Source organism: Chlorocebus sabaeus, chromosome 9 (genome assembly GCF_047675955.1).
Source record: "Chlorocebus sabaeus isolate Y175 chromosome 9, mChlSab1.0.hap1, whole genome shotgun sequence".
NCBI classification, from domain to species: Eukaryota; Metazoa; Chordata; class Mammalia; order Primates; family Cercopithecidae; genus Chlorocebus; species Chlorocebus sabaeus.
In genome coordinates, this window is record NC_132912.1 from 125,457,371 (window position 1) to 125,529,459 (window position 72,089).

Genomic DNA, 72,089 nt, shown 5'->3' on the forward strand with positions numbered 1-72,089 from the left:
AGGACTTTCACCCCAGCCCAGCAGTAATGAGGTGATCCCACCTGCTTCGGGAAAGCAGAGGCAGCCTGGATTCCACCCCGCCCCGCCCCTCTAGTTTGCCTGTGCCTGGTATTCCATTGCCCATCCCTTCATTTTTAGCTTCACCGAAACACTATGTTAAGCGAGTCTTTTGAATACAATATAGAGTTACTTTGTAAAACATTCTGAAAATCCATCCCTTTTAGGAGGTGAGTAGAATGACTGCTCTAGGGTGACACCCAGATGTCCCATCAGAGAAAGTCACTCATTCTCCAGGCTGCTGGGAGTGTTGGCGGCTGGCGGCTCTTCGTGCCACCACTGGCCAGGAATTTCCCTTAGCTCAAGGCTGTTGTCTAATCCAAGTTCACAGCCCCTCCACCCTCAGGCAGCCCTCAGTCAATGACTGATCCACAGAAGCATAGAAAGGGCTGAGCACCATGCCTCAGTGGGGCGTCTCGGAAGGACAGAGCAGCCCCAGGACACCCTGGGGGAGTGGCTGGGCCCCCCGCTGCTGCAGCTGCTGCTTTGTGCACCAACTCCCCTGCCTGCTTCTGCTTCCCTTCTGCGACACAGGCGCTGATCCCCAGCACACCCCTGAGGAAGTCTCCTGTATACCAGCCTCTGTGTCAGAGTCTGTTTCCCAGAACCCAACCTATACCAGGTGTGGCCCAGGCATATTCGAAGCAGATTCTGGAACAGGATTTTGGAGCTGGCAGTGAGAACTTCTCGCTGGTGGTAAGTGGAACATGGATGGCTGCTAACTGCAAACACATTCTCTTTTTTAATCCTCTCCACAAGTGAGAATTAAAAGGTGACCTAGCTCATGTAACACACCAGGTAAGTGGGAAGAACTAGAACCCAGGCCACCCACCCCAGACCTAGGAACTTTTATCACTTCACTTCTCTGGAGTCTTTTCTAAAGAAAGAAAACTTAAATAGTAGCACACATATTGATAATGCATATGCACCGGTATTGGAGATATACCTCAATAGCTCCACTACAAATGATCTTATGATTCTTGGTAATATGATTTTACACCATCTAGTGAGTCGCAATATTTGATCATTTTCTCAGCATTACACTTTTGTGCGTGCTATGCATCTGAATCCCTACCATGTTGGCCAGCAGAGAATGTCCAGTCATTTTCTGATAGAGAGTTGACTGAAGGGTTGTGACCAGACCAGACTGTTTTATAAGCATTTAACCTGATTTGCCCATTCTAATGAAATGTTTAGGGGTTTTCACGTTAGGTTGAAAAATAACTTTGCAGTCGTTCAACTTAGGCTACCTGGATGAACATAGAAAAGAGTCACTGTGTGGCTGCCTGAGATATTAATATTTAGGAGATTGACATGGAGATATTGAAAAGAAAATGGAGAAGGTCTGTTGTGATTTGGAGCTAGAAAATCAATCAGTGTCCCAAGGGCATGTTCTGTGAGGGCAGAGATTCTGTCACATCCACCATGTATTCTCTTCAGCATCCTGTAGATGCAATGCATGTTTAGAAGGAAGGAGAATGCCTTTGGGCATTTGGGAATGTGGTTACCTGTTTGGATGCATATTAGAACCTGAAACTATGTGTGTTGTTAGATGATGAGAGAGAGTTGTGTTGATCATCTAGGGTGATTAGATTCTATGTTTTCATGTGTAAAATCAGTGCACACTGGGGTCTTTAATTGTATTTGTTCAGCCACAGTAAATGAGAAACTGTAAACCCAAACTGGCTACTAGTCGAGGACAATGAACCTTTGGCTTTGGTGCTTGATGATGAAGGGGAAGAAAAATGTTTTCATCTCATTAACCCAGAAACGGTATGAAGTTTCTCATTTTATGCTCACATTTGTCTATCCAGAGCCCTTTCCTGAAATGCTTACAGTGAGAAATGGTGAGGCTCTGCGTGAAAGCAGGAAGGCATGTGAATCAAGGAGACTGCGGTTCTCCTCATGCTTTAGTTTCAGAAATTGTAACTTTCGATGTTTCAAAGAGTAGCATATTTGCATCTAAAAAATAAACACATCTATCTTTGAAGGCTACTTTTCTTAAGTAAAAATAACCCTTTTCACCTAATATTTGGTTAAAATGCTTTGTATTTATAAAAGGAGGTGTTAACTCGTGTAATTTTTTTTTTTTTTGAGACAGAGTTTCGCTCTTGTTGCCCAGCCTGGAGTGCAATGGCGTGATCTTGGCTCACTGCAACCTCTGCCTCCCAGGTTCAAGTGACTCTCCTGCCTCGGCCTCCCGAGTGGCTGGGATGACAGGCACGTGCCACTGCACCCGGGGCTAATTTTTGTATTTTTAGTAGAGATGGGGTTTCACCATGTTCGTCAGGCTGGTCTCGAACTCCGGACCTCAGGTGATCTACCCACCTTGGCCTCCCAAAGTGCTGAGATTATAGGCATGAGCCATATGCCCAGCCTCATGTAATATTTTTGTATCTTTAGTTCCTAAAATGAGAGCCAACTGGCGTGGTATTTATTTCCATTGTCCTGTAAAGAAACACGCTGACACAGTGACATGCAGGCCTGTGTGTCACTTTCAGGCCCTTCCTAATTTATTCATAATATATGTAGCCACGAGGTAGCATTTCCTTTGGCATCCTGGAGGAACGTGTCTCACTTAGGGTTGGACCTGTTGGTTAATAGTTCTGCAGCTTCTGGTATTTGTAGTATGCCCGTTGATTTACAAAATGCCTCACTGTGATTGTGGCTACAATCACTACATTCAGAACTAGAACCATGAATGAAAACAGATGCAGACTGTTGAAAGGCTGGTTTGGAGTTTCTTCCGCATGTGTTTCATGCTGAAATCCTAAAATGGGAAACAAGATGAAAATCACTTTTTAAGAAGTGTTAACATTATAAAATGTTGGTAGCTTTTATAATACCTGTACATATCCTATGACTCATATATGAGTTAATGTATAACACATAATGCCAACACAATATAGAGGAACCATTATCAAATATTTGAATTCATTTATATTTATATTTAATTTTAAACTCGTTTCAAACAGTTGACTTAGTTTGGTTTCTTGATATCACGTGAAAAATGTGTAAAACTCAAGCATAACAGTCTAATGGAAATGCAGCTTCACTTACTAATGGTCACTGTTGCTCACTGTTGCCAAAATACATTTTGTCAACAGAAAAAAAAAAAATTTGTTCATTCCCTTGAAATAGGAAAAAAATACTTTTCTCATATTGATGGTATTTCCATAATGACTTCCATTTATAAATTTTCAACTAATTTCAGACCAGTGTCTATAGATACACTACGTAAGCCACTTAGTGAACGAGTTTATAAAATTACTGAATTTAACTTCTGTTTGTTTTTCTGTTTTTGCCATAGAAATATTTTGTTACAAATACTCCTTTATCGTGCTAATAATAATGAATAAATACAGAGATCATAAGGTCGTTTAATGCCATTTTCAACTAAAATAACTTCTTACCATTTTTCTTTCATTAAGGCTTATCTTAAGCCATTTAATTATGAACCTTCCTTGAGTATTTACCATCATTCCTTTCATGTATCTGGGCAGATCTCAGGTTTCAAGCCTTTCAAAAGAAGCAGGGCTGACCTATGTTAATATAATAGATTCTTTGTTTTTTTTTTAAAAAAAAAATAACTTCTTTTCAAATAGGCTATTATGTGGAATGCTGGTTCATTTTGTTTTACTCATTTAGGAGTTAAAATACATTGCTTTCAATTCAATTATCTGCTATGGCATCTATAATAAGGAGTCAGGAAACTAAAGGAAACTTGTTTTTAGAGATGAGGACATTATACTCAAACTCAAAATCCAAATGAATGGCAAACTATCAGTGTATCATATGCTTACACTGTACATAGTATGCATATTATCAACTGATGGAAATAAATACTAATCCTATATACTTAAAATTCAACTTATTTGTTAAAGCTCCTATTATAAATCTCTACACTGTACATGCTTAAGAGTTACTGGATTTAAGCAGCATTTTATGAGCCATGATGTGCTTTTTGATCATGAAATAGCTTTTTGTCTTACCTGAATTACCACTTGCACTTCGATCCCTTTTCAGACGAATGGGTCCTATGATGGAATCTGTTTTCCATTTATATGAAGAAATGTCTCGTTTGCTTCTGGAGACACAACCTTGACTGCAGCGAGACTGGTGGTCACTGCTATCACATATCAAAACTTTACATTGCAGATACACGGAGCTCAAACTTCTCAAGAATTTAAAAGCATTAAACTGGAATCTCCCATAGTGTCCAAATAAGGGATACACCTTACAAGTCTCATCTTGACTACATCTGGAACAGAATTTATGAACATGTTTAGAAGATACAGACAAATTCAGTCTTTTCCATTCCAAAAATTTTCTCTGAATTAAGTTGTGAATCCAAAAATCTCTCGTGAAAGACGGTGTCTCTAGTTTACACTAAAGTGTGTTAAGACTATAGATCTGATTCCTGGGTAAGATAGCAAGGTTCTTTCTAGCTCTAAAATTCCTGGTCCATATAACTTAATCAGAAAACCAATACTTATGTATTGGAAGTCAGACTTCTTTCCTTACATGCTTATCATTAATGTATCAGTACAAATGACATACTTAAAATCCAACAAATTGTAAGGAAAAAAGGAAATTGTTCCTTTCAAATAAGAACTTTCTACATTTTTTCTTAAGGATGCTACATGTGTTTTACTGATGGCATTGTATTTTAAAGATAATACACATGAAATAATCTAGGTTTTGCTTCACAAAAACCAAAATGTGCAAAAAACAAAAACAAAAATAGAGCTTTTATAACAAAAATAAATTTGTTTCTACCAGCAAATATTTTGTAAATACACTTAAAATTCTAGAGGATATAAGCTGTATCTGCATAAATGTTTAAATTTAAATTATTCATAATCGGTACATAGTAATTGTATTTTATAAAATGATTAGAATAAATTTAATGAAATTTCATGTAGTACTAGGAAAAATGTATATATATACAACACAAAAAATTACTTTATTGAAATTATTATTCCACAGGAAGAAATACCATACATACATCAGTTACATTAATACATACCCACTCTTGATTAGGTCATAGGTTGGAGACGCAAGGTCAGAGGTGGGAGAGGCTCTACAGGTATCCAGAAACACCACCAAATTTGGATCTGAGGTGTGCAGACTAACTTGAACAAAAAGAGTTTGGTTCAAATCCACGTAATATGGTGACTCGAGTATAGTCTTTTCAAATGAATCAGATTCAAAAAGAGCCATGCTTGTGTTATATTTGCCCAGTGCATTTTGATTTTGTATTACATCATCTTCTGTTATGTATATCATCCCCACTGTAGAATTATGTTCCATTTCACACTTCACAATAATCTGGAGTTGTTTCTGACGGGTGATCACTTCAGAAGGTGAGGATGCAGAAAAGGTGATTACATTGGTGTAAGTAATTGACTGATCTTCTACCTGCAGAACAAGATAGAATTCAATTTTTATATTTTAAATCCAGTAATATTTTAGAGCATAGATGTGGATAACATTTGCAGGTACAGATATAATTTTCTTAAATCATGAGGTAACAGCTTTCATGTCAGAATACTATAAACCTTAAATGTATTTCATTGAAGAAATATTCTAGGAAAGAAAGAATGAGATGAGAAATACAGCTTGTATTACAGAGACCTGAAGATAGAATCAGACAGAATTTTTTTCAGTTACAGTAAAATCCATTTTGAATGCAAATTTCCAGTCTTGAGAAGACATTAAACCTTACTATATATTGCTTTCCTTAAGGAGCTTTAAGTTAGTGTGGCTAACTGGGCAGTTTCCAAAATATATGTAGACCAAGGGTCTGCAAGAGGAAGGCCCTTAGCTGCCTTCCCTGGGGGTTCACAGTGTAATAAAGCCTATGTGTTCATTTTTAGCAAGATACGATGATTTACTTCTGTCTTTATCAATTCCTCTGGATTAGCCACCATTCTTTTCAATTAGGTTATTATTTAATGTCTGAGGGAAAAGTTTATGGTATGTATCCTAAAGAGACCAAAGGTTGAAAATGTTTGAAATCTTGAATGGGACTTCTAGAAAAATGTAGAACAAATCACAAACTTCCAGTAATATCCTTCAGGTTTCAATTTTTTTTTAACATTTTATTTTCTGTCTTTAAAAGGAAAAGAAGAAGATCCTAAAAATTCAGCTAGATCTTCACTAAATACAAGGTGTAAACATTTTCTGCATAAGTGTTACTGGTAGGTTATTAAGCCAACTGCATATAGATGTTCAAACTCTCTTTAGTGAGTTTTCAGAGTTCTTTACCTTCTGGGAAAGATAACCCCACTTGTCCTGAAAATTTAGCAGCTATGTATGAATGGGTATGTGCACTAATATGTCTTCACATGCTTCTCATGTGGTTAAGCCACTAAAATTTGGGGGCTGTTTGTTACAGCAGCTAGCAAGCATTACCCTGACTGCATTGCTCAACATGCACTCAGCATTTGACAAAATCCGGCTATCAGTATTTCACTTTACCTTTCTGATTGTACCACATCCATTAAGAGGGATAGAAAATTCCACAACATTTGATAATTTTGGTCTGCAAGTTGGGTCTTTTAGTTGTAAGGTATTCCCATTAGAGTTAAAAGCCTCTAGGTAAGATTTGCTTATAATAACTCTCATCCTGTCAGAAGAGCAAGTTAAAGATGCTGTCAGGGGAAAAAAAAAAAAAAAAAAAAAGAATGGTCATGTTTATGCCAGGTAGGAATGTTGGATCTTGAAGAGCTATGTGTACAAGTAAATATATAAGAAGTCAAAAACATTTTGCCCTAAATAGTAACCATAAGTTTGAGATAGCCAAGCAGTTGATTCACCTTTTACTGTGTTCATTGTGACCTTGTTTAGAGCTAGAATCTGCAAACCTGATGTTTTTAATTGTGTCTTTGCAGAAAGAATTAAGGGAAACAGTCCATATTATCTGCATAAATTATTTTCAGGTTAATAAAATTATTAATTTCCTCTTGCATTAAGCAATGCACAGAAATGATTGTCAAGCTTAAGATTATGAATATGTTCCCAAGTATATATGACATGCTTGCAAATAGGAGTAGCCACAGGTAGGCTAACAATTAACAGTTTCTATGTATGCAATCTTCAGAGAGCTCAAAATAGCTAAGAACATAAAATATGACTTACTAGTGTTGATGTTTTCTGCATAAATTGAGGTGTAGGAAGCAGAAAAGCCCCGGTAAGAATTGGCATAATCTGTAGACAACACGACAGTCAGAGAGTTTGATGACGATTCGAAAGTGGGAGTCACACGGCCACAGACTTGTCCAATCAGGCCAGAGTTGGTGGAGGGGCCATCATAGATGGCAAGAAAATCAAATTTGCACTGTTTGTCTATTTCTAGGCTAGAGAATGAGGGCCTCTGGTGAAAAAGAGTTTCAAACCAATTCAATTCTATTTTCTAACATCCCAACAATCCTACTCTTAAGTGATTATGGATTTTTTTTTCCTTCAATGGTATCTCAGGTTTACGATGACAAACCTAGGGTTTTGATAGTCCCTGACAAGGACCTCAGAATCTTCAGAAAAATAGTCAACTTAGTTCAATGGAATAGCATCACTGTTTTCCTTTCTTCATCAGTTCTTTGAAAAGTGCCCATATATGGGAATTACATATGATAATTTCTCTTCCCCAAATCCCCCAGTTGCCAGGTGGGTTTACTGCATTTGTTCCAACAGAATTGGGCAGCAGTACTTACAAAATCTCTTTGAAGTTTAGTTTTATCTTGTAACCTTTCTCCACTTGTATGTGCCATACACAATAAGCCAGCTCAGGATGCGGATTTGGGTAATTGGGGCTGGTGAAGGATCCTTCCAAGGTATCCAGGTAACCGCCACAGTTTGGAATAGCTGAAATGGATGTGAAGGTGGTCAAGAATGAACATCAAAATAGTGACTGCTTTTAATTTCTGTGTCATGCATCGAGCTCAACACGTCTCTCCTGAGTATGATTCCATCTCCGTCTTTCCCATGGGTCACATATTGAGGTTTTCATCCTTTTTTATCATTGAAATTTCTGCCCACTGGCGCAGGGCAGAGGGGGAATCTTTATACTATTGCCAAATGAATCATATTAAAGTTGTGCTGTAAGATGTGTTGCATCTGGAGAGACTCCCATTACCTGAACTGCACCATAGAAAATAAAGTCACACCCTCCCTTGAAGGCTCTTCCTCACTCTCACCAGCTCAGCTTTCCAGTCTCATCAGCCTCTGTTCTATCCTCCCTTTCTTCCCATGACTCCTCGGCTGTCAGCTCCAGTAGAGGTGAGTGCTCTTCCCTGACTCCCCCCTCCACCTACCTCACCATGCTATTGTTCAAAGCTCAGCTCAGAAACAGCCTTCATGAAGCAGCCCTTGGTCTCTCCTTTCCCCAGTAAGTACATAAGGAAGCAGCTGGACAGATGAAATGGGGAGAAACAATGCAGAGAGCTCTTTTTGGAGATGAAAATGGTTTAGATTGGCTGAAGCATAGGGTGCATGCCAGGCAGCAGCTAGAGGCAAGGCTTGAAAAGGTGGCCTGGGTCCAGCTTGGGAAAACCTTGACTGCTGCACTCTGGAGATTGGATGGTACCAAGAAGTCAGTGGTTTCAGGAGGAGAGTGACATGGTCAGCTGTAGGTCTTGGAACGAAATCCACAGTGGAGCTCTCCTCATGAACCCACTTGCAGATGTTCTTGGCATTCTGCTTTGGATCACAGTGGAATGTAGGTGCCGTGAATGCAGAGCCCTGTAAATGTAGCCTCCAACCACCTGACGGTCTTAAATTTCAGTGGTGAGACCAGAGATTTCCAGCATGCACTCTCCAATCTTCATTGTCAGAATCATCCGAGGGACTTGTTAAACATGAAGGTTCAATAACCCCAACCAAGATCTAAGGAATCAGAGCATAGGGAGGTGCAGTCCCTAAAGAAGCATTGCAGAAGATACTAGGGTTACTATTAAACAGGCTGAATGTGGGGTCTCTGCTTTGGGGCTCTAATATGGTACCCCTCAACATGTAGCCATCTGATCAGCCCCTTGTCTCTGCCTCATCTGGGAACTGGTTAGAAAGGCAAGATCATGTGTTCCACCCAGAACAAATGAATCACAATATCTGTGATGGGGCTGGGATCTATGATTTAACAAGCTCTCCAAATGATTCTTATGCACAGATGAGTTAGAGAACTACTGCTCTCTCAAATAGAAAAGACTCTGAGAGAATATACTCAGACTGAAGATTATAAGAACCCAGACAGGAGAGTGTGTAACCTGTGCTTGCAGGAGATGTGAGTGAAGGTTGTGTAAATGATGACTTACAGGTGTTAGGAGAGAAGAAGTAGTGGAAGACAAAGACAGTTCGTTGAATTCTTGCCGAGTCAGTAACTATTTGAAACGTCAATGTACTGGCTGATGATTCAAATACAGGAACATAGTCCTTTTTACTGCAGACTTGCCCTAGCAGAGGCCCATTGCTGGAGGTTCCGTCAAAGACTTTAATGTTTTCACTTTCACAGCTTCCATCTGGATCAAGCCTGTGGGCAAAACACAACTGTGGCTGGAGAAGTGTCACAAGCAAAGGGGGTTTGCAGAGCAGAGTCAATTGCTCACCTAGGCATGTAAATTTACAAAGTGGTGGCACATCTGTTTTCATTTAAACGTCTCCAAGACCAATCACCAACCCCACCATCCTCAACATCAAATCACAAACTGTCAATTTTAATGGGCGCAGGAAGGTGAACTGCTTTGCCTATGTCTTGTATCAAGTAAATGATGAGGATGGGCCTGGAATCAGAATTCCTTTCCTTCTACCTATTTCTATCTCTCCTATTCCCCATGTCCATGTAACTCTTTGATGAACCTTCTTGTTTAGAATTGTTTCCCATTGACGCTTGATATCCAAGTCTATTGAAAGGTGAAGCAACTCTTCTTCCACAGCCACCTTTCCCAAACCTTAGCACCTCCCTAGTTGCTCCTTCCTTCCCTTATATCACCACCACTTCCTCATTCTGAAGGACAGTCCCATGCCCTGCACTGGACAGGATAGCCCAGGGTTTTAGTTTGCTGCCCATTCTGACAGGGTCTCCCCAAATATCCTCAGAGGACATATGTCCAAACTTACAGGAAGTAATACAACGGTAGAGAAATCTGGGTTCTCTTTCCACTTTAGTCACTTACCTGCTGTATAAAATTAAATCAGTGATTTAACCTTTCTTGGCTTCAGTTTTCTCATCTGTAAAATGGGGATATCACAGCCTACTTCTCATTATTGTGTGAGGTTTATAATATTCTGAATATGAAGCACCTGCCACAGGCCTGGCACACAGGTGTGCAATAGATGTTAAATGTTAATTTCTCGCCTCCCTTGCTCTACCCACACTTTCTCTTCCCCTCTCTCCTTACACAGCAAGAATAGCATATATGTTTCTCAGCAACCATTCCAGTAAATTTGAGGGCTCTTTTGCTTTTTGAAGGATAAGTTAAATTCCAGCTGCAGTGGTACAGGGCTACTATGGTTCTCAAAAGTGTGGTACTTGGACCTGCAGCATCAACATCACCTGGGCATTTGTCAGCTATGCAGATTCTCAGGTCCCACACACTCCAGCTGAATAAGATAATAGAGACTCCAGCGATGGGGCCCAGCAGTTGTGTTTTAACAAGTCTTCCACATGCTTCTGATGTATGATCAAGTATAAGAACCACTGGGACAGGCATAAGAGTGGGGGCTCTGGAGCCGGGCTGCTTGGATTCAGTTTCTATCCCATTTTTATTATTTTTTAGTCTTGGACCTGGTAAGTGACTTCTCTGGGTTTTCTCATCTATAGAATGGGGATTAGACTGCATCTGGCCAAAGGGTTGTTGAGAAGATTAACTAGAGACAGATCTCAGGAAACAATGAGTGTCTCTGCAGGGCAGAGTCATGTTCTTAGCTTGGCCTCACACTGGGGTCACCTGGACACTTATAAAAAGCACTTATAAATGTATACTTATTTCAGAATAAAAACTATAAAATAAAAAATATTGATGCCTGGAGTCTACCCCCAGAGATTATAATCTAATTATGTAGTGTACAGCCTGGGAGTCTGTGTATGTGAAAGCTCCCCCACATATTCAAATGCATAGCAAAATTTGGAATCAAAGTTTAGTGTTTTAAGGCCAAGAAACTGGAACTAGACCAGCTAGGTTCTAACTGTGGTCATGCTATTCACTATTTGTGTGACCTCAGACAAGTTCTCAACCTTGCTGTGTTCGTAGTACTATTATAGTGCTGACCTTGAAGGACCTCTGTGAGCCAGTGCCAGGCACACAGCCATTATCAGTGACTACCAGCCATCATCCCCATCACCATCATCATCATGATGGTTGTCAGTGTCACTACCAGCTCTAGCAGCAGCTGAATTCTTTCTACAGAGAGACCCCTACCCAACCCAATGTGGTCAGAGTTTGATATCCCTTATTAGGAAACTAAAGCTTCTACTTACTGGATATAGGAAAAGATAATTCTGATGCTTTTGTTTTCTGGTCTTTCTATTGTCCAGGTGCAGTTCTCACTGGGATTGAGTTGCAGGATCATGGCTTTGTGGGTCTCTGCCATATTGGCACCCCCTAGAGTGGCACTGCAGCTTGAATTGCCTGTTAGAGACCACAGATGGCACTGAGGAAAGTCAACAACAGACCCTTTCTCCTCCCTGAGAGATTAGGAATCTACCTCTCACATGTAATATACATAGAAGCAGACAGCTAATTGTGGATGGCACTTAGCTTACTCCAAAGTAAGTCAAAAGCAGTTGATTTCTCCATCTTGAACCGTTTGAGGAGAAGTATTTGTAACTTCTCTACATATAGTCCATAAAAGAGACTATATTAGGACCTGAAGAAGGATGGTTTGTATTTTTAATAGGTTTCCATATGAACATGTGTCTTTATTTCTCTAGCATAAATACCTAGGAGTGATATCACTGGGTCATATGTTAAGTGTATATTTAACTTCATAAGAAACTGCCAAACCATTTGCCAGAGTGGCTGTTCTATTTCATAATCCAACCAACGATGTATGAGAGTTCTAGTTGCACCACATGCTAATCAACACACACTACTGTCAGGTTTTTGTATTGCTTTGTTTAGCCATTCTAACAGATATGTAGCAGCATCCCATCATGGTTTTTTAACTTGCATTTCCCTAACGGCTAATGACATTGAACATCATTTCATGTTCTTATTTTCCTTCTATATATCCTTTTTAGTGAGTATCTCTAAGTCTTCTGCCCTTTTTCTAACTTAGCTTTTTGTTTTTATTATTGGGTTTTGAGTTTTTATATATGCTGAATACAAGTCCTTTGTTGCATCTGCAATTTGAAAATATTTTCTCCCAATCTGTATCTTGTCTTTTCATCCTCTTAACAGTGTCTTTCCCAAAATAAAAGTTTTAAATTTTTTATAAAGTCCAATTCAGTAATAGTTTCTTTTATGGGTTGTGCTTTTGGTGTCTTGTCTAAGAACTCTTTGCTTAACCCCAGGTTACAAAGATTTCTCCTGTTTTCTTTTTTAAAATACTACAGTTTTACATTTTACATTTAGAACTATGATCCATTTTAAGCTAATTTATGGATAAGAAATGAGGCTTAGGTTGAGTTTATTTTTTGCATATGGGTATCCAATTGTACCAAGACCATTTGACGAAAAGGCTCTCCTTTCTCCGTTAAATTGCCTTTGCACCTTTGTCAAAAATCAATGGACCATATTTGTGTGGATCTATTTCTGAACTGTCTATTCTGTTTCAGTTTTCTGTATCTATCCTTTTGGCAATCACCTTCTTGATTACTGTAGTTTATCAGAAGTCTTAAAATTAGGTAACATGAATGTTCCAACTTTACTGTTCTTTTGCAAAATTGTTTTGGCTATTCCAGTTCCTTTACTTTTTCATGTAAATTTTAGAGTCAGCATATCTTTATCTATTTAATATTCTTACTGGGATCTTTACTGGAATTGCACTGAATTCATAGATCAACCTGGGAAAAAAAAAAAGGATGGTTTTTAAAAGACACTTGATTGCTAGAATGTATAAATAATTCTTACAATTAAATAATTAAAAGGCAAATAATCCAATTTAAAAAGGACAAAGAACCAGAATAGACATTTTTCCAAAGAAGATCTATAAATGGCCAATATGCACATGAAGATATACTCAGCCTCATTAGTCATCAGGGAAATACAAATCAAAACCATGAGATATCACTTCATATGCATTAGGATGGCTAGAGTCAAACACAGAAAACAGCAAGCATTGACAAGGACATGGAGAAACTGGAATGCTTATACACTGCTCATGGGATTGTAAAGTGGTACAGCTGCTATGGAAAACTGTCTGGCAGTTAGTTCCTCAAAAGATTAAACATACAGTTATCATAACCCAGCAATTCTACCACTAGGCATATCCCCAAAAGAAATAAAAACAAATGTCCACACAAAAACTTGTATACTATATTCATTGCAATGTTAGTCCTGATAAGTCAAATATTCATCAATTGATGAATAAATAAATAAAATGTGGTCTATCCATACACTGGAATATTATTCAGCAATAAAAAGAAATGAGGTACAGTTGTCCCTTGGTGTCCACGAATGATTGGTTTCCACGAATGATTTGGTGTCCCCCTGTGGACACCAAAATCCATGGATGTTGGAGTCCCTTATGTAAAATGATTTAGTGTTTGCATGTGACCTATACACATCCTGTACACTTCAAAATATCTCTAGGTTATTTATAACACAATGTAAATGATGTGTAAATAGTTGTTATACTATATTGTTTAGGAAATAACGACAAGGAAAAAAGTCTGTTACATGTTCCCTAACCAACTTTTTTTTTTCAAATGTTTTCAATTCATGGTTGGTTGAATCCATGAATGCTGAACCCACAGGTACTCAGGGCTGATTGTACTGATACACGCTACAATATATATGAACCTTGAAAATATTATGCTAAGTGAAAGACCACATATTACATGATTTCATTTACGTGAAATATCCAGAATAAGTAAATTTATAGAGACAGAAAGTAGAGTAGTGGTTTACTTGTGCTGGAGACATCAGAAGAAATGGAGAGTGACTGGTAGTGAATACAGAGTTTCTTTATACATATCTATACATATATATATATGTCCACACAAAAACTTGTACACTAATATTCATCACAACATTAGTCTATATATATTAGTCTATATATAAAATATATAGTTATAGATATATTAAACATTGGTCTATACAGAGAGACTATATATATAGACTATATAGAGAGAGACTATAGACTATATATAGAGACACTATATATATGTAGAGAAGAGAGACTGACAGACAGAGAGTCTCACTCTGTTACCTATACTGGATTGCGATGGCACAATCATAGCTCACTGCAGCCTCAAACTACTGGGCTCAAGTGATCCTCCCACCGCAGCCACCAGAGTAGCTGGGACTACAGTCATGTACCACCATGCCCGGCTAAAATTTTTTTTTTAGTTTTGTAGAGTCGAGGTCTCACTACATTGTTCAGGGTGGTCTCAAACTCTCAGCGTCAAGCAATGCTCCCATGTCAGCCCCCCAAAGTGCTGGGATTGTAGGTTTGAGCCATCGTGCTGAGCCTGAGACCGTTTCTTTTGGGGGTGAAGAATATGTTCTGGAATTAAATAGTGGTGATTGTTGCACAATTCTGTGTATATACTAAAAAACACTAAATTGTATACTTTAAAATGGTGGATTTTATGGTATGTGAATCATATCTTAACAAAGCTGTTATTGAAAAGGAGAAAGAAGAGAAGAGAAAAGGAGAAGAGGAAAAATAACTGGATCCTAAAGATAAACTGTTAGCAGTGAAATTATCCAGTAAGGGGCTGGGCGTGGTGGCTCACACCTGTAATCCCAGCACTTTGGGAGGCCAAAGTGGGTGGATCGTTTGAGCTCAGGAGTTCGAGACCAGCCTGTGCAACATAGTGAAAATTCTTTTCTATAAAATTTTTTAAAATTATTTGGTAAATTCTTATATTTTTTTGTACGTTGTCAGATGGGCACACATAAAATTATTACTAATTCAAAATCCCACCAAGATTTTGACTAATGGTCAAAAACCCCACCTACATAGGAACAAAGGTTTATTTTTCTTTATTCTCCCATATACTCCCATAACCCCATCCACCCAGAAACAATCATCACTAAAACCTTGGTGTAAATTCTTCCACACCTTTTCCTTTCCTCTTCTATTTCTAGACATGTAAAATGCTTGAATGTATATATTTCAAACATAAGAACCATCATATGATCATATGATACAAACTTCAGATCTTTCTTTTTCTCTTAATGTGGTCTACGGACACATTATAGATCAGAGTCTTTTTTTTTTTTTTTTTTTTTTTTTTGAGACAGAATCTTGCTCTGTCACCCAGGCTGGAGTGCAGTGGCATGATCGCGGCTCACTGCAACCTCCATCTCCCGGGTTCAAGCGATTCCCCTGCCTCAGCCTCCCGAGTAGCTGGGACTACAGGTGCGCACCACCACACCTGGCTAATTTTTGTAATTTAGTAGAGACAGGGTTTCACCATGTTGGCCAGGCTGGTCTCGAACTCCTGACCTCATGATCCACCCTCCTCAGCCTCCCAAAGTGCTGGGATTACACGCGTGAGCCACCAACCCCAGCCATCATTTTTTTTTTTTAAGTTGCAAAAACCAGTGTTCCATTGTATGGATTTACCATAAAAAATAATGAAAATTCGTGTTGTAGTTTACAATTATTTAAGTGCACATATTTATACATATATCTTTGGACACTTTTATGCTTATTTCCAAAACATAAACTCTTAGCAGTAAAATAACCCAGTAAAATTCTATATGCTTTTGATATGTTTATGGACATTGTCAGATGAGCCAAATAAAATTAGAACTAATTTAAAATCCACCCCCCCAGGAGCATTAGAGTACATTTTTCTCTGAACCGGGGCCACTTTGAAAAATTTTGAAAGAGGCCTCTTAAGAGAAGAATTTCTCTGTTTTGGTGAATAAATCTGGTTCAATTTTCTTACCTTCAGCCTCTGCCATTGTCGACTCTGCCAAACAGGAGAGAATTAAGAGGGTCAGTGGCATGAGCCTTCTTACAAGCTCCATTTTGGCAAGGGGCTGAGCAGCCTTAAAGACTGGCAGCTTTTATAGCCTCTGTGTTACATCAGCTTTCTGGACACCTCCAGGGAAACGTCAGTTCCAGCCATGCAATGGGGTAGATTTGTGTGAGAACAGAGCAGCTGTGTGACTGGTTTCTTATCAGCAGTCCCCACAGTGAGGGTTCCCTCTCCTCAAATCCTTCCCGGAAGGGTTGACCCCTAGTGGAAGCTCTTTGTGGGGATATCCAGCAGCTGGTTCCCAGCAGGCACTGAGTTATTTTCCATGAAACTGATGGGGAGCTGTGCCTTTCTTCTGTGCCTGCACATCACAAACAGGTGGCCTCATTGACATCATTGAAGTCTTCAGGGCTCTGCTTTGAGAAGAGAGCCTGTGGCAGAACAAATGCCAGTGGGGCAAGGCAGGTGGTGCAGCACCTGGGCAAAATCTGGGTCCAGCTGGGACATTCAGATGCCCTGCCAGTTGGCTAACCCTGTGGGGGAGGGGAAGAGGGTAGGGATGAAGAGAAAAAAGAGGACAGATCCAGATTCCCCTACAGGGATTTCTAAGCAGTTATGTCTGGAGAGGCTGAAGCAGGTGAATTAGTCTCTCAGGCATGGTGTTTTGCAGCTGAGAGAAAGAAATCCTAGTGTCCACAGTGAGACTGGGAGGAGCAAGTGGTGGTGGGTGGGGGCTGCCCTCTTTTCATTCAATCAGTAAATATTACTTATTGATCTAGGGCCTAAGCAATATAGAATTGAATGTGAGAGATGCAGTCCTGCCCTCATGAAACTTGTATTCTAAGTGGAGAGTTAGACAACAAAAATAAATGAAGAATTCAAATGGCGAGAGGAGCTATGGATACAATAAACAGGCTGACTGCATAAATGGTGGTTGCCTTGGGGTGGGGAGGAAACCTGACAGTGAGAAGGAGGGCATCTTGAGAGATGAAATCGGAACAAAGGCAGAAAGATAAGAGGGAGGCATTCATGGGTGATCTGAGCTTGGGGGTTGCATCTTAGGCAAAAGAGAGGGCAAGTGCACAGGCCCTGAGGCAGGGACCAGGTGGGCACACCTATAACAGTACGGAAGAAAGAACAGCCTGGCTGGACATGAGTGGGAGGAATGAGCTGGGAGGGGAGGATGGAGAGGAGCAGGTGAAGGTCAGATGGGGAAGGACCCATAAGGCAAATGAGTCTGGGTTTCACTCTAAGTTCAGGTGGAACATATTGAGTGGACAATGCCAGGACTGGCTACTTTCTGAAGAACCTTTGTGCAGCTCTGGGGAGGTCTGACGCCCGTGTAGGCTGAGTCTCCTAGGGTGAAACCCTCTGGCTACCGTCAGCCCCTCTGTGTTGTTCTGATGGTGCTGAAGCCCAGGACACCTCCCTAGGGAGAGCACAGTCCTACACTGTGACCCAGGGGATCCATTCCTTATTGGGCCCTTGTAGGGGAAAGGCAGCATCTGGGATGCTCAGGAGGAGCTTGGATACTCCCCAAAGCCCCTGCCTGGCTCTGCTCCATTCCTGTCTGCCCGGGCTGGTTGTGGATGATGCAGGACTGGGTGTCCTGGGGTGAGTTAGCAGGGCACAGGTGTTTGAGACTGGGGACCTTTCTGGTTACTAATCGCTTGCAGCTGTGTCCATGAATACCCACCCCCACCCTGGGCTTTCCCTCTGAACCCCTCTTTGTCACCCATGGCTGGGATCTCCAACATCCCTAATCCATCTCCACTGAGTGCGAGAGTTTTGTGGCCACACTCTGTCAGGTGGCCCTGGTAAAGGACCCAGGTTTCCAGGTCTAGTCAGGAGAGAAGCCACCTTGAGGCCTCTGGCAATTTCCTGGGGGCCATGGGGTGCTGTGGAGTCACCCTGCATCATCTCACTGCTTTTTCCCTGTCACCTGTGCAAGTCTCCACTTCACATCAAGGACACAGCGGCTCAGATGAGTAAAGGGACTTCTCCTGGTGAAGGCCAAACTGGGATGGGAACTGGGTCCATAGGGCTCTAAAACTCATGTGTGGTGCTCTGTCCTCCTGCTAATGGGGGTATCCTGAAGACCTTTGTCCCACCTGCCTCCCTCACAGCCCCTGCAATACCTGCACCAGGAGTAATCACCCACATGGGGAGGCCCTGGCACAGGCGTCCTGGGTCCAGAAACTGGGCCACCCATTGTGTGGGGTAAGAGGGGATTTATATGTGCTCCATCTGTCAGAGCCTGCTGGTGACAAGAGAAAATCAAAGGCAGGGGACAGAGACAGTGCCCAGAAACTTAAGGGGGACAGGTGACCTCCGGCTGGAGGCTGCCCGGATTTGGCCTCTTCCCAAGCATGCTGGGGCTGGAGGCTCAGCCTCCAGGAAGTGCTCGGCCTCTACAGACAGCTCTTCCACCCACATATGGCCCGTTTCTGTGCCTAGATGTCACAGCTGTTTCCTTCATTGGCGACATCTGTTTTCCTTTTTACGCCCTTTTAGTAGATTACCATCTGTTACTAGCTAATAATTCTTCATATTCAGTATACATGTGATGGTCACAAGCAAGGGTTTAGTTCATGAGAGGAGTGGACATGCGGTTACAGATGGGGAATCATGCTTAGAAAGGGGTTCCAGGAGGCTCAAGCGCAGGAGCTGGAACAGAAGGCAGCTGGGAGTAGAAGTGGGGAGTGGTGCTTCCTGTCACCTGTTGTGGTCAGGGAGTCTGGGCTTTGGCCTTTGGCTGGTGGTTGGTGTTACAGTTGAAGATGTTGATGGCTGGATCAACACACATCACTGTTACCGTGATCCACGAAGGAGCCACATGCTCTGGAGATTTGGGGATTGCAGTAGGAAGAAACTGGTTTTCAAAAGGTCCTTTTGAGGTCACTGAGCTCAGGCCTATCTTACACAGGTCAGACAACTTTAACACAGGGAGGTCCTGCCTGGCTCCTCTCACTGTCTTGGATAAATGGACAGGACAACAGGACAGGTGTCAGGACACGACACCATTTTCTGCGGTGGATGTCAACCATCCAAGCCCTCACAAGAGCTAAATGAGTGACTCCAGCTGAACAAGATCAGCTGGGCTGAAATTGGAAACGTTGTAAGAACAGTGTGCATTTTCCTTCTTGGGTGGGAAATGTGCTGGACACTTTTATTCCAATTCTCTTTCTTCTATTGCAATGCTACAAGCTAATTCCTCCATATTCCAAAGTGAGTAATAAATATATTTAAACAAAGAATGTTTATAATTAACAATCAAAAAATATTGGTGGCAAAGAGGATTATTTTTAATAGTGTACATTTATTCAAAAGTATATAAAACAACACTGTAAATTATATAATCTCACATAAAAACTCTAGAACTTGATTTAAATAACAAAACAACCTACTAAGAAAGAAATATTGCTCATGAAGATTTTTGTGCCCACCTTTTCCAAGTCAGAGGCCCTCATTTATGTCACAACAGCAAGGTGGCAGGGCATCAAAACTGGCATACATTCTACATCCTTCACAGCACTGCAGGGCAGGACAAGACTCCATGGCAATGGTTTTGGCCTGGCTGTTCTTGGCCCACCACACCTTGTCTGGGTTGTGATTTTTTACAGCCACAGCCTCAGGGTCCTTTGCAGCTCTTGAGAAAAGACACACACAAAGCATAGGCTTAGAATTTTTCTTCTCAGTCCTTTTGTTAGAACTGTTGGGGGTATTGGAAGTTTAGTGTTGAAGCCAGTCAAACATTAACACCAGTCCTACATTAAGGCTCTCTCCCCTGTCCCAAGTTCCTCTCCAATCCTTTCCTCTCCTATGATTGCTATAAATGTAAACTGAGGTTACAAAAGTAAGGGTGAGTGAATTCGCAAGCAAGGTCACCCAGCTGGTCACTGCAGGCCCCCGAGATGCAGGAATGATGGGAAGGTGCTGCATTCAGCTGCGTCCTGGGCTCCAGGATGTGTCATTATGAACTCCTTAGAATGGGGACACAACTGCATCTGACAACCAATCTTTCTGGTACTTAAAGGGTCTTCTCCCCAAAAATGCAATCTTCTCTTATCTGATCTACCCTCCCTTGTCCACTGTCCCCCAGGTTTTTCACACAGGTCAGCTGTCCCTGAGATCTAGAGCCCCAGTCATTTTCCCCAAGGCCACCAGAAACAAATGGAGGAATACCCTGAGAACTCCCAACTCAGGCAAGAAGAGATCCAGCCCGTCCTCCACATGAGCACAAGGCAGAGCTCATTCACGCAGTCTCCCCCTCAGAATCTGCAGCCTGCAGTGCCCAGGACAGAGGAAGGCTTGGCCAAGGTGCTGAATTAAACACCTGATGGTAAACTTAGTGAGATCCAGTGACAGCCAAGCAGTGCTGACACTCACAGGCCCAAGCTGAGAACATTCTAACCACCCCAGCCAGAAAGAAAAAACATAACTAGACTCAGCTGTCTTTTTGCCTTTACAAAGCTTCCTGTTCTTCTTGACCTCACCCAGGAGTATGGCCACAGCAGCAAGGAATGACCTTGCTCCAACAGGGAGCCCAGGTATCCCATTGATGGAGTGTTATCTATCCCCTTTTCTCCATGTGACTCACTTTAGTGCATTGTTTATTTTGAACATGTGACTCACTTTAGTGCGTTGTATATTTTGAAGTAAAGACAGAGCACGACAACTATCAGCAGGAGCAAGGCTGCCAGGATACCACCAGCAATGACAAGCATAATCACTGTACGGAGGTCAAAAGACTTCGATGTACCTAGGCAGAGAAGTACAAGCAAGCACTGAGCCCACGTGGCCTCCCTCCCCACACAACCACCAAGCAATGTCAATGTCAGGGGAGGAAGAAGAAACCCCAAACACAGATCCTTATGTGTGTAAAACACAAATGTCTTCCCAGGGCAGTCTAGGATCCCAAGCTGGCCCAGAGATGGAAAAAAAGAAAAAAAAAATCCATTTGTCAATGAAAAGGAATGGAAATGCAAAGTCCAGAGAGAAGGCTATCAGAAGGACAAACAGTGGGAAGAATTGTTCCCTTTCACAGGTGTGATGTGCAGCTGGAAACAACAAGCAGGCCTGCAGTGGAGCTGATGGCATCACTCCCCAGCGCCTGGGCCTCCTGAGCTATACTCATTTTCAGAGTCAGAAATGACCCCTCACTGGATGTCAGGCTCAAAGCTCTTCTGTGGAAATGACTGTTTTCAAATGTTACTGTCCCAACAATACTGAGAATATGCAAATCCATTTTGTAAATGATGCATATTTTAGGAAAAGAACTTTACAATTCTTCCTCTGACAACTGACATTTTTCCTCCTAAATCTTAAATTCTCCCAAGAAATCCAATTTGAGATAAAAAATTCATTTAACTTTCTGAAACTGGGAAAAAGTGAGCCAGGGGAGAAGAATAAACAATCTGACTGCCAAAGCATACTTACCACCTTTTAACTCTTCATGGCTGGGTGAAAGCCAATAGTAAAATAAAATTACAATCAAAGTAAACTTTAGGGAACGGGACATCTTATCAGGAATTTCTCAAACTTTTAATTTGAGAAAGAAAATTCTAATGATTAACATCCAAAGTTGAAGACCTCACTTTTAGAAGCAGTCTTCCAGTAGAGCTAGCAGAATGGATATCCAGAATCTAGTTTCAACTTCTGTGCCAATCAGGACACAGGCTGTGTGACATCAACACTCTGGACACCAGCTCTCTTTCATGGAGTTCTGAATTCCATTCCACTTCCAGATATATTTTAGCACCAATGGAAGTAGATATATCTAAATACTCTCTTAAGCCATGTAATATTCAATCTCCCCTTTTCAGGCTTTGTTTCCCTCAGAGAAAAGTTTTAGTTAAGAGTCTGATTCCCAGAGATGCCATGTTATATTATTTTAAATGTCCACTTTTCCAAAAAGCCTATAAGAAAGTATGGCCCATAAAGGAGTAGGGGAGCAATAAATAAAAACTTTTTCTGGAAGAAGCCCAGACATTGGTCCTACTAGAAAAGACTTTTAAAGTCTTTTAAATATGTTCAAAGGAATCCATGTCCAAAAAACTAAAGGAAAATATGAAAATAATGTCTCATCATAAAAAATACCAATAAAGATAAAAATTATTAAAAAGAACCAAACAGAAATTATGGCATTGGAAACTACAATGACTGAAATGAAAAATTCACTAGAAGGGCTTAATAGCGGATGTGGATTGACAGAAGAAAGAATCAGTGAACTTGAATATAGTTGAGATTATCCAAACTCCAATACAGAAAGAAAAATAAATGGGTAAAAATGAACACAGGACTTCTGGTTTCTGCGCCAGCATGTGAAGGGCTTAGGAGTCATCATTCCCATCTTCACAACAAGTAAAAAGCTGAAAAAACTGACTGAAGAATCAACAACTCTTAAGTCAACCAGAAAACTGGTCACAGGGCAAACAGCCACCATCAAAACTAAAGAGAGAGGTGAATACAGAGAATCTCAGCTTAGAAGCAGAAGCCATTGCCAGAGCCAGCAACTGGTAAGAACACTTACATGGTAACTGATGTCTTCCTGGATGATGAATAGGGACTAGCATAATATTTTAAAACTCCTGAGGGCCAAATTTTGTTTTGTTTTTTGTTTTGTTTTGTTGGGTTGTGGCTCACTTTCATGAGTCATATCTCCAGGAGTATTGCAGGAAGTCAGGGACCCCGAATGGAGGGACCAGCTGAATCCATGACAGAAGAACATAAATTGTGAAGATTTCATGGACATTTATTAGTTCCCCAAATTAATACTTTTATAATTTCTTACACCTGTCTTTACTACCATCTCTGAACATAAATTGTGAAGATTTCATGGACATTTATTAGTTCCCCAAATTAATACTTTTATAATTTCTTATACCTGTCTTTACTACCATCTCTGAACATAAATTGTGAAGATTTCATGGACACTTATCACTTCCCCAATCAACACCCTTGTGATTTCCCATGCCTGTCTTTACTTTAATCTCTTAATCCCGTCATCTTCGTAAGCTGAGGAGGATGTATGTCGCCTCAGGACCCTGTGATGATTGCGTTAACTGCACAAATTGTTTGTAGAGCATGTGTGCTTGATCAATATGAAATCTGGACACCTTGGAAAAAGAACAGGATAACAGCAATGTTCAGGGAACAAGAGAGACAACCTTAAAATCTAACTGCCAGTGAGCTGGGCGGAAAAGAGCCATATTTCTCTTCTTTGAAAAGCAAATAGGAGAAATATCGCTGAATTCTTTTTCTCAGCAAGCAACATCCCTGAGAAAGAGAATGGCCCCTGAGGGTAGGCCTCTGAAATGGCTGCTTTGGGGGTGGCTGTCTTTTATGGTCGAAGGAGAAGGGATGAAATAAGCCATAAGCCATGGTCTCCTGTAGTGCTCCCAGGCTTATTAGGATGAGGAAATTCCCGCCTAATAAATTCTGGTTAGACTGGTTGTCTGCTCTCAAACCCTGTCTCCTGATAAGATGTTATAAATGACAATGTGTGCCCGAAACTTCATTAGCAATTTTAATTTTGCCCCATCCTGTGGTCTTGTGATCTTGCCCTGCCTCCATTTGCTTTGTGATATTTTATTACCTTGTGAAGCATGTGATCTCTGTGACCCACATCCTATTCGTACACTCCCTCCCTTTTTGAAAATCGCTAATAAAAACTTGCTGGTTTTACCGCTCAGGGAGCATCACGGAACCTGCCGACATGTGATGTCTCCCCCGGACACCCAGCTTTAAAATTTCTCTCTCTTGTACCCTTTCCCTTTATTTCTCAGACCAGCTGACGCTTACAGAAATAGAAAAGAACCCACATTGAATATCGGGGCTGGGGTTTTCCCCAATACAGGAGCTCACCCGGTTCTTATAATGAAGACTATGGGAAAATCCCTTTATATTTTAGTCTCCACTGACACTGCAGTGGAGTTGGCCTTATTACCACTATGAGATAATAAAAATGAAATTTCACCAGGCCTCCTCTGGTGTCACCCCAGAAGTTAAGTGGAAAGTTGTCTCATTACCTACTGGGTCAGAGAAGAAATCCAGACTCCCCAAGGGGTCTCCACTGATACCACAGGGGTCAGAGTTGAGTCTCTGCTCTTTATTCATCCTTCTCTGACACCACCCTGGTGGAGGGGTGCTTTGGGATACTTCTTTACCGCTTGGTAATAGTAGACTCCTAGGTTCTCTACTCAGTCTTCACTGGTGGAGTTGGGATAAGGCCATAGTTTTTTCTACAGTGTTTGCCTAGAATGCAGAAGTTATTGTCTAAAAGTTTTCTGTCTTGTTGAATTGCCCATTTCCTGGTCTTTCGGCCAGAAAAACTAGTTTCTTGTTGGGGCTCTTTTGTCTGAACCCATTGGTGTTTCCAAGTTGCTCAATTCTTCAGCTCCAAGTTTAGGAATCTGAGACAAAAAACAAAACTTATGGAACTCACTACCATGCTGTTACTTTGATCCCAAGGTCCCTAGCTAGCCTTCCTTCTTCTCTCCACCTATTCAAGCCTTATGTTTGTTTTCTATGTAATATCCATGGATTTTAGTTGTACTTAGGAAGAATGAGAAAAAGTATCTCTTCCCCTAATATGCGAAATTTTTAAATCAGTCCTCTGCTTAAAAGCCACAGCCTCTGCACCAACCCTACACTTGCTCAATCCTGAAAATGAGTGTCTCCTTAAATTGTGTACCCTGGGCCCTTCGCATGTGTTATCCAGCCCATATCTCGACATGACATCTTTCCAGCCTCATCTCCCTCTGTGTTACCCCACACCCCATGTATTTTCATGCCTCTGATCTGGTTAGATGGCCCTCCCTGTCCCTCACCTCCTCTATCTGCTGAAATACCATCCTGCAAGACTTCAATAAAATGCTACGTTCTTATAAAACCTTCAGTGATTTCCGTCTCTCTCCCTCTCGTGTTAATTGTCCTCTCCCTATGTATCCATGCCCTTTGTTTGTGCCTATATGGAAATTTGAATTGTTGACTAAGTGCAGTGGTTCAAGCCTGTAATCCCAGCACTTTGGGAGGGTGGGGCAAGAGGACTGGATTGAGCCCAGGAGTTTGAGATCAGCCTTGGCAATATGGTGAGACCCCATCTCTACAAAAAATTTTAAAAATGAAAATGAAAATAAATTAGTCAGGTGTGGTAGCAGATGTCTGTAGTCCCTACTTGGGTTCAAAGGGATATAACCCTAAATAAGCTTAGTCATCATTAAGGAGCTAGGGCCTGTGGACCCTCACCATGGGGATGACTACTTCATCTCTCAGTTTCCTTCTATTTCTGTGGTTACTTGATTGCTGTTTGATAGTCTGTGGGCTTGTGCATTTAAAGTTTGCTTTTTCAAGGTGTTTGTGAGCTCCATGGGGGCAGGAGCTCTGCAACCCTAGGTATCAGAGAACCTGCAACCTATTAGGTGCTGGCACATGTTATGATCATTGACCGAAATCTGAATTTTGTCAATCTGGCACTCATCACTTTCTCCAACTGAACCTCTAAATTTAGACAGTGCAGTGACTCAGACATAGCAGTTAAACCCTGACTAATATTATTTCATTGATTAAAAAGAATGCATACTTTCTACATTGCTTGTAAGTCACCAACATTTAATTACTTCCAATATGTTTTAGTAATATCTTTCTGAGTTGTAATGAAGACAACCAGGAGGCAATAACTAAAACCTCTGTTTGAAAGATGAGGAAACCGAAGCTCAGAGAGTGGAAGTGACTCCCTTGGGTCACACAGCAAGTAACTGGCAGCAAAGAAACTAGGACCTGGTTCTATAATCCTTCCCTCCATCTCCTGTTTCCCAAGTCCAATGCTCTTCCACCCCCAGCCTTCCTGAACCTTCTGAAATGATGTGTTGTTCCCCATTCCCAGTCCCCCTAACTCTATTATTCAAAGGCTGTGATTTTGGCTACCAGCTGAAAGATCTGCAAATAAATCTAGTTGCATTTCATCTAAGGAAGGGGCTGATTTTTGTGTTGATGTTTTCATTCAAAGCAGTATCTCACTGATGATTCACATGTGGTGACTACTCAAGAGTACTGAGAGGAACGGGGCCATGTGTTCCAGACAGCAAAAGGTAGGCAGCAACTGTGCTCAGAATCAGTGAGTTCAACTTTACAAAATGCAATTCCTGATACAGGGGCTGGCCTTTTCTCTATGGAAATTCTCTGTAATTCACATCCACATGGACTTTCACCCAAGTCAGTTATTTGCAAACTGCCCATCCTGTGACTAACACCTGAGTCAAATGGTTGCAACACCCTGAAGCATGCTAAATTGCATCTCTGGAGACAGAAGCATCCTGGATCCAAAACTACGTAAGCCTGTGAGCTCCCTACTTGACCCAGTTCCCATCTCTGTGCCTCCTCCACAGCTCTTTCTGCTCTGCTCCCGGAAAACTCTTTACCTTCAGACTCTTGGTGCAGATGGGGACCTTGCTATGGCACTGGCAACTGCCATGAAAAGAGCTGGGTTTTGTCCCAGAGCGAGGATCTCCTTAACTTGATCCTTTATTCTCAGAGAAATAAAAATTGTGGTGAACAACATGCAATCGGATTTTATGAACTGCCAAGGTTTGAAGATAGTTTCTGTGTCTTTGTAAAATCTAAATGGCACATTTTACTATATGTCCCAGAACCAGATTACACCTCTCTTCCCATCTCCCAAATTCTCATCCAATCATTCCCTCCAAAACTTTATGACTGTAAAATCAGTTTTAAAAGAACCAAAGAGAAAAAACTGCAAACTTAGTGATGGATTACCATGTTCTACCCTATCAGTGCCTGTCTAGGTGATCCATGCAGATCCCCCAGAGGTACAGGTATGACAAGGAAGGTCACAATCTGCCATGCACTGGGCTCTGGGATCTGCCCTCTAACTCGCAGGCTTAACTTCCACAAAATGTGACAAGACTGAGTCTGTCAAACCAACCTCTCATTTCTTGGGAGGCATTCTTCTCCATACTCACATGATTCAAGAGAAGTAACAGTTCGTCTTATTTCACCTGCATACATAATGGCTCCTCTGCTCCAGGAAGGGCAAGAAACATTTCAAAAAGAGCTCCAACTTCATCATGGGTCAGACATCCTCTTGTCAGGCATCCTCCAGGGTCTTCCAAGTGTAGCTTCCCATCTCACCATCTCTTAGGCAACTGGAGAGGGGAAAAGAGAACAGCTCAAGAACTCTGTAGCTCAGGAAAGGGGAGATCATTCAGCTTGTCAGTTTTTTCAGTCTATAGTGCTTCAGACAGAGGGAGAGCTCAGCTAACATGCTGAGTTAAACACCCAATAGGAAACTCAATTATTTAAAGTGACATCAAGGCAGTGCTGACACAAAGAGCCACCAGGCTGAGGACATTTTATTTACAAACTCACAGCCCCAAGCCAGAAGGTAAAAAAGCCAAGAGTGTACACAAACATGCCTTTGCCTTTCAACCTCTCCTGCTGTTCTTGACCTGAACCATATGTGGCTGCCACAGCAAGGAATGCCCCTGCGGAAGCAGAGTGTCCAGGTAACCCATTTGAAGGGATGCCCCTCATTGTTAAGTGACTCACATCTTTGCCATGGCACATTAGAAAGGGACACAAGCAGCACAGGGGCAGCAACCAGGACGAGACCAAAACCAACTATAATCTCTGTCCCAAGACCAGCAGTCTCAACGTTTATATGGATAGACACCCAACTTGTGGTGGCTTACTTTGTGAAAAGCCAAATATCATCTATGAGGAGCTAAGCAGGCAGTGCCAACGATGTTCCCTGTGTAGCAAACAAGCAACCTCTCCTGCTGTTCTTGATCTGAACCATCTGTGGCTGCTGCTGCAAGGAATGACCCTGCTGAAGCAGAGAGTGTCAGCATGGGGAGTCAGCAGTGCCTGCCTTCAAGGGGTCAGCCTAGGGGAGCTCCATAAAGCCCTGATTCTGCAGCTCAATCCCAACAAGAACGGCCTTTCACACTGGAAAGACCAGACAGCAAAAGTATCTGAATATCTTTCCCACTTTCAGTGTGTTGAGGCCTCAGTCTCAGTCTAGCCATGCTGGGGAGTCTCCAGGGGTCTCTCCTTCTTTCCCTGGGCCTAAATCAGGACTGCAGAAGCATCCTTACTTGCCCCAAAGGTTCCTTCTCCAGCCCCCTCTCCCCTAGACAGACCCACTGCATGTTGCAAAGAAATGTAGACAGTGATTACGGATCAATCTTCATTTCACCTGGACTGAGAAAAATCACCCTGGGTTACTGCTGCTTCCCTCAGCCACTATATCCCTCCCTCCACTTCCCACCTCTAAACACCAGTGGTCTCATGATGTCCCCAAGCTGCCAGCCCCCAGAGCCAGGCCCAGTCCTGCATTTACATTTCACTGGATGGACACAAACAGAATTTGGTTGCTTGTGACTGTAGGAATGAGGTTCTTATTTCTTGCTGGCTGATGGCCCAAAGCCACTCTTAGCTCCTACAGGCCACTCACTCACAGGCCCTCTCACTCCAAGGCAGTTTACTTCTCCTTCCAGGCTGGGAGGAAGGCCTCTCTCTGATGCTCCATCTCTGATACTCCACCCACCTTCTGTAAAAGGGCTCACCTAATAAAGTCAGATCTACCCAGATAATCTCTATTTTGATTAGCTCAAAGTCAGCTGATTAGTAACCTAGACACAAGAGTGACATTCCATCATATTCCCTGGTCCAGCCTACCCTTTAGGGGATGGGAATATACAGGATATCTGCATGGGGGAGCTGGAACCTTGGGGGTCATCAGAGAACTTTGCCTACCATGAGGCTACTATGCTGCCACTTATAAAAGGGAACCATTTTGGTCCAAAACATGAAGTCAACGAGCTTTACTGCTATTGAATTTTCATGATTCTTTCTTGCTATTATATAAGTCAGTCTTCAAAGCAATAAATATTGAACTGCTATCTAATCCATTTACACTTCACAACTGGTCATTTCTCTTGCTACATTTAAATAAGTTTATAAAACTCAAATTATCAGTACAACGCTGGGAACCTTTACCTCTGCTCCACAAAGGCAGTTTTGCTGTCCTTGTGTATTTATGGTACTTAAGTATCCGTCTCCTGGTATTTCTCTAGTTTTGTCATGTTCTCCAAAGCACTCATCATTCAGACTTGCCTCCAGTCAAGTTTTGAGGCCTTAATAACAAAAATAATGTTATAAGCTCTTGAGGAAGTACAGACCCTTCAAACTCACATATCTAGGCCTTAAACTGTCCAACTGAAGCTTTAAAAAGGAACAAAAGAAAACATTATCAGTTCACTTTTATGTCCCCCAAATGGGCTGGAAGTGCATGTCAGTGCCTGCTGACCAGCTGACAACTACTCAGGCACTGGCAAGGCTGGCTCTGAATGCTCAGGATGGCTCCACTGTGCCCCTGCACATCCCTCCCCATGCACACCTGTGCCCACAGCAGATTACTCCTCCTGCATTCTTGAATGTGCACCTTTGGGTCCTGAAGCAGGAAAGTTCTAGGAACTGGGGGAAGATCACAGACAGTGGTTACCTGGGTAGCCCTTACTGTCTGTGGGGTACACAGAGCCCTTGAATCCTTCTAAACATGGTGTCCCCGGTACCAGCGAGAAGTACCCCTTGGGCTGGTGCTCCCCAGAGACTACAGAGGGAGCGTACTAAGGCTTCAGGGCACCCCAGCCTCCCTGGAAGTTATGCAACAGACTTCTGTGAGCAAAATCTGAACATGGTTCCTCTAGGGATCTGGCAATATATTAAATTTCCTTAGGAAAGATGCTTTTTTCTTCCTGCAGACTTCAGGTTTCCATCAGCAGTTCCTTTTCCAGGACTCAGGACTAGGCTCCCACAGAATTGGCCATCCTTGGTCTCTCTGCATCTTTCGTATGAAAGTGGATAGCACACATAAGACAAGGCAGGCCCTGACTGATTCTACTGGTAAAGATACAGTAATCCACTTCTTGATTCAGGCGGTTTAGTACTCAGACACCGAAAGAGAGATTAGCCAAAGACATCCCAATCCCTGTTCCACACTCCAAATAGGAGGACACCAAACAAAACAGGTTGGTTGACTGTGATGTGAGTTGTGGGATAATTTGTTGCTAAGGAGCCAATTATAGACTGAAGCTAAGTGGTTTAATATTCTGAAGCTGTATTCTGATGGAAGCATGGCAGAAAGCTTTATACCTTATCAGAACAGAGGCAGCCATTAGGAACTGACTCATGAAAGCCTCCCAGAGGAGAGAAGATGGTGAGTGAGAGATGGCCTTGTAGCAGCTCCTTACAAGCCTCTCAAATCCTTCTTGATCCTGGAGGATCAAAGGCATTCCACCAAGCTTCAGATTAACTAGGGTTCAGGCCTCGTCTTGCATGGCCAGAAGGGTGGAAAGGTGCAAGGTTGCCAGGGTGCAATGGCAGAGCCATTCCCTTACATACTCTTGTACCAACTGTCATAGGCCAGGAACCTGGAAAACAGACTGACACAGAGGCTTGTGTACAGGAGGCTCTCTGGGGAGTGTATACAAAATCCACCCCTGTGAGGGGTGAGGGAAGCAGGACTGAAGAGTCAATGAACTATGAAGCAGCTGCAATAAAAGGTTCTCACCAATTCTCCAAGACTTTAAGGCTAGGCTGGCCCTTCCAAGATGCCCCATTGAGGCAGGGTGCTCAGACCTTTATATGCCTATATCGACTAGTCACTGGATGAGGAGTTGTTCAAGGAGGGTCTGTGAAGTTGTTCAAGACAACTGTCTTGAATTCCTGGAGAGCAGTGGCACGGAGAGCCATCAGCTGCCAACACTCTCGGCAGTTTGTATTTTGTCTGGGCACAGCCCCTTCCACCAACATTTTGGTCTGACTTATTTTTTTTAACTTGCGGACAGTAAAGTTCACTCTTTGTGATGTATAGTAGTATGGGTTTTGACAAATGCACGGAATCAGGTATTTGTCCACAATTGTACCATAAAGAACAGTTCCATCACCTTAAAAAGTTCCCTTCTGTGGCCCCTACAGTCAACTTCTCCCCTATATGCCACCACTCGGCAACCACGGATCAATTTTCCATCCTTTTGTTTTGGGTTTGCAGATTGTCATATAAACTAAATCATATTATACTTAGCCTTTTGGACCTGGTGTTGTGCACTTAGGAAAATGCATTTAATATTTGTATATCAATATTTTCTTTTTATGGTGAAGTAATATTCTGTTGTTTGAATGGACCACAGTTTATCCATTCATACATTGAAGGACATGTGGATTTATTCCCAGGTTTTGACAATTATAAAAAAGCTGCTATAATACATTCCCATACCAGTTTTTGTGTGAATGTAAGTTTTCAGTTCATTTGGTAAATACTTAAGGGTAGAACTGCTGGGTTGTGTATTCAGTGTATGTCTGACTTTATAAAAAACTGCCAAACTGTTTTACAGAGTGGGTGTACCATTTTTCATTCTCACTAGCAATGAAATTGAATTCTAGCAGCTATGTTTACTCTTCAGCATTTGATAATGTCAGAGGATTTTTTGTTTGCTTGCTTGTCATTCTAACACATCTGAAGTGGTATCTGGCTGTTATTATTTGATTTATTTAATTACTAATAATTTTGAGCATCTTTTCATATGCTTATTTGCCATCCATATGCTTATTGGTAGATACCTTCCTTGATAAAGTATCTTTTTAGCTCTTTTGCTTATTTCTTGAAATTAGGTATTTACTTTATTATTCAGTTTTTAGAGTTTCTTCTTTAATATGATCTGGATATAAGTCCTTTATGAAATACGTGATTTGCAAATACTTTCTCCTAGTCTATGGCTTTTCTTTTTGTTCTTTTAAGTGTGTCTTCAATAAGGCAAGTTTTTAATTAAACTCCAATATATCCTTTTATTCACAGATTATATTTTTGTTGTCATATCTAAAATGTCATTGCCAAACCCACTGTCATACAGATTTTCTATTTTCTTCTATATGTTTTATAGTTTTATATTTTACATTTCGGTCTACAATTCATACTGCTTTAGTTTTTGTAAATGAGGTATATATTGAGGTTCATTTTTTGGCACATGGATATCCAATTGGTTTATAAAAACTTTGCCTTTGAAAATTTTTCAAAAATCATCTTGTTTTTGTGGATCTATTTCTGGGCTCTCCATTCTGTTCCACCAATCTGTGTCAAACTGCATTGGTCACTGTAGCTTCAAAATAAGTCTTAATATTAATAGTGTGAGTCCTTAAACTTCATTATTTTTCAGTTTGTTTTGGCTATTCTAATTCCTTTGCCTCTTCGTATACATTTTAGAATCAACTTGTAGCTATCTACAACAACTTTCTACATTGAATCTGTAGACCAAATTGGGGAGAACTGACATCTTAACAGTGGATTTTCCTATCCACAAACATGAACTATCACCACTTATTTAGATATTCTTTGATTAATTTCCATCAATGTTTTATAATACTCAGAATACAGATCCTACACAAAGTTTATTAGATTTATACCTAAATGCTTCTTTAACTTTTAGTGCTATTGTAAACAGTATTATTTTCAAGTTTCAAATTCTAATTGTTCATTGCTGATACACAGGAGCAGTGAATTTTTATATATTGACTTCATTGCTGAGCTCACATTCTGAGCCACTGGACATTCCTTGAAAACTAGTCAGCTGTACCATTTTTCTGCTCTAACAGTACCCATTGATCTTAGAGTAAAATCCAAACTCCTTATCTGACCTACACAGACCTTCATAATCTGACCATTTACCTGCCTCTCTTTCCTGTCACCTCCTCCCATCTTGCTTCCTTTCACTGACATTCAAGCCACACTGGCCCTCCTCCCCTTATTGTGTAGACATGCCCAGTTGCTTCCTGCCTCAAGGCCTTAGCCCTTGTCTGTTTCTTTGCCTAACATGCACCAACCCCTCCCCAAGGCCATGTCACACTTGAGTGCATTCCTCTTAATGTCTTTGCTAAAATTTCCCCTTCTCAAAATGGCGTTCCTTGGCCATATTATTGAACCCCCACCTACAAGACACCCTCTATCTCATCACCTTATTTAATTAGATTCTAAAGAGCAATGATAATTTAACTTTGGTTTATTTACCGTGTGTCTCCCGTGTTTAGAATATAAATACCATGACAGCAGGGACCGTCTCTCATGTTCATTTCAATATTCACATTTCCTAGAATAAGACTCAGTAAGTATAAACATTTTAGAAATCTGAAGGAGAAAGAAGAGAAAAAAGAAAAGTAAATACATGAAGTTATTAACAGTGATTGTCTATAAGTGGTTGGGATTGTGAAATTTTATTATTTTTCTTTTCAGTGTATTTCTTATTTTTCTATAATAAACATGTACTGTTCTTCAAATGAGTTATTTTTAACTAAAAATAAATGAATAAAAGGCCTTTGTTTTTAGGGACTTTTCAGCCAATAATAAGCAAAATGGTTGTTGCATTATATATGGAGATTATAAAGAATAAGTCAGGTTTCATTACAAACTGCGTTTTTTTTTTTTTTTAACACAAATGCAAATAAGAATTCTTCTAGTATAACAATGTTCCTTCTGCCTTATATTTTCTTTGCTCTTTAAGGACTATACATAGAGACATCATAACTACTTTTCTCTCCAGGTGTCCAAATGGGAGAAACCAACTGCTGATGGTATTTAGCTAAATGACTGTGTAAGAATCACCTGTGGAAGGTATATTCCCACTCATTGTGTGGCCAACTCTTCTTAGTACCAAGTGTGGTCTCTATCAGGCAAATCAAGCTGCAGGGCCAGCCTAGGAGGGGACAGCCTAAAGGAAGCCCATGAAGCATTGAACCTGAGCTCAATTTCAATAAGAACCATTACTGAATAGTGGAAAGACCAGAGACAAAGAACCATCTTTCCCACTTCCATTAAGCCAAGGCATTTGGTCTTATCACCAGGACATGTAGCTTTTTGGCCATGTTAAAGAATCTCTATGGAAAGAATTCAGCTGCTCCTACCTACAGGTAACAGTAACATCCACAATCACAAAGTAATAGCTGACAGTGCACTGATTGATGATTTCATGCCTGGCACTAGCTCTTAGATATTTCATTCTCTTAAGAGACCCCATGAGGTAGGTAACACTATTATCATCCCCATTTTATTAATGGAGGCAATAACAAATGGGAAAACATGGACATATGGAGGTTGAGAACTTGTCCAAGGCCATACAGTTAGCAGGGAAAAGGGCCAGGAATTGAACTCAGCAAATCTGGTTGCAGAGGCAGGCTATAAACCACAAGACTAGTGGTTAGCAAACTGTATGTGCATTCGAATCAGCTACAGAGCTTTCAAAAGTCTTTTTAGAACAGTTTTCTGTTTATTTTTAAATTGAGTAGATAGGGCAGAATTCCCATATGGCCCTCTCCTCTGCTCACATACACTGTTATTTTCTTTTATTCAGTCTGTCCTGTTTAGTTCTGTGTTTACTTCCTTAGCGAATACTTCATTTGCACTGACTCACTGAAGTAACAACCTCAAAACTTCATTACCATCCATAGGCATAGCCTCGGATGTTGTTGCCAGGGCTCTTTACCAACATCTCCTGACTGTTTTTCCATTTCCTGGTTTCATTTTCAGGCTGGCCCCCTCCACATACTGGGCCAGTGTCAACTACAAGCCCACATCCTTAAAATCTATGATCTAGAAAGGAGAGAGATAATGTCCTTTTCCAGGGTCCACAAATCCTACAAAAAGAGTTTGGTCTTCCCTGGATCACCTGCCCTTCAATTGTACCAGTCCCTGTGGAAAAAGGGACAAGGGCCCATGATCTCGTTCAGGTCAGGGTCACATGCATTGTCACTGATAACTCCTGCCACAATCACAGTGGATAAGCGGTGAAGCTCATCCCCAAGGGAAAGGGATTCCGAGCCAACTGAAACAACACATGTTCACTGTAGAAAGCAAGAGTGAAAAACATGAAGTTGTTGAAAATGTTTAGCATTACAGTAATTTTATTCTGATCATTTAATACAAGAAAGTCAAATAGGAATTCAAATTTTCAACTTTACTTTTGGTATTGATGAATAATGAAGAACCTTAGCTTCTTCATACTTCCACAGTTCATTGGAGTTAAAACAATTAGGTATTGCATATTTCACTTGCTTTTTTAAAAGTTCTCCTAAAAAGCTGTGAGAATTCTACACCAGCACGGGTCACTGTTGCATAATATCACTGAGGTCTGTTGTGTGTACTACTTTTCACCAGCAAAGGAAAAATGAAGGATTTTTTGAGTAACTTTTGTATACATATTTAGGTACTGCACTTTTACTAATAAAAGTAACTTCGACAAGAAAAAACATCTTGTATTACTGTGGTGCATGTTACAATTAATGAGACAATATTAATATATTAACTAAGTTCGGTAATTTATATTCAGTTTTCTCACTGTGTGTGTTGTACAGTCCTACAGGTTTTGACAAATGCATGTATCCACCATTATAGTATCACATACAGATTAATTTTGCCCCCAAAATCCTATGCTTCACTTATTCAACATTACCCTTCTCTCTTCCCCCTGCCAGACCCTGCCAACCATTCTTTTAATTGTTCCTGTAGTTTTGCCTTATCCAGAATGTCACATAGTTGGAACCATATAGTATGTAGCCTTTTAAGGCTAACTTGTTACAACTGGCAATGGTCACTTAAGGTTTCTCCATGTCATTTTGTTACTTGACAGCTCATTTATTTTCATCATGGAATAATATTCTATTATATGAAAATACCAGTTCTTTATTTACCTACTGAAGGACATCTTAGTTGCTTCCAGCTTTTGCCAGTTATGAATAAAGCTACTATACAAGTTCATGTGCAGGTTTTTGTGTACCCACAGATTTTCAGCTCAGCAGGATAAATAACTAGGAGTCCAACTGCTGAGTCATATGTACCATTTAAAATTCCAACCAGCAGTGAATGAGAATTCTTGGTGCTATGCATACCCACCAGCATCATTTGGTATTGTCAGGTTTTGTTTTTTTATTTTAGCCATTCTAATACATACTTGTTAAGTATGATGTTAGTTGTAGGTTGTTTGTACACGTTCTTCATTAACTTGAAGAAGTTCCCATCTATTCCTAGTTTCCTGAGTATTTATTTTATGATGAATGGGTGCTGCATTTTGTCAAATCCTCTTTTCTGCATCTATTGATATGATTTCTTTTCTTTTATTCTTTATGTGATAGGTTGCACTAATTGGTTTTCAATATTGAACGAGAAACATACAAGAATACCTTACACACCTGGAGTAACTACCACTTGGTGTTGATATATAATACTTTTTCTACTTGTTGGATTCTATTTGATATTTTATTGAGGATTTTTGCATCTGTGTTCATGAGAGGTATTGGTCTGTATGTTTCCATTCTCCTAATGATTTTATTTTGCTTTGGTGTTAGGGTAATGCTGGCCTCATATAATGAATTAGGAAGTGTTTTCTGTGCTTCTATTTTCTGGATAAAACTGCAGAAAATTTGTATTATTTCTGCCACAAATGTTTGGGAAAATTCACAAGTGAACTCATGTGGTCCTGGTGCTTTATTTTTTGGAAGGGTAATTATTAATTTTATTTTTTTTACTAGATATAGGCCTATTTAGATTATATATTTCTCCTTTCTAAGTTTGGGTACATTGTGTCTTTTAAGAAATTTATCCATTTCATCTGTCATCAAATTCAGAGACAGCTGCTTGTATTATTCCTTTTTTACCCTTTTTTTTTTTTTTTTTTTTGAGATGGAGTCTCACTCGTCACCCAGGCTGAAGTGCAGTAGTGCAATCTCGGCTCACTGCAACCTCTGCCTCCCGGGTTCAAGCGATTCTCCTGCCTCAGCCTCCTGAGTAGCTGGGACTACAGGTGTGTGCCACCACACCTGACTAGTTTTTTATTTTTAGTAGAGATGGGGTTTCACCATATTGGCCATGCTGGTCTCTTAACTCCTGACCTCAGGGGATCTGCCCAGCTCAGCCTCCCAAAGTGCTGGTATTACAGGCATGAGCCACCACGCCCGACCTCCCTTTTTATCCTTTTAATGCCTGTGGAATCAATACTAATGGTCCCGCTTTCATTTCTAACATGAATAATTTGTATCTTCTTTCTTTTTTAGCCTTCCCAGAGGCTTATCAACTTTATCTATCTTTTCAAAGAACCAGTTTTTTATTTCATTGATTTTTTTCTGTCAATTTCATTGATTTTTGCTGATTTTTATGATGTCTTCTCTTCTGCTTGCTTTACGTATACAGGCATACCTCGTTTTACTGTGCTTCACTGTACTGTGCCTCATAGATACTGCATGTTTTGCGAACTGAAGATTTCTGGCAATTCTGTATTAAGAAGGTCTATCAGCACCATTTTTCAAACAGCATGTTCTTACTTGTGTCTCTGCTGTAACATTTTGGTAATTCTTACAATATTTCAAACTTTTGCTTTATTATTATATATGTTATAGTGATCTGTGATCAGCAATCTTTGATGTTACTATTGCCATTGTTTTGGTTCACCATAAATCATGACCCTACAACATGGCAGACTTAATCAACATATTGTGTTCTGAGTATCCCACTGACTGCCATTCCCTCATCTCTCTCCCTCTTCTCAGGCCTCCCTATTCCCTGAGACACAAAAATATCAAAATGATAACAATTAATAACCCTACAATAGTCTCTAAGTGTTCAAATGAAAGGAAGAGTCACGTACGTCATACTTTAAATCAAAAGCTAGAAATGATTAAGCTTAGTAAGTAAGGCAAGTTGAAAACCCAGATAGGCTGAAAACTAGGCCTCTTGCATGAAACAGTTACCAAGTTGGAATGCAAAGGAAAAGTTCTCAAAGGAAATTAAAAGTGCTACTCCAGTGAACACACAGATAAGAATGCAAAATAGCTTTATTGCTGATATGAATAAAGTTTTAGTGGTCTGGATAGAAGATCAAACCAGCCACAACATTCCCTTAAGCCAAAACCTAATCCAGAGCAATGCTCTAACTCTCCTCAATTCTGTGAAAGAGAAGGTAAGGAATTCAATTCTGTGAAAGAAAGGTAAGGAAACTGCATAAGAACAGATTGAAGCTAACAGAGGTCAGTTCATGAGGTTTAAAAAAATAAACCATCTCCATAACATAAAAGTGCAAGGTGAAACAGGAAGTGTTAATGTGGAAGGTACAGCAAGTTATCCAGAAGCTCTAGCTAGGATAATTCTTGAAGGTGGCCACATTTAACAAAGCATTTTCAGTATAGATTAACACAGACTTCTATAGGACAAAGATGCCCTCTGGGACTTGCATAGCTAGAGAGGTCAATGCCTGGCTTCAAAGCTGATTCTGACTCAAAAGGCAGGCTGACTTTGTCACTGGGGACTTACATAGCTGATGACTTCAAGTTTAAGCCAACACTCATTTACCATTCTGAAAATCCAAGGACTCTTAAGAATTATGCTAAATCTGCTCTATCTTTTCTTTATACATGGAACAACTAAACCAGGATGACAACACATTGGTTTACTGAATATTTTAAGCTCCCTGCTTTGACCTCCTGCTCAGAAAAAAAGTTTCTTTAAATACATTAGTGCTAACTAATGCCCAAGAGTTTGGATGGCAATGTACAAGGAGATTAATGTTTTCATGTCTACCAATACAACATCCATTCCGCAGCCCATGGGTCAAGGAGTAATTTCAACTTTCAAGTCTTATTGTAGAAGAAATACATTTCATAAGGCTTTAGTTGCCATAGATAGCAATTTCTCACAGTATCTCTTAGGTATGCCTATATATTGCTCTTCTTTCTCTCGTTTCTTAAGGTGAAAGCTCACATAATTGATTTTAGATCATTCTTTTCCAACATGTACTCAGTACTCTCCGTTTCCCTCTAAGCACTGCTCTTGTTGAATTCTACAAATTCTGATGAGTTATATTTTCACTTTCATTTAGTTTGAAATACTTTTAAATTTCTCTTGAAACTTCTTTGAGCCAAGTGTTATTTTAGAAGCATGTCTGTTAATCTCCAAATATTTTAGGATTTTTCAAGTATTTTTGTTATGAATTTCTAATTAAACACCATTGTGATCTGGGAACATACTTTGTATAATTTCTATTCTTTTAAATTTGTTAAGGGGTGTTTTATAGCCTAGAATATGCTCTATCTTGGTAAATGTTCCAGAAGTGTTTCAGAAAAATGTGTATTCTGCTATTGCTGAAGTGTCTTATTAATATCAATTAGAACCAGTGGACACATGGTACTAGTCAGTTCAACTATATTCTTACTGATTTTCTGCATGCTGAAACTGTCAACTACTGATTCAGGGTTGTTGAAGTCTCCAACATTAATAGTGAATTTGTCTATTTCTCTTTGCAGTTCTATCAATTTTTGCTTCACATAGTTGATGCTCTGTTGTTAGGTACATATACATTAAGGAATTTATTTTGCCTTCATTTATTCCTTCTCTGATGCTCTTCCTTTATGTAGATCCAAGTTCATGACCTTGGATCATTTTCCTTCCCTCTGAAGAACTTATTTTAATATTTCTTGCAACACAGGTTTATCACTGACAAATTCCCTCAGCTTTTGTTTAAGAAAATCTTTAAGTATCCTTCATTTCTGAAAGATAATTCTTGTGGATACATTCTAGGTTGGTGGGGTTTCTCTTTCAACATTGTAAATATTTCACTCCAGTCCCTTCTTGCTTGGTTTCTAATCAGAACTGTAATTCTTATTCTTTTTCCTCTATAGCATGTATTTTTTCCTCTGGCTCCTTTCAGTGACTTTCTCTTTGACTTTGGTTTTCCACATCTTGAATATATTATGCCTAGGTACAGACTAAGCTTGAAAAACCTATGGCTCGCGGGCTGTATATAGCCCTGGACGGCTTTGAATGCAACTCAACACAAATTTGTAAACTTTCTTAAAACAGCATGAGGGTTTTTTTGCAATTTTTAAGTTCATCAACCATTGTTAGCATTAGTGCCTTTTATGTGTGGCCCAAGACAATTCTTCTTCCAGTGTGGCCCAGGAACACCCCTGGTATAGACCTTTTGGTATTTATCTTGCTTGGTATTCTCTGAGCTTCCTGCTCTAAGAGCGGGTTTGGTGTCATTAATTTTGGATAATTCCCAACCATTATTGTCTCACATATTTCTTCTACTCTTTTCTCTTTCTTCTCCTTCTGGTATTACCATTATACATGTTATTACAAGTTTTGTAACTGTCCAACAGTTCTTGGATAGTCTACTTTTTCATTCTCTATTTTCTTTGCTTTTCAGTTGAAGAAGTTTTTATTAACAGTTCTTCAAGCTCATTTATTCTTTGGCCTGTCCAGTCCCCTGATAAACCCATCAAAGGCATTCATTTGTCACACTGTTTTTTGACTTGTATCATTTCCTTTTAAATCTTCCTTAGCATTTCCATATCTCTGCTTACATTACCCTTTTACTCTTGCATGCTATCTGCTTTTCCATTAGAGCCCTTAATGTATCAATCATAGCCACCTTAAATTCCCTACTTGAGAATTACAAAATCTGCATCATATGTAAGAATGGTTCTGATATCTCCTTTGTCTCTTGTTCTTTCTTGCCTTTTAGCATGCTTTGTAAATTTTTGTTGAAAGCTAGACATAATATATCTGGAGGAATGTATAGAAACTGAGGTAATCAGGCTACGTGATTCATGTCAATCTGGCTGGAAGTTAGGCTGTGTTTAATGTTTGCTGTAGTTATCGGTGTCAGAGGCTTCAATCTACTATTCTTGCTTTGAGTTTTCACATTGTCATTGTCTTTGGGTTTCCCCCGAAACTCCTTTTAAATAAAATGTAGTCTGATAATAATGGATCACAGCTGGCACCAGGGAAAGGCAGTCTCCTAATTTAACAAAACCCTGAAACTGGCGATCAACAGCTGCTGATAAGATCTCAGGAGTTGGGCAAGTGGGTTCAAGCATGTGCACTAAGAGGCAAAATGGCAGAGTTTAACTGGTATATGACCTTCTAAGAACATTTAATGGGTAAGAGAAGAATGCTTCAAGTAAGCATGCATACAACTCCAGTAAACACACTACGCATATGGCCCTGCCCTAGTGCTGGCACGCCACTGAGCATACGGACCGCCCACCCTGAGGGAAGAATTAGGCAAGAAGTAATGCAACCCCAGAAGCCTGTCAACATACAAGACCCAAAGTCAAAGGTCCAACCACGCACTTGATCTCTCAAGGCACTTGCTTGGCCCTCTTCCAAGTGTACTTTTACTTGCTTTTGTTCCATTTATAAAGTTTTTAAATAAATTTTTCCTCCTGCCCTAAAACTTGCCTTGGTCTCTGACTCTGCCTTATGACCCTTGATCGAATTCTTTCTTCTGACAAGAATTAAGGTTGCTGCAGCCCCCTGCGGATCCACCACCACTAACAAAGGGAAAGCTAGAGGGGGCTCTTCTAATTGCCCTTTCCCTAGAACAGATGAGGCTCTGGTAAAGTAGTTTCCCTTGAGAGAAGGTTTTTGTTAGGGAAAATGCTGAGGGCAGTTTTCAAAATGGTTACTTTGCCCCCTCCTTCCTCACAAAGCAAGAGGGAGTTTTAATCCAATCCTTGTCCTAAGAATCTGCTGCAGCTCTGAAAGGTAAAACTCCCAAAAGTGTAAGTGCACCATATGAGTGGTCTCCCAGGAGTTTCTAACTCTCAAGCTAATTCACACTCAGTCTCCAGCAAGTCATCAATGACCATTTTAAGTGTTCCTACCATTTACTGCCTCATGAGGATTTCTGTTCCTAGCATGCTGATCTCAGTTGTGATTTTCTGCATTTGCCTATCCAATTTTGGGGTGGCCATTTGCTTTGTGACCTCCATTATCTGATGGATATTTTAAAGGCTGTTAATGTTCCATTTGTTCAGCTTTTTTCTTGTGAGGACAATTGTGATTGACTTCTAAACAGCTGTTTACATGTCACAGATGAAACCAGAAGTGTTAAAAAATAAGAAATAGCACACAAAAACAAAAACTTTCTGGAATATTCAATATTTTGAGGGTAAAAGGTCCTGGGACTAAAGTGTTTGATTGCCACTATGCAAAGGAACTCTGTTAGCAACAGTAGATACATATATGATTCTACTCTAAATTCTACAACAAGTTATATGTAATAAATTTCTCTTTAAAACAGTCAAGCAAAAAAATACATTGTGATATTGGTGGAATGATTTCAAAGATATGCTTTATTCTTTATTTCAAGTGAAAAAATAAAAATAAAGCAAAAAATACCATTTGCCGTTCATGACAAGAGTAATTTATTACATTAAAATTGAGGTCACCTAGGCACCAGCACAACACCCTGGCTTTGTAACCATTTGAAGGGTTCTTTCTGCCTGCAACACAAAGACCATGGCATTGTAGTAAAGAAAGAGATTAATAGACATGAGGCCAGCCACACCATGAGGGAGACAGATTTAGTACTCAAATCATTCTCATCCAAAGCTTATAGGTTAGGAATTTTTCAGAGGCAGTTTGGGGGAAGTGGTGGAGGTCACTAGGCTTGCTGCTGATTAGTTGGGGCAGAGATCAAATCATAAGAGGTGAAGCTGTCCTCTTGCGCATTGAATCACTTCTGGGTGGGGCCGTAGGAATGGTGGGTGTCAGACATGCAAAAAAACCTGAAAAGATATCTCAAAAGGTCAATCTGCAATAGTGGTGTTATCTGCAGGAATAATGGGGGAAGTTGCATATCTTATAACCTTCTGAATAATGACTGATAATAGCTCATGTCTGCACCTTAGCAGGATCCAGGCTCCTCTCCTCCTGCCAGCCTGATGCAAAAGCAGTTGAGTTTGGGGGAAGGCCTATTATAATTTAAACTACAGCCTAAATGTCCCAAAAGCCCAAGAATAATCAAGGAAAGATTAGGGGTGGGTTAGCTCAGACCTCTTTCCCTGTCATAATTTTCTCACTAACTTTTGCAAAGTTTTTTCAGCTTTGAAAATAAGATTGAATTTGCCAGTTTCACCTCTTCCTACTCCTCTTACACTGTGATAGAGTTCCCAAACAACCTCTATTGCTATCTCTATCAATTCCATACAACAAACCTATACTCAATCTCTACTAGGCACAAAACAATTCCTAATTTCAACAACTGTACAGATGTTTGGGAAAACAAATGTGAGAATTATTTGGTAAAGCTCCATACCACAAGAGAATTAGAGTATCTAAAACTCTAAGTGTAGCAGAGAGAAATTACTGACAAATTCTCAAACAGTGTGGAGGGCTGTGCTTGGCACTAAATGATGAACAGGATTTTTCTTGCTATCCAAAAGAAGGGGCATTCTAGGTAGAGGGAAAAGCATATACAAAAGCAGGTGAGTCTAGGAAGCAGGCATAAGTCAATGATAAAGGGCTTTGTATGCCTGTTAAGAAGTAATGGTGGCCAGGTGCGGTGGCTCACGCTTGTAATCCCAGCATTTTGGGGGGCGGAGGCGGGTGGATCACTTGAAGCCAGGAGTTTGAGACCAGCCTGGTCAACATGGCAAAACCCTGTCTCTCCTAAAAATACAAAAATTATCTGGGCCTGGTGGTGCACGCCTGTAGTCCCAGCTACTCGGGAGGCTGAGGCAGGAGAATCGCTTGAACCCAAGAGGCCTAGGTTGCAGGAGCCGAGATCACACCACTGCACTCCAGCCTGGGTGACAGAGTGAAACTCCATCTCAAAAAAAAGTAATGGTGATGGCGATTCAGTCAGAAAGCATCAAGCACCAGGACAATCGATAAAAGAGTAGAGGGCAGTGCAGAAAATGAAAGGCAGGTGAGGAGATAATGGCTATCGACCAGTAAAGAAACTCCTGGAATTGTTCCAATGAAAGCTAGTATTTCAAAACAGAGGCAGAGATGGAGAAAGACAGGAAAGTTTTTATTTAAAAACCAAAAGTAAAACAAGACTGGGTGATATATTGAACATACGAGATTGAAAGAAAGGGGAGACGACAAGATGCTACAGGTTTTCCACCTAATTTAAGGAAGTCAAATTCCAGCTTACAGTATTGATCTTGCTCATGAAGTTTCAGATAGGTAATTCTAAAAAGCCTATTTTCCTTTAGACTGTCCAATTATGATAACATGTATCAAAGCTAACTTATGACTACAATGGGCAGGGCATAAAGAACAGAAAGTCTGGTGTACACAACTTAGAATGCATCTGGAGTACAAAAGGAAAAAAGAGGCGAGATCTACTTCCTATCCCATGGGGCGTCTGGAAAACTTCCTCAGGCGACCGCTCCATCCAAACACCTGGGATCTTTCTCAGCCTTTGGATTTCTGTCACGAGGGTGTCCAGCACAGTCCTGGCAGCGCCATAGGATCAGGTAGGATCAGCTGAGAAGGCAACTGGCAAAGGCCCGTGTGGCCCAACGCCCACCACTAACGCCGTTCAATATCTACCTCAACTGCCCTCTAACGCGAGAATGTGTGTGGGGGAGGCAGGGAGAGTTCGGAGTAAAATTAACCCGAATCCATCGCTCGTCTGCGCCACAAATGCTGCAGACCCGACGGAGTGGAGGCAGAAAAGGCCCTGGCGTCCACTCGGGAGAGAACGAGGTCAGGAGTCCGTCCTGCACATCGCGTAGAGCGAAGACACCACACCTACCTGACCACAGATGCTCCCCATCCGCCCAGCAACCGTGGTCCAGGCTGCCTGCTATTTGTCCACCGCCAGCGTCGAAAAACCACCTTGGTGCCCGCGCGCAGTTCACCACGCCTGCGCATAGTCTCCAGAGGCTGAGCGCGGGTTGCAGTGCGCATGCTCGGCTCTTTCGGGCTTCCTAGGCACCTTTTGAACTCCGCGCGAGTCCAGTTGGTTTATGCGCATGCGTGTGTCTGGTGTCTGCTCTCGCCAAAGCCAGAAGCGGCTGGCGTTTGAAATGGTACGACCCGGGAGTCGCTCTGCCTGCCCGTTTCTACGCTACACTGGCCGACACTCTAGCACTGGCAGAGAGGTTCCGGGGCTGGCCTGGCAGGAGGCGGCGCAATGGACACGCGGTCCGAGGACGGGGGCCTCAACCGCCAACCCACGCTTGCCTCTTCCTGGGATGCCATCTGCAGGCGGGGCCCTGACTCACAGCCTCCGCACCCGGGCGGGTCTCGGCGCCCGCGACTTCGACTGGGAGGAGCTGCTGGCGCCACCTGCCCCAGGGTGCCTCGGGCCGCCGGGGACCCGGTCGCTGCGCTCTGCGACTGCCGCGCTCCTCGGGGAGCCGTGAGGGTCTGAGCCCGGAATCCAGGAGAGCAGTTGGTGTCAGGCCTCTGCGGGGAAGCGGGGCTGCGAGGTAGGGGCGAGGACCGGGGTAGGCGGAGGCGGGGTGGGTCTGGCCAGGAAGTACCCGAGGGCCCGGGGCATGAGCGAGGGAAGGTGACCAGGACTCGGAATTTCATAAACGTCCCCGTCAGGCGTGACAGGTCGTCAGGGCTGCTGTCTAAGTCAGTCCACCCATCTACCCTGAAACAAGCCACCTCCTCTTCACCACCCCAGGCTGTGTAAAAAGCCCAGCTATCGACGACCGCCGTCGACTTAATTTCGAAAAAAGATACACTTTGTCTTTTATTATTGTGTTCTGTTCCTACTGCTATGCACACATTAGGGATCCAGTAATTTATCCGAGAATCAATTGCAGGGGACTGAGTAGAAGGTTGATGATTGAGGAAAAAATAGAGGGGGAAGCCCTGATGTGTGATGTCTCCATTTCCTTATGAATTCTGTGTTGAGCATTTGTTAGAGTAAACCCCATGGCCTAACAAGTGGGTTATGAGCCATGTTCAGAAACTATACTGTGTGATGTTTTCACCTGTTTTCCTAGCCAGGATCTGGTGATTTAGAAGAGAAGCTTGAACAACCAAGATGAAAACCTCTGCTTCTTTTACCTGACGTGTGGCCCCGATGGAGGTGAAGAAATCGCTTCTATTGGCATTTTAAGTTCAGCAAGAAATATGGAAGTGTACTTAGGAGAGGAGTACTGTGGAACCAGTAGGGGCAAGAATGTTTGTACTGTCCTGGATGACAGGTGTGTGACTTGTACACAGGAAAAAAGTGTTCTTCTGAATTGGTGTTTTTATTCTCTTCACCTTTTGCAATATTGATTGATTCTCTGACATTGATGCTTACATTAGAGAAGAGAAGATAAAAACCTACCATGGGCATAGAAAGTTAGACCATTAAAGCATCTTCTAGGCAATCTAGTTCAGCTTCCTCATTTTTAGGAATGCGGAAATTTAGAGCTAATAAAGGGGAGGTGAGCCTGGAGAGGGTCATACTAGTTAAAGTGTCCAGGCAAGAGTGCAGTCCTTATTTCTGCTTCTTGACTCTCCATAAACTCACGATGGTCTGTTTTTCAGAAATTAATTTGACAGTCAGTCTGGAACTTTGATCACATATTTTGTAAGAAACCTACAAGCCCAAGGTTGTGCCACACCAGCCTATTTAGTCCACATTCAATGTGTTATAGTTTGATCTTTTCTCTAGTCCCTTATAGGAATCATCTACACTAATCTCGCCTTAATATAAATCAAAATGTCAATTATTTTATATATTGTGCATATTAGAAATAATAAATACATGACACAGTGTTATTAATGAGGTCACTTGAGAAGGGATCTCAACTGTTTGTCCCCTACCAGGCAAACTGAATCTCATAATTTAAAATGACCTGGAAACAATTTATTTTTTACTGCAGCTGTTTAAAATGATAATTTTTACAAGTGAAAAAATAATTTTTATTCTATTTTATTTTTAGTAAACATGAAATTATTTTCTACAAAAATTACTTAATAGTGGCATCCTCCACTCTTGCCTGTAAAATAAAGGTAGGTCATCATGAAATTTTAACCAATTTGACAATTGTGAATGTTTATGTATAATATACTTACGTACTGTTGGTTTGTTCATACAGTTAGTCCAATTTGGTCCCTCTTTATATGAAACTATGGTGCCAAGAAAACCACGTTTTGGCTCCATTATATTTAAAAAGACAAGAATTAGAGAAGTTGCAGAGAAAAGCACCTAAAAGCTATTTGCACTTGGTACCTTGAATATGAAAAATATTGTTGAGGTGAACTTTAGTAATGTCATCAGAGTCTAAGAGTACTGAGCTACAAATAGCCCAAAGTAGTAATGAAATTCTGTTACTCACTGGCTGAGTGACCTTGGGAAAATCTCTACATTTCCTTGGACCTACCTCATGGGTAAATTAGAGGACTAAAGAAAATAAAGCATTGTATTCTCTTTGTCTCCACATTACTTTATACAGGGTTGTGAGACTTACTTTAAGGAAAAAGTTGGCCGGGCATGGTGACTCATGCCTGTAATCCTAGCACTTTGGGAGGCCAAGGCAGGGTGATTCCTCGAGCCCAGGAGTTTGAGACCAGCGTGGTGTCTTAGGGAGACCCTGTCTCAAAAAAGAAAAAAATAATAAAAAGAATAAGGAAAAAGTTAATGACTTTTATAGCAGGCAGGTAACAAACTTACAGATCAGATTGTTCCAAGACATTGTTTGAGGTAGTATATATTAATAGCTTCCAAAGTCACTTAAATAAAGTAATTTATTCAACAAATATTTGAGTGCCTACTGATACCAGATACAGACAGTAGCAGGCATTTAGGAAGCAGCAGTAATAAAATAAAATGGAGCGACTACCCTTGTATTGCTTATATTTAAATGGAATGAGACAGGTAATGAGCACACTCTGAATAAAACTGTTTTATTTGGTGGTGAGAAAGGCTATAAGGATTAAGAAGCAGAAAGGGGATAATAGGGAGGATGAGAGGCGAGTGTTTAAATTTAAGTGTTTCCTTAACTGTGAAGGACGGTCATGTCTTTGGTGCCATGGGTCGGGATTGACCTGTGTCTTTGGGTGACATATGGTTCTGTGTGTCTCTCTGAAGATGAATATTTTTTGTAACTATTCTATGGAAGTATGTGTGAGTACAAAGGGTCATTTCATTTAGGAAAATCCCAAGCCGCCTAAAGCTTATTCTGAGGCAGCAGAATATGAAACTTAAAAAAATAGTTACTGATGCATATTTTCAAATAGTTACTCAGTGGTAGGTACTGGAAAGTTTAGCACATAATCACAGCCACCATGTGAAATCATTGATATTATCCTCCCTCATATGAATTCTGATTCGTTTTGGCATTTGCCCAGGATCATACAGGCTATACAGAGCAAACTCATAATTGAACTCTGGTTTATCTCATTCTAAATCCTGTTTCCTTTCCACTTTGATACTGTTTTCGGTGCCACACATGAAATGTGTTTTGGTTCATACACATGGATGAAGAGAGGCAGCATAAAGCATTGGAGGGGGCACTGTTATAACAACCAGAAGAACTAGGTTCTAAACCAGACTTTTACTAATTGGGTAATCCTTTGACAAAGTAGAAAATTACCTCTAACTTCATCTTTTTAAATGTGTAAACCAGTGGGTTACGTGAGACCATCTTGACTCTGCCTATAATTCTAAATGGCTCATTTATATTTAGTAATTCAGTAAACATTTTGAATAGGCTTCTAAACACCCTTATTTTGTGTTAAAGAATATTACAGTAAGCTGCTATGTGTTAAAGTCTCAGATTGACATAGTTTACTTTGAGTTGCTTAAATAAATGCAACTTTAATTTTACCTTCTTTCGTGTATTTAGTATTTTTTTTAGTTTGAAAATGATGTTCTCTTATATAAATTGTTTTTCTGAGTTTCATAATAAATTGAAACCTCTGACCATTACTGTGTTAGGGAGAACTTGAAAATATATTTAAAGTTTATATTTGTTTTCCTGAATACTTTACTCTTGCTGATAATACAAAGAAGTGACCTTAAATGGTGAATATTGTTTAATATTATTATTTATTTTTCTGAAGTTTGTATTGTAATAGTTGCTCTCCTTTGGTGAAAGCCAGTGTGTGTTCATCAGTAAAGCTGTGATACACATGAGAGGAGTTTCAGCAAATTCTTCAACAAGCTCTCTGGCTCTAAAATCAAGAGTAGACCTAGACAGGATCCAAACCATAATGGAGTCCATGGGGCCAAAGTTATGTCCTGGAGCTCAGCAATTGATGAATATGGTTAGGTTTCAGCAGTGGGTAAGTAGAAATAGATGACTTTCCAGATACCATTAAAAATTTCAAAGTAATGGCTTTTTATAAGTACATGTAGTGATGTAAATTTTTTCTTTGAAATTTTGTAATTGATTTAACTGTTATCCTTATTTACTTGTGTAAAAAATAACATTTCATAGACTTACCCTCCTACAAAATATTTTGACTACAAGTCTTCACTCTTTTTCATGAATTCATTACACATTCATTCAGCAAGTATTTATTAAGCACCTTAGTGAACAAGGCACTAGTTTGAGTACATTTCAGAATGCAAAGATGATCAGTTTATAATTTGTCTTTAAGGATTTACATTCTAGAACATATAAATGGGGAAGGATGAAGAAGTTTAGGAAAGGCTCACTAAAAGAAGTGGTATTTTTATCTAGGCCTTTAAAGGACAGAATTAGGCAAGTAAATTTGGAAGAAGGCCAATTCAGACAAAAAATTGGGTGAATAAAATCTTCAATGCTAGAAGAATTGGATGTAGCTGAGAAATGAGTAGTAGTTCATTTCTCTGGAAAAGAAGGGTAATAGGGGAAGTTTAAAGTAGATTTCAGCTGGGTCATAGTGAGAGCTTTGAATGCTACTTCATTTATTTTTTGAGATGGAATCTCGCTCTGTTGCTCAGCTGGAGTGCAGTGGCACAACCGCGGCTCACTGAGAATTAGGGTCTAAGATTGAACATAGTAACATGATGCTGGATGGTGAAATGCTAAAGCAATGAAACTGTTGGGACTTTACAACTAACTTAATATTGGTGTTGTGGGAGAAAAATAGAATCAGATGTGAAATTGAGGCTTTGAGGATGGCAACACCAATAATCTAAATTCAACCCAAGGAAGAAGGATGCCTGAGGGGAAGAAAAGTTTAGTTTTGGGAATATTGAGTTTTAGCTGTGAATAAAACATTCCCTGGAAGGATGTTGCAAACATCTGAAAACAGAGGATTAGGAGAAATGGAATGAACCTTCAGTGGCTGGAAGGGAAGTTTAGTGGTGTTCCCACAGTAGCTGACGGAGTGTGGTGAAGGGAGGAACTGAAGCAAGGAAGAGAGACCCATGGAGAGTAGCTGCATTTGTGCAGATACAGGGAGAGGAAAAAAGGAACCAGAAATGTAGAAGGCAGCAGTGTGATAGAGTAGCAAGAGAAAGAATTTGATGTCAGATAAAATTACCTCAAGCTCTTGTCCTGTCTCCTCTTAATTCTGCATCCTTTGGGCAAGTTGATTCATTTTTTTTTTTTAACACGAATTCTTCATGTACAAAATCTAAATCTAATATAGATTCTTCTTTCCAAACTCTTTCCTGATACATTTAAAGTGTGAAATGCTGAGGTTCCCCACTGAAGGATTAAGACATATGAATCAAGGAGATTGCAGTTATCTCTGGCAGACTTAATTTTCAGAGATTGTAACTGTTGTGTGTGTGTGTTGAAGAGTGATATATTTGCATCCTAAAAATAAATGCATCCTCCCTGGAAACTACTTGTCTGAAATAAATAGAAATATTGTCTTTTTATCTAATATTTGTTAAGTTTTTTGGTTTTTTAGATTCAGGGGGTACATATGCAGGTTTGTTACATGGGTATATTACATGATACTGAGACTGGCTTCTAGTGATCCCATCACCCAAGTAGTGAACATAGGACCTGATAGGTAGTTTTTCAACCCTCTCCCCCTCCCATCCTCCCCCTTTTGGAATCATGAGTGTTTATTTGCATTTTTGTGAAGATGTTTGTTTTTGTGTAAAAGGATGTCTTACACTCATTTAATATTTTGGTGAATTTACATGAGAACTAACATATAAGTTTGTTCATTTATGACTCTGACTCGGACCTCAGTGACATGAGAACATGTATGTTATTTTTATCAGACTCATCCTAATTTTTTTTTTTTTCTGAGACTGAGTCTCACTCTGTTGTCCAAGCTGGAATGCAGTGGCACAATCTTGGCTCACTGCAACCTCCACCTCCTGGGTTCAAGCAATTCTCCTGCCTCAGCCTCCCAAGTAGCTGGGACTACAAGCACATGCCACCACACCTGCCTAATTTTTTGTATTTTTAGTACAGATGTGGTTTTCACTGTGTTAGTCAGGATAGCATCCTAATTTTTTTTTTATAACATATGTAGCCATGAGGAAGCATTTCCTTCAGCATTTGGGAGAAATGTGTCTTAGTTAAAGGCTGAATGAACTCTTTAGTGTCTGATAGTTGCAGTCCGCTTTTTGATTCACAAAATGCTCCAATATAGTTATAACTAGAACACATAAGCTGTATTTTATAAAATAATTAAAATAGTCCTGTTTGTAGTACAAATAATTCCAATGAGTTTTAATTCCTGATCTTCAATTTCTTCATTTTTACAGGTTAATGAAGACCTAAATTATATTTTATTTATATTAGAAATTCATAGGTATTGATTTTCTTGTGTAATTATGTAAGTGCTATACATATTTATATGTGATAATTGCTTTGCTAAAATTATTAGTCCTAAGAAAAATTCTGCCTGAATTTGCTCAACTAGGCAAAGTAGAGCACAGCACTTACAAAATCTCTGTTCAGTCTTTTTCTCTTATAACTTTTCTCTATTTGTATGTGCTACACCCAGTAAGCCAAGTCTGGATGCTGGGAAGTTAGGGCTGACAAATGCACCTTCAAAAGTGTCAAGGTAACCACTCCAGTTTGAAATAGCTGAAAAGGATGTGTGGGTGATCGATACGTTAAATCAAGATACAGTGTATGATTTTAATTTCTGCATTGCCTCCCCCTTGAGTGTGATTCTATCTTCCTCTTCCCCGTAAGTGGCATACTGAGGCTTTCACCACTGGATTTTCAGTCTACCTGATACAGGGCAGAGATTGAGTTTGCATGCTGCTGCCATATAACTCATCTTAAAGTATGACTGATAAGATCTGTCCCAGCTGTTGAGACTATAATTTGAGGCTCTTGTAAGGACACCCTATTCAACAAATGATGCTGGGATCATTGGCAAGCCACGTGTAGAAGAATGAAACTGAATTCTCATCTCTCTATACAAAAATCAACTGATCAACTCAAGATGGATCAAAAACTTAAATCTAAGATTTGAAACCATAAAAATTCTAGAAGATAATATTGGAAAAACCCTTCTAGACATTAGCTTAGGCAAAGACTTCAACACCGAGAACCCAAAAGCAAATGGGATAAAAGACTACACACTGAGTACAGTGTACACTGCTTGGATGATGGCTGCACCAAAATCTCGGAAATCACCACTAAAGAACTTACCCAACCAACCAAACACCACCTGTTCCCCAAAAACCTATTGAAAAAAAAAAAAAACTTTGTTAATAAAAAGATAAACCATGTGATGAAAGACTTGAGGAATTATAATAAACGTTAAAGGAAAAAAAAACAGATTGGAGCTCTCCTCATGAACCCACTTGCGGAAGTCATTGGTCATAATGGAATGTAGGCTCTGTGAATGCAGAACCCTGTACATGTAGCCTCTGACCAACTGCCTGACAGCCTTAAATTTCAGAGATGAGGCCAGAGATTCCCAGCACGTACTCCCCAAACAGTCTGCTTTGTCAGAATCACCTGGGGGACTTGTTAAACATGAAGGTTCCACAGCCCTAATGCAGATCTAAGGAATCAGAGCAGAATGAGATGTGGTCCCTGAAGAGCCATTGCAGGAGATTCCAGGGCTATTATTAAACAGATTGAACACGGAGTCCCTGTTTTGGGCTCTGTGATGGTTAATATTGAGTGTCAACTTTATTGGATTAAAGTATGCAAAATATTGTTCCTGGACGTGTCTGTGAGGGTGTTGCCAAAAGAGATTAACATTTGAGTCAGTGGACTGGGAGAAGCAGACCCACCCTCAATCTGAATGTGCACCATGTAATCAGCTGCCATAGCGTCCAGAATAAAAGCAGGCAGAGGAACTTGGAAGGACTAGACTGGCTGCGTCTTCCAGCCTACATCTTTTTCCCGTGTGGGATGCTTTCTGCCCTCCAACATCAGATTCCAAGTTCTTCAGCTTTTGGACTCTTGGACCTTCGATACAGACTGAAGTCTGAAGTCTGCACTACTGGCTTCCCTACATTTGAGGTTTTAGGACTTGGACTGGCTTCCTGGCTCCTCACCTAGCAGACTGCCTATTGTGGGACTCCACATTGTGATTGTGTGGGTTAGTTCTCCTAATGAACTCCCCTTTATGTATTCATCTATCCTATTCTGCCCCTTTAGAGAACCCTGACCAGTACTGGCGCTCTAACACACTCAACCTGTGCCTCCGCCTCCCCTGGGGAGATGCTTAGAAAGGCAAGTTCATGGACTCCCCCCACCAAACCAGTGAATCAGATCTCTGTGGTTAGGCCCAGAATCTGTGATTTAACAAGCTCTCTAGATGATTGTTATGCACACATAAGTTAGAGAAACTCTGCTTCAATAAATGGATAAGTCTCAGAAGAAACAGACTAAAGATTCCAAAAACTCCGAGTAGGTGACTGTACAACCTGTGTGTGCAGGAGATGCTCCTGAAAGTTGCTGTTTAAATGAGAACTGTGGGATCTAGAAGAGAAGTAGGAAAGCTCTTTGATTTGTTGAGGAGTCAGAAATCTTGAAACATGATGAAACCAAGTGATGATTCCAATTGAACAGTCATTTGACTGCACACTTTTTCTAGCAGAGACCCATTGGTAAAGATTCCCTCAAAATCGTCCTCACTTTCACACCTGCCTGGATCCAGCCTGTGGGCAGAACACACCTGTGGCTGGAGAAGAGCCAGAGCAGAAGAGTTAATTACTCACATTGGCATCACAGTTTTCCAAACTGTGACACATCTGTCCTTGTAGAAACCTCTGAGACTCTAACAGCTGCCACCGCCATCATTGTCAAACCTCACACCATTCATTATCCCTTTACTTTAGAAAAGAAGCAGCAGGCTCGGGGAGGTGAACTACTTTATCAGTCTTGGTATCAATAGATGGTGAGGATGGGCTTGAAATCCGGGACCCCTTTCCTTCTCCCAATTTCCATCTATCCTGTTCCCCATGCCCATGTAGAACCTTCTAATTTAGAATTGATTCTCTTTCACATTTGGAATCAATGGAAAGGTGAAGCAACTCTTCTGCCATAGCAGCCTCTCAAGGTAAAGCAAATGCTAGCATCTTCCCAGTTGTCCCTTCCTTTTCCCATGTCCCTACTTCCTCATACTGAAAGACAGTCCCGTGCCTGAATTGATCAAGGAAGCCTAGGATTTTAGTTTTCTGCCTATTCTGACATAATCTCTTCAAATCCCCTCAGAAGATACATGCTCAAGATGGGTTCCAGGAAAAAACACTAGGAAAACAAACATGAATTCTCCTTCCACCTTAGTCAGTTACTTGCTATGTAACTTTGGAGAAGTTATTTGACCTTACTTGACCTCAGTTTTCTCTTCTGTAACCACTGGTCTATGTTTAAAAACACAGGCTCCCCAGCCAGATTGCATGAGTTTCTTCCTAAAATCCCAATAAACATCTTCCAAGGGTGTTCCGTAACAGGCAGGAAAAAAAAAAAAAATCTAAGCTTATACTAGAGCTCTAAGCCCTGAATGTTTGTATCCTTGGCCAGTTTTTCCCAAGTCCTCTCCTGCCATCTCCCCTTTCATGCATCTCCAGTCAAATGGCCTTTTTCTTGTTCCTTGAACACACCAAACTTATTCCATGTTCAGGGCATCAGTTCATTGTCTCTTCTCATTCGGGCGTGACTTTTCTGGTTATTGGTATTATGGGCGATTTTTCATTGAATCGTGGACACTTTGACTGTTATGCTAGGAGACTCTAGGTCCTATTTAAATATTGTATTTTATTACGTAGTCACTGCCTAGGTTTAGCATGCAGGTCCTGGCTTACTTTTGTGGAATTAGATGCCAATGACAATTTAATTTTCAGAGGTTTCGTGGTGCTATTTTGGTCTGCTTCATTTATCTGGTGCTACTGGGGCTTCTAGGTCCCCAAAAGTGCTGCCTGAGGGACAGAAGGAGGGCCCCCAAGCTGGAGTCCAGGGGGCTCTCTAGCACATGGGAACAGAGTGCTTTCTGGGCTAGGTCACTGAATGTGGTCAGATCCCCCCTTTAGGGTCTGAGGAGGGAGTCTCAGGACTAGCAAGGAAGATGAGCACTGCCCCTGCAGACTTATTGCCAGTGGGGTTCGCAATCCACCCAACTTGCTACTGCTGCTGGGAAAGCCTGGGGTTGTCAGCAGGATTCACATTAAATCCTGGAGTGGAATAAGCTAGCTTGAGCATTGGAAAACACCAGGTCTGTCCACCTCCCCTGTTCTACTGCTGTGGAGCTTACCCAGGCCTGGGGTCCCTAGTAGTTTTCTTTCTTCTTTCCAATTTCAGAGTTCTCCTTTGTTGGATTCGTGTTATTTCCAGGGATAATAATTATGCTTAGCAGGGAGAAACATGTCCACACAATCTTCCTTGAACCTGCTGTCTCTTCATTTAATTTTACTACACTGGCTGGATATGAGTACGTTAAAATCATACAAACCTAACTAGAACAGATATCCTGTTCGACTTTCATTTTTGTACTTCTTTTAACTATAAAGCATTAAAATTGTTCCATGTCAATGGAAGTGTGCCTGAATCCTAGTAAATGGCTCCATATTATTTCACTGTGCAATGAAAATCTAAAGTCTAACCAGTCTTCTATCACTGAACTTTTAAATGTAAGATGATTTTACCCTTCCCATGTTTCTTTTTCTTTTATTTGTTAAATTGAGATCTCAAACTTGCTTTTGATTAGCAGTCAAACTCCAAAAATTAATGGAAGGGAAATAAGACCTGAAAAGGTAAAAGACTTAGAATTAAGTGATTCAAAATAGTATTTATATTTCACAAGAGCAAAAATATGCCTATGGAATAGAATTCAGAACTCCATGAAAGAGAGCTGGTGTCCAGAGAGCTGATGTCACACAGCCTGTGGCATGAAGGTTGGAGTAGGCCCATTCTACCAGCTCCGGCTGAACCTGAGCTTCCAAAAGTGAGCTGAGCTGTTCAACCTTGAATATTAATTACTCCTAGCAGGGATAATTAGATCCCTCTTTCGCAGATTACAGGTTTGAGAAGTTCCAAATATCCCATGCCCTAAAGCTTTTTTTTCCCTCTTAATTTTATTGTTACAATTGGCCTTTATCTAGCTCTGGATGGTTGAACTGTAGTAAGTATGCTTAGCTCTCAGATTGGTTATTCTTCTCTCCTGGCTCACTGTTCCTCAATTTCAGAGTGTTAGATTAAGCAAATTACTTATTCCAAACAAACTGCGTTTCCTGGGAGAATTGAGTATTTACTAAATAGGCAGAGGTAGGCCTATGGTCTACTAGGAAGACAGAATGAAGGACAGGGGCTCCTGGATAAGCTGGCTCCTGGTCTCTGCAGACCACTTCCCATCTCTGAGCCCTGGCAGGGGTTTGGGTGGAAGTGTCAGGAATCTCCTTAAACCCTGAGATAACCCAGTTGTCGGTGGGAAAATTGAAAACTGTTTTTCCCAAAATACTTATCACTTACAAAATAGATTTTCATATTCTCAGTATTGTTAGACATTACTTTTTAAACTAATTATCTTAGCTTCATAAAATAATTTTAAACCTAATGTATAGTGAGGGGTGACTTCTGACCCTTGGAGTGAACATATTTCAGGGCCCAGGTGGTGGGGAGTAAAGCCATCAGCTCCAGGGCAGGTCTGTGGTCATTTCCAGCTGCACATCATGCCTGTGAGAGGGAAAGATTCTTCCCACTGTCTGTCATTATGATTTCCTTCCCTCTGGAGTTTGCATTGAAGTCCATTTTTATCCATAAATAAAACCTTTTGTCTACCCCTGGGCCAGCTTAGGATCCTAGGTGTCTCTGGAAAGATTTGCTTGCAGTTTACATGCATAAAGATCTGTGTTTGGGGTTCACTCTTCCTCTACTAATGGAAGGTTGCTTAGTGACTGTGTGGGAACGGAGGCCATGTTCTGCTTCGCTGCACTTTCTCCCTAGGCGTGGCAAAGATGTTTGATCTCAGGACGAAGATCATGATCGGCATTGGAAGCAGCTTACTGGTTGCCGCGATGGTTCTCCTAATTGTTGTGCTCTGTCTTTACGTCAAAGTAGCCAAGGCACTAAAGTGAGTCATGTGGGGACAAGTGAATCACACCTCCTCAGATGGGATACCTGGACTCCCTATTTGAGCAAGGTCATGCCTTGCTGCTGTGGCCATACCCCTGAGTGAGTGAGGTCAAGAAGAACAAGCAGTTTTGAAATGGCAGCTGAGTGTAAAATATTTTTCCCTTCTGCCTGGGGTTTGTCGAATGTTCTCAGGTTAAGACTGTGAGAGTCAGTGGTGCTTGGCTGTCACTGGACCTCAATGAGTTTACCATCAGGTGTTTAATTCAGCACCTTGGCCAAACCTCCCTTGTTCAGCACCGTGGCCAGTGCCTCCCTCTGTTCAGCACCTTGGCGAGTGCCTCCCTGGGCATTGTAGGCTGAAGACTGTAGGGGAGGCTGCATGAATGAGCCTCTGCCTTGTGCTCATGCGGAGGATGGGCTGGATTGATCTCCTCTTGCCTGAGTTGGGAGCTCTCAGAGTGTTCCTTCATTTCTGGTGGCCTTGAGGACAAAGAGGTGGACCTTTAGGACTCTAGGATAGCTGACATATGTGAATATCCTGGGGGACAGCAGAAAAGGGAATGTAGGTTGAACAAAAGACAATTATAGTTTGGGGAGAAGACCCTTCAAGTACCAGAGAGGTTGGTTGTAAGACATAGTCCATTCTAAGGAGTTCACAGTGACACATCCCGGAGCCTGGGGCACAGCTGAATACAGCACCTTCCCATTGTTCCTCCATCTCGGGGGCCTGCAGTGACCACCTGGGTGACCTTGCTTGCAATTCACTTACCCTTACTTTTGTAACCTGAGTTTACATTTATAGCAATCGTAGGAGAGGAAGGGATTCAAGAGGAATTTGATACAGAGGAGAGAGCCTTAATGTAGGGTTGGTGTTCATGTTTGATTGGCTTTAGCACTAAATTTCCCAGATACCCCCAACAGTTCTAACAAAAGGACTGAGAAGAAAAATTCTAAGCCTGTGGTTTGTGTGTGTCTTTTCTTAAGAGCTGCAAAGGACCCTGATGCTATGGCTGTAAAACATCACAGCCCAGACAAGGTGTGGTGGGCCAAGAACAGCCAGGCCAAAGCCACCACCATGGAGTCGTATCCGTCTCTCCAGTGCTGTGAAGGATGTAGAATGTATGGCAGTTTTGATGCCCTGCCACCTTGCTGTTGTGACACAGATGAGGGCCTCTGACTTGGGAAAGGTGGGCACAGAAATCTTCATGAGCAATATTTCTTTCTTAGTAAAACATTTTATTATTCAAGTCAAGTTCTAGAGTGTTTACATGCTATTATATAATGTACAGTGTTATTTTCTGTACTTTTGCATAAATGTGCAATATTGGAAATAATCCTCTGCCTCCAGTATTTTTGTTAGTTATAAACATCGCTTATTTAAATATGTATGTTACCCACTTTTGGATTTGGGGTCACTAGCTGGTAATATTACATTGTGGTAAAAGAAAGTTAGAAAATGAAAGTGTCCAGCACATCTCCCACCCTACAAGGAAAATGCACATTGATATTAGGACATTTCCAATGTCAGTCCCAACTGATCTCCCCCAGCTGGAGTAGCTCTTTTGGCTCTCCTGAGAGCTTTGGTCCCTGGCACCCCGCTCCTCCACCACAGATAATGGTCCATTCATCCAAGACAGTGAGAGGAGCCAGGCAGGGCCTCCCTTGCATTAAAGTCGTCTGATCTGTGTAAAAGAAGGCCTGAGCTCAGTGGCCTCAAAGGGCACATTTGAAAACCAGATTCCCCCTGCTGCCACCCCCAGATCGTCAGAGCAGGTGCCTCCTTTGTGGATCACGGTAACACTGATGTGCGTTGATCCAGCCATCAGCATCTTCAACTATAACAGGGACTCCCACCAAAGCCCAGACTTTCTGGACAACAGTGAGAAAGCAAAGAAACTTTATCTGAGGATAACAGGTAAACATGAGGAGGAATATGAGCCCCCTTTAATTATCAGGCCCAGAGAGGAATTGTCATGTCTCACTGCCCCCTTGAGCTAAATAATAATTACATCCTGAAGCCACTTGCTATATGGGCTCTGGATTGATGCCAAGAAGCCATAAACAGCCATACGCTGGACACCAAAACTCACACCCCATAATCCAACCCTTTAGAACCAATCACTAAACAATGTCATCTCTATAAACCAGTGAGAATTCCTGTTAAACAACCCTGTATTAGCCACTCCTAATCACTTTTGCCTTTCTTTTTTTTTTTGAGACGGAGTCTTGCTCTGTCCCCCAGGCTGGAGTGCAGTGGCATGACCTTGGCTCACTGCAACCTCCACCTCCTGGGTTCAAGCTATTCTCCTGCCTCAGCCTCCTGAGTAGCTGGGGTTATAGGCATGCGCCTATAACCTCTCTATGTTAATTTTGCTTCAGTTTCTTTCCTTATGTCAAGGACAGCAACACTCAGCAGGAAGCCCCCCTTCACTTCTTTTGCTCCCAGCTGCCTTCTGTTCCGGATCCTTCCCCTGAGCCTCCTGGAACTGCTTTCAAGCACGAGAAAGGCATAACCGCCATGTACACTCCTCTCATGAACTAAACCCTTGCTTGTGAACATCACATGTAGAAAATATAAAGAATTATTCTAGCCTGGGTAACATAGTGAGGCCCCGTCTCTACCAAAAATAAAAATAAAAATAATAAAATCCCATGTCTCATTTTCTGCCTCTGAGTCTCTTCTTTGGCCTCTTGAACCTGGTGTCATCTCCGTTGGAGTTGATAGGCGTTCGGCAGGACAGTGACCCAGCTGGACCCAGAGTTTGCCCAGGTGCCATGTCCCCACCTTGCCCTACTGATCCTCTGGCCTCCCACAGGCTTCCCTTCCCAGGCCAGAGCTCCTAAGGCCTCAGATGTCACTGAGGCCTCAAATGTCAAAGGCCTCAAATGCCAGTTCATGATTTGCAGGAACAGTGCAAAGGTCCAGCTTCCTGTCATTTCCACAGCAAATTTCTCAATGCCTCCTGGGTGGCAGCTGCTAGAGATCCTCACAAAGATCTTCCACTGGGGGTAACCCTTCCAGAAAGGAGTTGGGGAGAGAGAACCCTTGTTGTGGGGACTGCTGATAGGAAACCAGTCACACAACTGCTCTATTCTCACACAAATCTACCCCTTATATGGATGGAACTGACATTTCCCTGGAGGTGTCCAGACAACTGATGAAACACAGAGCCTATAAAAGCTGTCGGTCCTTAAGGCTGCCCAGCCCCTGGTGAAGAAGGAGCTTATAAGGAGGCTTATGCCTCTGGCCCTTTTCATTGTCTCCTGATTGGCAGAGTTGTTGATGGAGGCTGAAGGTAAAACATTTTTTTTTTTTTTTTTTTTTTAGTCAAAATACTGCCATTCAAAAGGTCCCTACCAGATATTTTAGAACTTCTTGAGTCCTCTGCTGGCCCCTGTGTGGAAAAAAAATTACTCTTAAATATTATTAGTGGGAGATTAAGTTAGTATCAGATTCATTCATGGTGATACTGCAATACATATAAAAAGCACATGGAATTTAACCAGGTAATTTTACTTCTAAACACTTAGCTTTAGAAAACAACTATAATAGTGTCCAAAGATGTATGTACAAGCATGTTCATTACACTATATTAATAAATGTAAGAAACAACAAAAATCTCCATTTATTATGAATTTTATGGTAAATACATACAAAGAACACTGCGTGGATTTTAGTTTTTAAAGGACAGTGATCCAGGAGGAGGAAACAGAGAAATATGGCAGAATAGAAGCCTCCACCAATGATCCTCCCCATAGGAACACCAAATTGAACAACTATCTACACCAAAAAAGCACCTTAGTAAAACCCAAAAATCAGGTGAGTGATTACAGTACCTGTTTTTAACTTCATATCACTGAAAGAGGCACTGAAGAGGATGGGAAAGATAGTCTTGAATTACCAACACCACTCCCTCCCCTATCCCCTGGCAGTGGCTACACGGTATGGAGAAAAAAATCTGTGCACTTGGTGGGAAGGGAGAGTGCAGTGATTATGGGATTTTGCAGTGAAACTCAGTGCTTCTCTGTCACAGCAGGAAGCAACACCAGGCAGAGCTCAGCCAGTGCCCAAAGAGGGAACATTTAGACCAACCACAGCCATAGGGGAATCACCCCTCCCAGTGGTTGGAACCTGAGTTCTGGCAAGCCTGGACACTGCAGGCTAAAGTGCTCTGGGTACAAAATAAGCTTGAAAGGGTGTCTAAACCACAAGGACTGCAATTCCTGGGCAAGTCCTGGTGTTGTGCTGTGCTTGCAGCCAGTGGACTTGGGGGGCATGTGACCTAGTGAGATACCAGCTGGGGTGATCAACTTGCACCATGCCTCCCCCAGCCCCAGGCAGCACAGCTCGCAGCTCTGGGAGAGACCCCTTCCCCTTGTTTGAGGAAAGGAGAGGGAAGAGTATAGAGGACTTTGTCTTGCATCTTGGATACTAGCTCAGCCACAATAGGATAGGGTACCAGGGAGAGTCCTGAGGCACCCAATCCAGGACCTAACTCCAAGATGACATTTCTAGACACAATCTGCGCCACAAGGGAGTCTGCTGCTTTGAAGGGTAGGACCTAGTCCTAGAAGAATTCATCACCTATTGACTAAAGAGCCCATGGTACCCAAGCAGTACTTGCCATGGGCCTTGGGTGAGACTCAGAGACAAGCTGGCTTCAGATGTGACCCAGCACATTCCCAGCTGTGGCAGCTATGGGGATTGACTCCTTCTGCTTGAGAAAAGGGGAAAGAAGAGTAGGGGGACTTTGTCTTGCAGCTTAGGTACAAGCTTGGCCACAGTAGGGTAGAGCATTAAGTGGGATCTTGGGGTCCCCAGTTCCAGGGTTTGGCTCATTTCTGTGCCTGCCCTAGGTCAGAGGGGAGCCTGCTGCCCTGTAGAGAGAGTCCCAGGCCTGGCAGCATTCACCACAAGATGATTGAGGAGCCCTTGGGCCTTGAATGAACATTGGCAGTAGCCTGCCTTACTACCTTGGGCCTAGGGCAGTGGTGGCCATAAAGAGAGACTTCTCTGCTTATGAAAAGAAGAGATACTTGTTTTGGGGCTTGGGTGCCAGATCAGCTGCAGTAGAATAGAACACCAAGTAAATTCCTAAGATTTCTGACTCTAGGCCTTGGCTCCCAGACAGCATCTCTGAACCTGCTGAGGACTTGGGGGAAGTTGTTGCTCTGAAAAGAAGGATGCCATCCTGGCTGGCTTTACCACCTGCTGATTGTAGAGCCCTAGGGTCTTAAGCAAACATGGGCTGTAACCAGGCAGTGGCTACTATGGGCCTTGGGTGAGATCCAGTACTATGCTGACTTTAGTTCTAATGGAGCACAGTCCCATTGCTGGTGGCCACAGGGGTGCTTGTGTCACTTCATCCCAACTCCAGACAGCTCAGCAGAGACAGATTCCATTTGTTTGGGTGGAAGTAAGGAAAGAGACTAAGAGTCTCTACCTGGTAATCCATTTCATTCTTCTGGATCTTGTCCAAGACCACCAAGGCAGTACCTTTATGAGTCAGCAAGAGCCATAGCCTTAATGGGCTTGGGGTGCCTCTTAATGCAGATAGGATAAAGAAAGGATCCTAAACGCAGCAAAAGAAAAGAAACAACATACAATGGACTTCCAATATATCTGGCAGAAAACTTCTCAGTAAAATTATTACAGGCCAGGAGACAGTGTATTGAAAATACTGAAGGAAAAAAACCTTTTATTCCAGAATAGTATATCAAGCAAAAATATCCTTCAAACGTGAAGGAGAAATACTTTCCCAGACAAAAAAAAAAAAGCTGAGAAATTTCAACATGAAACCTGTCCTATATAAAGGGAGTTCTTCAGTCTGAAAGAAAAGAACATTAATGAGCAATAAAGAGTCATGTGGAAGTACAAAACTCACTGGCAATAGTGAGTACATAGAAAAACATAGAGTATTACAACACTATAACTGTGACATGTAAACTACTCATATCTTGAGTAGAAAGACTAAAATATGAACTGATAAAAAATAATAATTATAACAAGTTTTCAAGACAGGCAGTACAATAAGATATAAAAAGAAACAACAAAAAATTAAAAAGCAGGGAACAATGTTAAACTGTAGAGTTGTATTAGTTTTCTCTTTGCTTGTCTGTTTATGCAATCAGTGTTGACATCAGTTTAAAATAATGAGATATTATATTATTTGAAAGCCTCATGGTAACCTCAAATCAAAGAACATACAACACATACACAAAAAATAAAAAGCAAAAAATTAAAATGTACCACCAGAGAAAATCACCTTTGTTAAAATGAAGACATTAGTAAGAAAAGAAGAAAGAGAAGACCACAGAATAACCTAAAAACAAATAAAATGGCAGGAGTAAGTCCTTACTTATCAATAATAACATTGAATGTAAATGGACTAAACTCTCCAATCAAAAACATAGAGGAGCTGATGGATTAAAAAAAAACAAACAAGACCCAGTGATCTGTTGCCTGCATGAAACACACTTCACTTATAAAGACACACATAGACTGAAAATAAAGGGATGGAAAAAGATATTCCATGCAAATGGAAACAAAAAAGAGCAGAATATATTGATGCAAAAAATGTATATTTCAAGACAAAAACTATAAAAAGAGACAAAGAAGGTCATTATATAATTATACATAGATAAATTCAGCAAGAGGCTATAACTGCTGTACATATATATGCACCTAACACTGGACCACTGAGCTACAAAAAGCAAATATTATTAGAGGTAAAGAGAGAGATAGACCCCAATACAATAATAGCTAGAGACTTCAACATCCCACTTTCAGTACTGAACAGATCATCCAGACAAAGAAAATCAATGAACACTGGACTTAATCTGCACTATAGATCAAATGGATGTAATTGATATTTACAGAACATTTCATCCAATGGCTTCAGAATATACATTCTTCTCCTCAGCACATAGATAATTCTCAAGGGTAGACCTTATGTTATACTACAAAGCAAGTCTTTAAAAATTCAAAAACTTGAAATAATATCAAAGTATCTTCTCTGATCACAATGGAATAAAACTATAAGTCAATAACAAGGGGATTTTTGGAAACTATACAAACACATGGGAATTAAACAATATGCTTCTAAATGACCAGTGGGTCAATGAAGAGATTAAGAAAGAAAGTGAAATTTGTCTACAAACAAATAATGAAAACACAACATACTAAAGCCTATGGAATATAGTAAAAGCAGTACTAAGAGGAAAGCGTATACCTTTAAGCCTACATCAAAAAGTAGAAAAACTTCAAATAGACCACCTAACCATGCATGTTAAAGAATTAGACAAGCAAGAGTAAACCAAACCCAAAATTAGTAGAAGAAAAGAAATAATTAAGATCAGAGCAGAAATTAATGAACTTGAAATGAAGAAAACAAAAAAATCAACAGAATGAAAAGCTGGTTTTTTGAAAAGATAAATAAAATCAACAAACCTTTAGCCAGGTTAACTGAAAAAAAGAAGAGAAGACCAAATAAATAAAATCAGATATGAAAAAGGAAATATTACAACTGGCACTGCAAAGATTCAAAGGATTATTAGAGGCTACTATGAGCAAATATACACCAATAAATTGGAAAACCTAGAAGAAATGGATAAATTCTGGTCACATACAATCTACCAAGATTGAACTTGAAAGAAATTAAAAACCTGAAAATGTCTGAATAGATTGGTAAAAGTAATGATATCAAAGCTGTAATAAAAAGTCTCCTAGCAAAACAAATTCCAGGACATCATGGTTTCACTGCTGAATTCTACCAAAAATTTAAAGAGGAACTAATACCAATCTTACTCACACTATTTTGAAAGATAAGGTAGGAAGGAATACTTCCAAACTCTTTCTATGAGGCCAGTAATACCCTGATACCAAAACCAGACAAAGACACATAAAAAAAGAAGGAAGGAAGGAAGGAAGGAGGGAAGGAGGGAGGGAGGGAGGGAGGGAGGGAGAGAGAGAGAAAGAGAGAGAGAGAGAGAGAAAGAAAGAAAGAAAGAAAGAAAGAAAGAAAGAAAGAAAGAAAGAAAGAAAGAAAGGAAGGAAGGAAAGAAAGGAAACTAACTACAAGCCAATATCACTGATGAATATTGATGCAAAAATCCTCAACAAAATACTAGCAAACTGACTTCAGCAACACATTAAATAGATCATTCATCATGATCAAGTGGGATTTATCCTAGGAATGCAAGGATGGCTCCATGCACTTAAATCAATCAATGTGATACATCATACCAACAAAATAAAAGACAAAAATCATATAATCATTTCAATAGATGCTGAAAAAGCATTTGATAAAATTCAACATTCCTTCATGATAAAAACATTTTTAAAAACTGAGTATAGAAGGAAAATACCTTAACACAATAAAAACCGTATATGACAGACCCACAGCTAGTATCATACTGAATGGGGAAAAACAGAAAGCCTTTCCTCTAAGATCTGGAACACAACAAGGGTGCCTATTACCACCACTGTTATTCAACAATAGTTGAATAGAAGTACTATTGAAGAGGTACTATAATAGGTACTATAAGTCCTTACTAGAGTAATCAGACAAGAGAAAGAAAGGGCATTCAAGTTGGAGAGGAAGAAGTGAAATTATCCTTGTTTGCAGATGATATGATCTTTTATTTGGAAAAAACCTAAAGACACCACCAAAAAACTATTAGAACTGAAAATCAAATTCAGTAAAGTTTTAGGATACAACATCAACATACAAAAATCAGTAACATTTCTATATGCCAACAGTGAACAGTCTGAAAAAGAAATCAAGAAAGTAATCTGATTTATAATAGCTGCAAATAAAATACCTAGGACTTACACATGGGCCGCATGAGGCAGAGCTTCCTGATCCCCGGCAGGGAGCAGAGAGGGATGCTCAAGCTCAGGCCAGTCAACTACACCCTGCCCTGGAGTGACTTCACCCACCAGAGTTGGCTGCCACTTTTCCAGAAAGTTCAAGAATAACTCACCCCTTACTTAGCATATAATTAGGCATAGGCAGTAATATAGATAGCTAGCAGTCCACAAGTGCCACTCTACCTATGGGATAGCCCTGCTCTGTCCATGGAGTATCCATTTCATTGCACATTGTTGCTCACATAAATGTGCTGTCTTTCACTGTTGGCTCACTCTTGAATTCTTTCAACTGAAGCCAAGAACCCTCCCAAGCTGAGCCCCAATTTGGAGTTTCACCTGCATCAGGTTCATGAGGAGACTTCCACTCCAGTTTTCTTTCCAAGGCCCAGAGCTGATCATGTCACTCTCTTAAACATCATGCATAGTTCTTCAGTGATTCTCTGGTGCCATGAGAAGCAGCTTTCAAAGTCTTCCCATGGAATTTTTTCAAAATTAGTTATGCACCACATAAGGATGCTCCAGTCAATGACAGATTGCGTATGTGATGGTGGTCTGTTGTGCTGAACCCCTACAGACTCCACTGGAGATGGTACCAGGTTCAAGAGGCCTAAGAGACCCAGAGCCAGCAAATGAGACATGGGGTTTTATTGGGGGCTACATACAGAGGAGAGTCCAGTGGCAGTGGGCTGGGCAGGAGAACTGCCCAGCCTGCAAAAGCATGCAGTTTATATAGCATTTTCACACTGTACCCCCCCACTAACCTCCACCTGGCAATCTCCATCTAACCCAAAACAATGGCCTCAATCCTCTGTAGGACCTGAGCTCCACGGGATGGGCCAGCGGTTCAGATGTTCCTCATAGATAAGGAATGAGTCTCCAGGTTGGCCACTCCTTGATTCCTTTGCTCGGAACTCTGAACACACATTCAGGTGTGCCTGCCATACAGGGTCATTCTCAGGATATGGTCAAGTCATTGCTGTCAGGTGCATCTACCATACACGGTCCCATAAGATTATAATGAAGCTGAAAAATTCCTATGGCCTTGTAATGCATTGCTGTTGTAATGTCTTAACACTGGATAATAATAAATTGTTACTGGCTTATTTACTTTACTATTTTCTGTCCCTATTTTAGACTCCTTCTACTATATAATTCTACTACATATGTTCCTATTTTGTACTCCTTCCACTTATACAAAAAGAGTAAGCTGTAAAACAGCCTCAGTCAGGTCCTTCAGAAGGTCTTCCAGAGGAAGACATTGTTATCACAGGAGATGATAGCTCCATGGGTATTACTGTTCCTGAAGACCTTCCAGTGGGACAAAATGTGGAGATAAAGGACAGTGATATTATTGATCTTGACCCTCTGTAGGCCTAGGCTAATATGTCTTTTTTGTTTCTTCATTTTTAACAAAAATGTTTAAAAACCAAAAAAATGTAAATTTCAAAACAGAAAAAACTTACAATGATATAAAGAATTTTGTACAGCTTACAATGTGTTTGTATTTTAAGCTAAATGTTACTACAAAAGTGAAAAAGTCAAAAATGTATAGTTTATGCAGTTAAAAATTACAAGCTAGGGTATTTATTTATTTATTTATTTATTTATTTTTGAGATGGAGTCTCGCTCTGTCGCCCAGGCTGGAGTGTAGTGGCGTGATCTTGGCTCACTGCAAGCTCCACCTCCTGGGTTCACGCTATTCTCCTGCCTCAGCCTCCCGAGTAGCTGAGATTACAGGTGCCCGCCACCACACCTGGCTAATTTTTTGTAGTTTTGGTAGAGACAGGGTTTCACTGGGTTAGCCAGGATGGTCTTGATCTCCTGACCTCATGATCCACCCGCCTTGGCCTCCCAAAGTGCTGGGATTACAGCTGTGAGCCACCACGCCTGGCCTTTTATACCATATTTTTACTGTACTTTTTGTATGTTTAGATACACCAATACTATTGTGTTACAACTGCCTGCGGTATTCAGTACAGTCACACGCTGCACAGGTTCGTAGCCTAAAAGCAATAGGCTATACCATATAGCCTAGTTGTATAGTAGATTATAATATCTAGGTTTGTGTAAGTACACTCTATGATTTCACACAACAATGAAATCACCTAGTAATGCATGTATCAGAATATTTCCCTATCTTTAAGCAACATGATTGTAATAATTGTAATAATTTTAGTAAAGCATTGTATATTTTTATAATGGAAAATATGTGTGCAAGTAGGAGGACAAATATGTAATTTCGGTTTTCAAAACTTGGAAAGATTAAAAATATGAACGTGAGAAATTAATGTCAAAAGGAATTATTTCTAGTACTCAAAGAATGTTATTAAATTTACCTCATTGACAAAATAGAATGTGTACTTATAAATAATTTAACTTAAAACATTTCTATAGCTACAGCTAATAATCACTAGAACTTTAAAATATGCAAAATATTTATTGCTGGAAAGAGCAGCAGTAAAATATATGAGGTATTTTTTTTAAAAACAGAAATATGGGTGGCGGGGATACTTTAAAAGCAAGTTTAATTTTTTTCTAAAAGCGAACGAGTTTTAACTGCACCACTATCGGGAGAACCCACTCCCGATGTTTAATGTGAGTTCTTTTCTATTTCCTAAGTGTCTCGGCTGGGAAGAGCACAAGAAAGAGAAATTTAAAGCTGGGTGTTCGGGGGAGACATCACATGTTGGCAGGATCCGTGATGTTCCCCAGGCGTAAAACCAGCAAGTTTTTATTAGCAATTTTCAAAAGGGGAGGGAGTGCACGAATAGGGTGTGGGTCATAGAGATCACATGCTTCACAAGGTAATAAAATATCACAAAGCAAATGGAGGCAGGGTGAGATCACAGGACCACCGGATGAGGAGAAATTAAAATTGCTAATGAAGTTTCGGGCACGCATTGTCATTGATAACATCTTATCAGGAAACGGTGTTTGAGAGCAGGTAACCTGTCTGACCACAATTTATTAGGTGGGAATTTTCCCATCCTAGTAAGCCTGGGAGCACTACAGGAGACGAGGCTTATTTCATCCCATCGGCTTGGACCATAAAAGACGGGACGCCTTAAAAGGGGCCATCTATAGGCCTACCTTCAGGGCGCATTCTCTTTCTCAGGGATGTTCCTTGCTGAGAAAAAGAATTCAGCGATATTTCTCCTATTTGCTTATGAAAGAGGAGGAATATAGTTCTGTTCCGTCCGGTTCACCAGAGGCCAGTTCAAAGTTACCTCTCCTGTTCCCTGAACATCACTGTTATCCTGTTCTTTTTTTAAGATGCCCAGATTTCATATTGTTCAAACACACATACTCTACAAACAATTTGTGCAGTTGACACAATCACAGGGTCCTGAGGCGACATTCATCCTCCTCAGTTTACAAAGAAGATGACGGGATTAAGAGATTAAAATACAGACAGACAAGAAATTACAAGGATATCACTGCGGAAGTGATAAGTGTCCGTGAAATCTTCACAATTTATGTTCAGAGATTACAGTAAAGACAGGCATACGAAATTATAAAAGTATTAATTTGGGGAACTAATAAGTGTCCATGAAATCTTCACAACTTATGTTCTTCTGCCACGGCTTCAGCCGGTCCCTCTGTTCGGGGTCCCTGACTTCCCGCAACACCACTATCTACTTTATTAACAATATCAAGTATTAAGGAAAGGTATTTGAATTGTAATACATAGGTATTGCTTTCCTAATTAATTCATGTGGACTCAGAAATTTTTAGGCTTAACGGAACTTTGCTATCTTGCAAAGAGAACAAATCCAAAGTGTTAGCTCACATTAGTCTGAGCTAAAGGTTTTGTCTCTGTAAGTTTTTGGGTTCACAAACTGGACAATTCAGAGAATGGTATCATCTTTTTCAATATTGAAAACATGAACCTTTGTACATCTTATGATGTGACCACATTCTGTTTCAGATGTAATTGAGATGAGACTTGTCCCTTATCTGGACATTACGGAAGATTTCAGGTTTAATGTCTTTGAAAGGAAGATACAGAAGAGGCACAGAGATGTCTCATATATTCCCTATCCTCACATGTGCATAACCTATGTCTCATATATTCCCTATCCTCACATGTGCATAACCTCTTCTACTATCAACATCCTCACCACAGTGGTACATTTTTAACAACTGATGAACCTTCATTGACATCATTATCACTCAAAGTTCATAGTTTATATTAGGATTCACTCTTGGCATTGCACACTCATGAACTGAAGAAATGAATGAATTTTGTGTATCTTCAGTGTGAGATTTTGTTATGTGATAGTAGTGACCATCAATCTTGGCTGCAATCAAGGCATATCTCTAAAAGGAAACAAGACATTTCTTCATACAAGTGGAAGACTGATTCAAACATAGGACCTACTGATCTGAAAACAGGTCAAAGTTCAAGTAGCAGTTGAAGAAAAAAGCTATTTCATGAATTAAGAACTCATTATGGCACATTAGGCTTAAGTGAAGCCCTAAATATCACTTTTGAAGTGTTTTTTCTTTAATTAAGCATGCACAGGATTTTTGTCAGTTGATAATATACAAATCACTAACATTTTAAGACAAATATACACTGAAAATTCACCATTACCTGCGTGGCTTTTGACTAACAATATAATGTTTTTATTTTTTAAAACAACACATAACTGTTTCTTCCTGACTCCTTATGACAGATGTTATTATTAGGTAACCGACTCAAAAGCAATGTATTTTAATTCCCAAATGAGTAATTAGATAAACCAGCAACTCACACAATATTTTTAAAGAAACAAATTATTTTTAAAATAGAGAAATATTATCTTAACACAGAAGAATCCTTATTTTATTTTATTTTTTTTTGAGACGGAGTCTTGCTCTGTAGCCCAGGCTGGAGTGCAGTGGCCGGATCTCAGCTCACTGCAAGCTCCGCCTCCTGGGTTCACGCCATTCTCCAGCCTCAGCCTCCCGAGTAGCTGGGACTACAGGCGCCCGCCACCTCGCCCGGCTAGTTTTTTGTATTTCTTAGTAGAGACGGGGTTTCACCGTGTTAGCCAGGATAGTCTCGATCTCCTGACCTCGTGATCCACCCGTCTCGGCCTCCCAAAGTGCTGGGATTACAGGCTTGAGCCACCGCGCCCGGCCGAAGAATCCTTATTTTTAAAGGTCAGGAATCTGAATTCTGACATTGCATGGGACAGAGGGAATGACAAATGCACTCAAGTGATAACTGTATATTGGCTACATTGAGTCATTTTCTCCACATGACCTAAATATCTTATACTGAATGTATTGAGCTTGACAGATGTTTTGTTTTTAAGGATAAGTCACAATTAAATAGAAACTGTTTAATAATTTATCTTAGGAGAAAATGATCCTGGCTTTAAAAAAAGAAAATTATCCTGGTATACAAGAAGTCCTGTAATGCCTAGCTTTTTATCATTATTTATATGGACCATGAAGAATTATAATTCTGATTTATAACCAACTATTTTTATGTTAAAACAAAACAAAAAGAAATAGGCCATGAGAAGACATGGAGGAAACTTAAATGAATATTGCTAAGTAAAAGAAGGCCAATCTGAAAAGGCTACAGACCATATGATTTCAACTATATGGAACTCAGGAAACAGGAAAACCATGGAGATGGTAAAGAGAGCAGTGGCTGCCAGAGGGATGAGTAAGTGTAGCACAGAGGATTTTTAGGGCAGTGAAACTAGTCTATATGATATGATAATGGTAGATACATGTCATTATACATTTGTCCAAACCCATAGACTGTATAACACCAAGAGTGAATCCTAATGTGAACTGCAGACTTCGGGTGATAATGATGTCAAT

General features: G+C 40.7%; 3 protein-coding genes across 4 annotated transcripts; 1 reads left to right on the top strand and 2 right to left on the bottom strand.

Moving 5' to 3' along the window:
* Window positions 1-2,531: 2,531 nt before the first annotated feature.
* Window positions 2,532-44,944, bottom strand: CUZD1 (CUB and zona pellucida like domains 1). 2 transcript variants are annotated; one of them, XM_073019433.1, is made up of 11 exons: window positions 44,758-44,944; window positions 27,169-27,315; window positions 16,118-16,581; window positions 11,531-11,681; window positions 9,369-9,583; window positions 7,773-7,923; window positions 7,201-7,418; window positions 6,541-6,713; window positions 5,087-5,478; window positions 4,050-4,318; window positions 2,532-2,827 (listed from the first exon to the last, which is right to left on the bottom strand). In XM_073019433.1, the coding sequence occupies exons 3-11, from the start codon at window positions 16,197-16,199 to the stop codon at window positions 2,655-2,657; spliced, it is 1,824 nt and encodes a 607-aa protein (XP_072875534.1). In that variant the 5' UTR covers window positions 16,200-16,581; window positions 27,169-27,315; window positions 44,758-44,944; the 3' UTR covers window positions 2,532-2,654. The 2 variants fall into 2 exon arrangements, with proteins under 2 accessions (XP_072875534.1, XP_007962493.2); XM_007964302.3 differs by lacking the exons at window positions 27,169-27,315; window positions 44,758-44,944 and having other exon boundaries at window positions 2,535-2,827; window positions 16,118-16,459.
* On the bottom strand, window positions 19,405-20,979 carry FAM24B (family with sequence similarity 24 member B). The gene is made up of 2 exons (XM_038009666.2): window positions 20,786-20,979; window positions 19,405-19,799 (listed from the first exon to the last, which is right to left on the bottom strand). The coding sequence occupies exons 1-2, from the start codon at window positions 20,875-20,877 to the stop codon at window positions 19,607-19,609; spliced, it is 285 nt and encodes a 94-aa protein (XP_037865594.2). The 5' UTR covers window positions 20,878-20,979; the 3' UTR covers window positions 19,405-19,606.
* A 12,275-nt stretch (window positions 44,945-57,219) lies between the features above and the next one.
* On the top strand, window positions 57,220-58,728 carry FAM24A (family with sequence similarity 24 member A; the record flags this gene model as incomplete). The annotated part of the gene is made up of 2 exons (XM_038009669.1): window positions 57,220-57,392; window positions 58,379-58,728. Coding segments are annotated over 2 exons (366 nt in total), but the record flags the coding sequence as incomplete, so codon positions are not given.
* Between the last annotated feature and the right edge of the window lie 13,361 nt (window positions 58,729-72,089).

Bases quoted from the DNA above. Each gene is read 5' to 3' on its own strand.
- FAM24B (XM_038009666.2), bottom strand. From the start codon at position 20,877: ATGCTTGTCATTGCTGGTGGTATCCTGGCAGCCTTGCTCCTGCTGATA. The intron at 19,800-20,785 runs GTGAGTCACATG...TCTTTTCTCAAG, and splicing joins AAAATATACAACGCACTAAA to AGCTGCAAAGGACCCTGAGG.
- CUZD1 (XM_073019433.1), bottom strand. From the start codon at position 16,199: ATGGAGCTTGTAAGAAGGCTCATGCCACTGACCCTCTTAATTCTCTCC. The intron at 9,584-11,530 runs GTAAGTAGAAGC...TTTTGCCCACAG, and splicing joins ATTATCTTTTCCTATATCCA to GCTTGATCCAGATGGAAGCT. The intron at 5,479-6,540 runs GTAAAGTGAAAT...CTTGTTCTGCAG, and splicing joins GATGTGGTACAATCAGAAAG to GTAGAAGATCAGTCAATTAC.